At 51.7% G+C, this 69,982-nt stretch overlaps 2 protein-coding genes across 3 annotated transcripts; both read left to right on the top strand.

The window, feature by feature from the left end:
• Nucleotides 1–16,651: 16,651 nt before the first annotated feature.
• XPNPEP2 (X-prolyl aminopeptidase 2) lies at nucleotides 16,652–41,978 on the top strand. Its single transcript, XM_081221984.1, has 21 exons — nucleotides 16,652–16,908; nucleotides 19,179–19,249; nucleotides 20,695–20,805; nucleotides 21,749–21,812; nucleotides 22,816–22,920; nucleotides 23,164–23,250; nucleotides 24,259–24,405; nucleotides 27,707–27,808; nucleotides 28,482–28,563; nucleotides 28,847–29,042; nucleotides 29,814–29,903; nucleotides 31,371–31,480; nucleotides 32,169–32,246; nucleotides 33,352–33,423; nucleotides 35,406–35,466; nucleotides 36,755–36,824; nucleotides 37,319–37,423; nucleotides 37,843–37,902; nucleotides 38,413–38,489; nucleotides 41,141–41,230; nucleotides 41,544–41,978. Exons 1-21 carry the CDS (start codon nucleotides 16,860–16,862, stop codon nucleotides 41,736–41,738), a joined length of 2,022 nt encoding a protein of 673 aa, XP_081078110.1. The 5' UTR covers nucleotides 16,652–16,859; the 3' UTR covers nucleotides 41,739–41,978.
• A 10,145-nt stretch (nucleotides 41,979–52,123) lies between these two features.
• Nucleotides 52,124–66,105, top strand: SASH3 (SAM and SH3 domain containing 3). 2 transcript variants are annotated; one of them, XM_081222700.1, is made up of 8 exons: nucleotides 52,124–52,263; nucleotides 59,967–60,062; nucleotides 60,457–60,603; nucleotides 62,004–62,145; nucleotides 63,373–63,521; nucleotides 63,643–63,852; nucleotides 63,988–64,138; nucleotides 64,669–66,105. In XM_081222700.1, exons 1-8 carry the CDS (start codon nucleotides 52,207–52,209, stop codon nucleotides 64,857–64,859), a joined length of 1,143 nt encoding a protein of 380 aa, XP_081078826.1. In that variant the 5' UTR covers nucleotides 52,124–52,206; the 3' UTR covers nucleotides 64,860–66,105. The 2 variants fall into 2 exon arrangements, with proteins under 2 accessions (XP_081078826.1, XP_081078827.1); XM_081222701.1 differs by lacking the exon at nucleotides 59,967–60,062.
• Nucleotides 66,106–69,982: the final 3,877 nt, after the last annotated feature.

Below are 69,982 nucleotides of genomic sequence, written 5' to 3'. Positions count from 1 at the left end.
GCACAATAACCCTGGGAGGAAGGTGCTACTGGGTTGGACCAATATGAAATTGGCACTCTTCAACATTTCTTAACCTACAAAATAGCATTTTCATATGGTTCAACCTAATATTACCATCCTTTTATGGGAGCTGAGGAAACCAAAGTTCAAGGAGGTGGAGTCTGATCATCCAGTGAGGGGCTGAGCCCGGATTTGAATGTCCATCCATCTGACTCCGGAGCCCGGGCTATTTCCCTCACACTGCCCACCTTCCATCAGCTGTGAAATCCCTGCTATAAGCCCATCCACAGAGGGCAAGAGTTCGGACAGGGGCGGGCCTGGCTAGGGTTTCAAACACCCTTTGGCAGGGGAGATGAGCTGGTTTGGTCTATGAATGTTAGCCTTTCGGTGGTCATGTTTCCAATTTCTCTTCATTCTCTCCCTCCTCCAGAATGCACCCCACACACATACCCACACATCCAGAAGGGAAGAGCCAAGCAGCTGACTCACACACCGCACTGAAGTGGCCTTGACTTTGTCCACGTAGGCTCAGTGGCTCGAGACTCCTGCCCCAGCCTAGTCGCTGTCCTCAGCTGGCACCCAGAGGAGCCGCTGCGTACTCCCTTGTGCTGTGGACACGGCTGCACTCAGTGCCCTGGCCCTGGAGAAAGCCATAGAGGTTGGCAAAAGCTCAAGTCCTAAGTCAAAGGTGATGCCCTGAAAGGGCACAGGCAGTGGTGGGGAGATCCTGCCAGCTGGGTCTTTGGGCCTTGGGAGGAGCCAGCAGCTGGTGGTGCAGACCCCAACCCCACCAGCATCTCCCCTGCCCTTTTTTTTCTTTGCGGTACGCGGGCCTCTCACTGTTGTGGCCTCTCCCGTTGTGGAGCACAGGCTCCGGACGCGCAGGCTCAGCGGCCATGGCTCACGGGCCCAGCTGCTCCACGGCATGTGGGATCTTCCCGGACCGGGGCACGAACCTGTGTGCCCTGCATTGGCAGGCGGGCTCTCAACCACTGCGCCACCAGGGAAGCCCTCCCTTGCCCATTTACCAAGCCCTGTGAGCTGCCTGCTGGGACCATAGGCCTGGCGGTGTTGGGGGCTGGGGAGGGAGGTGCCATGGTACAGAATGCAGTGACCTCCCAGGAGAAGCTCGCAGTGACCCCAGTTCATAGTATGATGCCAATGATGGAGCATTGCCTGGATTGGGGTGGGCAAGGAATGGAGGGCAGGGAAATGCAGACTTGGGCAGGGTCTCAGACATCAGGTGGGCCTAAGAGGGCGGGATGGGGAATAGAGGGAGAGGCTGGGAAGCTCAGGCAGACCTCTGTGATGTTCTGCCTTGAGATGAATGCTGGGGTAGGGGGCGGGAGAGTCAGCCTGGCCGGGAGGGAGTCTGGGGCTACAGACCCTGGGCCACAGGAGGAAAGACGAAACCAGAGGGCTTCCTGCAAGAACCCCGGAAGCCCCTGGCCTTTCCTGGCATAACTAGAAAGAGAAGCAGACAGGCCCCAGGATCTTACTAACAGATGGCCCCAAAGGCTAGTCTTCCTCTTTCCTCTCTCATGAGGTGGTTGCCTGAGATGCTGGTAAGCACCCTGGGCTGAAAGTTGGGAGGCCTGGCTGCTAGTCCATCTCTGCTTCCCAGAGCCTTCCCTTTCTGGGCCTCAGTGTTTCCATCTGTACAGATGATGAGGCAGGATAGAGTCAGAGCTTTCAGACTTCTTCAGTTTAAAACACTTTCTTTAAACAAAGTCTGATGTAGCAGCTCAACATGTAAAGCAGATGAAAATAGGGCTGCTCCAGGACTTCCCTGGCGGTCCAGCGGTTAAGACTCCGCACTTCCACTGCAGTGGCATGAGTTTGATCCCTTGTCAGGGAACTAAGATCCCACAAGCCGCATGGTGAGGTCAAAAAAAGAAGAAGAAGAAGAAGAAGAAGAAAATAGGGCTGCTCCAGCCCCCCTCCCCTCCCCAGAGTTTCCCCCAGAACCTCCATGGCAGCCGAAATCCCCTTTTAAAGATCACTGGGTTAGAGCAGTGGTCTCCAGACTGGAATATGTGTCAGCATCCCCTGGGAGGCTTGTTAAAATACAGCTTGTTGGACCCAACACCTGAGTTTCTGATTCAGTGCCTATGGGGGGGCCGAGAATTTGCCTTTCTAACAAGTTCTCAGATGATGCTGGTCCAGGGGCCACACCCTGAGAACCACTGGGCTATATTATACCCATGCCCCTTTCTATGATTCATGCCCAATCATTCAGTATTTACATTAATCCAACTCAGATTTTGTAAAATATCCAATCATGGGAGAGCACCTGGCCTTGTGCCTGGCACATAGTAGGCACTCAATCAAAGCTGGTGGCATCGAATTCTAAATGCTCTGCCTATGAGTCTCTTTAGGTTTAAAGCCATGCTAGTCACTGGTGAAGGGAGTGACAAAGGCATAAGCCTTTCCTTGAATGAGTTTACAGTCTGCTGTAGCCCCTTCACCCCCCGGTAAATAACTCCCCCCGCTAATTCCACCAAGAGAGGTTATTCCGTGTTAAGCATTATCCTTGCCAGACATTCTCTTTTTTCCAGGTAAACTCCCTGGAAAAGGGGTGGCCATTTGGTCCCTGACCCCTCAGTGTTTCTCAGACGCTTTCCCAGGGTGTAATGAGCATAGGTTCTACCCTCTGTGTGTTCTTCCAGGGCAAGGACCTTACCTGTATCATTCTTCCCAGCATCTCCCGTGGCTCCTGGCCCAGTGCCTGGCACAGACTGGACACCTGATACAAATTTGCTGAATAGAATAAAGAAAGCATGAGGGCCTCAGCTGGACGCAGCCCACACAGGCCACCAACCCCCCTCTCAGGCTTGGCTCAGAGCCTCCAATCCCAGCCTCTGGTCAAGGTTGCTCACTTGGGAACTTTGGAAGGGCATGTGTGGAGGGGTGGTTCCCCATTCACCTGGGATTGCTGCCCCGAAGGTTTTACAAACTGGCTCCAGGAATGTATGGGACCTCCCGTTACCCACATCCTCCTTTTCAGGCTCACCACTTCCTTAAATAAATTGGCACTGACCCTGGTGACAAACTTGATCATTTCCCTTTGCTCCATGATTGTGCTAAGTGACAGCCAAAGGCCTGTTCTGAAGAGTCAGCACATTCCTTGGGAGGCGGCAGTGGGAGCCCATCTGCTCCCTGAGAGGCTTCCTTTCCTTTATTGTGCTATTTTGGCATCAATGTCGCACTTGGCCAGGAGCACCTTCCAGTCATGGGGGAAGGGGAAAGGGTGGGGGGGAGTGCCCGTCTTCCTTCATTTCTCACTCATCTCGCTGGTTTCTTGGGAAATAAATCAACAGTAATCATACTACGTGCCAGGCACTGCTCTAAGCTCTCCACACGTGTTCATGCAGTTAACCCTTACAACAGCCCTGTGAGGTATAAATCCTATCTCCATTTTCCAGATGGGGAAACTGAGGCAGAGAGGTGAAGTTACTTGCCCCAGACCGCTCAGTCTGCACTAGAGTGAGGACTGGACCAGGCGGGTCTGGCTCTGGAAGCTGAGTTCTTCTTCTACCGCCTTGCAGGCTTTGGATTCTTGGGGCTCTGGATCTGAGCCCAGAGGAACCTGAGGCCATGGCCTCTTTCCCTCTTCACTGTCTGTCAGCAGCACCTAAAGTCGCTTGCATTAAAAATGAAATTCTTAACAAACTTATAGTTACCAGGGGGTAAAAGGGGGAGGAGAGATAAATTGGGACGGACATATACACACTACTATACATAAAATAGATAACTAATAAGAACCTACTGTATAGCACAGGGAACTCTACTCAATACTCTGTCATGGCCTATATGGGAAAAGAATCTAAAAAAGAGTGGGTATATGTATATGTATAACTGATTCACTTTGCTGTACACCTGAAACTCACACAACACTGTAAATCAACTATACCCCAATAAAAATTAATTTAAGAAAATGAAATTCTTTGCATAGCAAAAGCTGTTCCCCATCCCTTGCCAATGACCCACTCATTTAATGTGTGAACTCCCAGATCCAGGCCTTCAGGAGAATGTGGATTCTAGCGTTTGTTGCAAGAGGCTGATGTAATCATACGAAACAGCTGCGGGGATCACTGTGTGCCGTTCTCTTTCTGCGCTGCCTCATCTGCCTCTCACAGGAACCCTAAAGTGGGCTGCACGAGGAACTGGGGCTCAGAGGGCTCCCAGCCAACCACAGCCCTAGCCCTTGTGCACTTCATTGCCGCACAAGACGCTAAATAGCTAGGTGGTCCTCACTGGGTGTCAGGCATTGATTCATTCAATCCTGTATTGATTCATCCAATCCCAGGAAGCAGGTACTATGATTACCCCAACATCCCTATGTCACAGATGAAGCAGCTGAGGTATGGAGAGGTCAAGTAAACTTGCCCAAGGTCACAAGACAGGAAGCAGTAGATCTGGGGTTTGTACCCAAACTGTTGACGGAGACTGTTGGATCACTGATGTACGCTCTTCCCCACTACCTTATACTACCTCTTGGCATGGAGGCCACCTCAGGGCCTTTGAGGTGCCATGTTACCATGACCCTCTCCATCCTTTCTTCTCCATGTCACCCTGTTGTCCCAGGAGGACTTGCTCTTCCCAATAACCACAACTGGAGGCTCTGGAGTCAGTCCTCCGTTCAAGTTACAGCTCTGTAACTCACCAGCTGTGTGACCTCTGTTTCTCTGTGTGCCTCAGTTTCCTGATCTGCAAAGTGGGGATAATAATGGTAATGACCTCATAAGGTGGTTGTGAGCATTTAGGTCAAAGAGGGTAGGTTCCCCCATCACCACCACCACCTCCTCTTCTCCAGGCCAGCCCCAGCATCCTGCCAGGGAAACGGTGCTTCACGCCCTTGCACTTATCAGTCTCACCCTCCGTGTCTGTCTCTTCCTGTCCCAAATGAAAGGCAGCCTTCAGTTACAGATTCCCTAGGCTTTTCAACACTTGGTGATTACAATTCCTCCCAGGAGATCAGAGAAACCCATTTCCCTAGCATTCTGAGCAGGAATTCTATTGTCATCTGGTAGCTCAAATATGGCCAAGGTGGCCCAGCCCATCTCCTTTCCTCCCCACCCTTACTACAGACAGAGAAAAGACAGCTTCACTGAAACATACTCCAGCAGCATCCCATGGCCAGAGTCTCGCAGGGAGAAATTCACAGCGAAGTCACCCATTTCAAATACTTATTTGGAATCTGAGAATGCCTTGCTACACCAGTGACTGCAGAAGTGACCCTCTTCTTCTTGCCTTCTTTACAGGGAATATAAATGATCCACTATCTTTCCCCACCTTCCTAAATGTCTTTGTCCTGCAATTCCAGTCTCCTCTAGCTGTCTAGTGTCTTGTATCTTAGCTCAGTGGGGTAGAGTATCAGGCTACCTATGAGCAGGCAGTAAGAATTGGGAAAGGAAGGCCCCTTTGCTTAGTTCTTCATCCACAGGCTGAGCCCTAACCTTGGCCACTGATGGCCCTTAATCATACTCACAGGCTAAGTATACAATCGCAGAATGAGATAACTCGAACGTAAAGAGCTAAAGGAACTTGGCCAGTATCACACAGAACCAGTTCTCCATCCCAGCCATATACTGACCATGAATTTCAGACCATGCTTTTAGCCATAAAGTATAAGATTACAAGTATATGGATGTATCAGTTCAAAGGGATGCCTATTACTAAGGTTCCAACTCAAGGACAGGTGAGTGGCCAGCACATCTTTGTCTCTGAGGGGGAACCCACTCTTCCAGTCTTCCCACAGCGCTGGGGCTGTTAGAAAGTGTTCTTGCCTAGAGAGGGTGATTTCTACGATGAGAGAAATCAATAAATTGCTCCTGAATGCAGTCCAACTTCACTTACACTAATTGGAGGTAGCCCTGCAAATTAGTGAACCATTTGTATTGTAGGTTACTTGTAAAGAAACGAAGCTTTATTGCTTTGAATAATTCACAGTAACTCCAAGTAGGCTAACAAATTGTAACCTAATCGAGGTCTTAGAAGACTTGCCTGAATGAAAAGATTCCCCAGCATCCAGCATTTGTACACAAATAGTGCTGCCAAAGGACTGACAAAGTTTGCTGCCTTGAAGTAGGGAAACTCAGTGCATGGAGCCCATTTATTCAGATGACTCTTTCTGCTGAGAGTGGGCAAAGTCAGGTCAGGTAGGGCCCAAGCCATCCCCATCCGGTACTCATGGAGTGTCTTCTAATGAGGTTTTACTGTAAAAGGAAACAAGAGGAGAGTGACCTTAGGAGTAGCAGGTGCAATCCATCCACTGATGGAATACAAGATGGTTTTGGAATACAGTCACTTCCTTTCATTTTTTTTTTCCTGAGAAGACATTAGGGAAAAAAAGTTACCAACGCAAGTCAGGTACCTCAGTGCTTTGTCAAAACCCGGAACAAACATTAAGGGGGAAAGAATCTGAAGGTCGAGGAAAGGAAATAAACAAGAAGAGTAAGTAAAGCATGAATCATCCATCACCACCTGATGGCTCCTTAAAAATAAAACCATGGAAGGAAATAGAGTTCATGCCACAGTTAGGCATTTTGCTAGAGGACCTGGCACAGACTCTGTGCCCTTTTATTTCACAGAAGGAACTGACCTTTGGCTTCTGACTTGTATTGCCTTTTCCTCAAGGGCCCACAGAGCACAGAGTGAGACAATGCTCACCCATAACACCGGCACCCACCTCTCTCCTGGACACTGGGTGTGGAGACAGGAGAAATGCATTTTATTTGCATCGAATTCAATTACTTATGCCTTGTTTCCCAAAGACTTTAGATGACTTACAACAATAAAATAATGATAAAATAGAAACAGAGAGTCAGGACCAGGGGAAATATCAATAGAATTTTTTAAAAACCAAGTGTAAAAAACCCTCAAGGCCATATGGTATTCAACTAAGGGAGCTAAAAACAGCAAAGTTGAGATTCAACCCAGCTCAGTCCAATGGACCATCTCCTGAAAGAGCACAGGATCCCCAGATGGACCAATCTCTAAGTGCGATCTTGGGCCAGATCTCTAACTTCTCTGAGCCTCAGTTTCCTCAACTAAATGATGGGTTTAATAAATATTATCTATTTCATAGAGGATTCAGTGAGATGAAGTCTGTAAACCGCTGAGCCCCACTATCTGGCAGAGAACACATACTCAATAAATGCTAGCTATGAGAACCAATATGAAGACTGCCTAACATTAGGCAATACAAAGCATTTGCCCACAATGGCTCTCATCTGGTTCTCACACCAGCCAGGACTTGGACCCAGGAATCACAGAGAAGGGAGAGCAGAAAATGGGGGGTGTGCTTTAGGGAAAGCTTCCTGCGGGCAGTGGTACCTCTGAAGGACGAGTGGGGTTCTCAGAGATGGAAGTGCAGTACGGATGAGGAATGAGATGGCAGTGCATAGGGACGGTAAGAAGACCCTCCCTACTCACAGAGGAACAGGTAGAAAATAAGGGGTGGGGGATAGGGCAGGATGGGCTCATGCAATTGCTTGACTCTGGCCAGATGGTGAAGGAATTTGGATCCCATTTGACAGGAAATGGGGAGTCACTGAAAGATTTTGAGCAGGTTGAGCAGGGGAAGGATGTGACATGTTGAAAGGGATGTTTTCCAAGGTGGAGTCTGTCTGCTGCTGTCTGCTCTGTGCAGGCTGGGGTGGGGGGTTGGGAGGAAGCAGAGATGGCAGACCAGATGCAGTGACCCAAGGAAGAGACAGATGGCGAGAGCTCAAGCTGAGGCAGTGAGGGTGGAGAAGACAGGCGATGCCCAAATCCAGTGAGGGGCATGTGCTGCCCATCTAGACTCAAAATTCCATGAGGGCGGGGACCGTGCTCACTTTGCTCATCACTGTACCCCCAGGATCTAGCACAGTTTTTGGCACATAGTAGGTGCTCAGCAAGTATTGAATGAATGAATGAATGCATTCATGCATGCCTCCATGCAAATACTGAAAAAGCATAAGAACGTTTGCTTGGCCAACAATAAGCAATACTACAAGGAAAACAAAATAGATGATCATCCAAAAAATTCCATTGCTTTAACTAGCTTTCACTGTCCCTGGACCTACACTGACAGTCTGAGGTAGGAAGGTATCTCAGGAGAGAGCCAGAGCAGTCTGACAAAGAAGCCACTTAAAGCAGAACACATATTGGCGTTAATGCTCCGTAGGAAGCATACCAAATAGCACATTCCCCAGACAGTTCTCACAATATAGGAACATCACAGAGCAGGTAAATTATAGATGAGAGGAGATTTTTTTTTAAATGGGGGTATTTACCTTACAAAAGAATTAACTGAAAATCCACTTAAAGAAGGAAACTGCCTTGTTATTATACTTAAGACCAGGATTTGACTTTCTAAAATTGGATTTCCATCCAAGACAATGTCGAATAATGGTAAAAGCCCTGATTTGGGAGTCTGGAGACCTAACCCTTGGTCTAGGCAAGTAGTAGAATGAGGTGGTTAATAGCACAGGCCCTATAATCAGGCTGCCTGGGTTTACTTCCTGGCTGTACCTTGGGCAAATGGCTTAACCTTTCTGAGCTTCAGTTTCTTGATCTGTAAAATGTGATAATAAAACATCTGATTCTGCCTCATAAGGTTACCGTGAGGGTGAAGTGAGGTAATGTGTGTAGTGTGTTCAGCAGTACCTGTAGGGTCTCAGTGAATGTTGACGCTGACATTGAATCTTAGCTATATGAGCGTAGGCAAGTCATTTCCCCTCTCTGGGCTTTGGTTTTCCCTCTTGTGAGCCTGAGGCTTCTTTTCATCCGTACTTTAGGAATGGGGTCCCTACGTGTACTACGAATTCATCATTGAACACACATAAGGGTATCTCCACCCTCTAGGGTCCCCAGATGATAATTCTGCCCATAGAAGGACCACTGGGACTCCAAGAGAAGTTAGAAGGCCCAAATAGAGACACGACTAGGATATATACATTTCGTTAATATACTTTGTAAACATCCCAACTCACTCACTCAGATCCCACCCCTAAATTCTAGCCTTTTTGGCCCCTCGCAAGCTGTCTTACTTCCTTAATCATCTTCACCCCAGACCCTAAGGGAGAGTGATCCCAAGAGCATGTCTCTTCTCTGAACAGCTTCCCCAGTCCACCAGAATTTGGAATTAGGACCACAAGTCCTTCCTTTAGGTTTCTCTTCCCCACCCCCACTCCAACCCAGGGAACTGCAGTAGAATCAACCTCTGCTGCCCTCTGCTGTCTGGCTCCAGACATGCTGGCTACAGTTGGGCAGGTTAAGTCAGTTTCTCCAGCCCCTAGCTGCCACCCTGACTTCAGGAACACAACGCTGATGTATTCTGCAACATTTGCACTCAACCCTAATCAACACAAATGCACACATAGTGTTTCTTATTCAGACCCGACGATGATCCCAAGCCACAACTGGTGTGGTCCATGAGTTTGGAGCTGTTGTCTTCAGCAAAGAAGGCAAGCTGCTAGAGCCAGCCAAGTTCCCATCTACTCCTCCTTCTTGAACACTCCACAATCATTTATTGAGCATGAGCATTTGCTGTGTGCAGGGCACTGTGCTAAATGTTGCACATGCATTATCTTAATGAATCCTAGCAACAACCTTGTAAGTAGGTAAAATTATTATTGTCTCCATTTTATAGATGAAGAAACTGAGACTCAGAGAAGTGAATGTCTTGCTTAAGGTCACAGAGCCAGGGAGTGGCAGAGACGTGAAAATTGCCATAGACTCTAACTGGTTTGTCTGCCTCTACTCTCTTCCCTCCAAACTAGCCTCCACACCACAGCCAGTGGTTGAGAACACAAACTTCGTAGCTGCTCTAGCAGTTCACCTTCCTCACTAAAGGAAACAGCTCCAAGCTCATGGACCACAGCAGCTGTAGCCTGGGTATGTCAGGTCTGAATACAGAAGACTGTATGAGCACCAGTTTTGATTAGGGGAGAGTGGAGATGTTGCAGAAGACAACCACAAAGATTTTTAGATGTATTTAAGAGGTGGGTTTGACAAAATATGGTGACTGAATGTGAGGGAAGTGAGGAGGGAACGGTCTGAAATGACTGTCAGTATTCTGGCTGGGACAGCTGGGTGGCTAGGGATGCCAATCATGGAGTTGGGAACTTTGGAGATCATTGGATGAGGAACATGTTGGGGTACAGGAGAAATGAAGAGGTCCATTTTGGAAAAGGTGAGTGTGAGAGATCCAGGTGGAGATTGTCAGTGAGCAATTTGTTTTATGAGTCTCGAGCTCAGGAAAGAAGTCTGGACTAGCATCAACTTAGTAGATGGCTGAGATATTCCAGGGAGAGTGAGCTGCAAGAGAAAAAGAAGAAGGCTGAGGCCAGAGCATCAAAATTTAAGGCAAAGAATATAAAGGAGTGTAGGTAGAGGACTAAGAAGCAACCATGGAAAACCAGGAAAAATTGTCAAGGATGTCAAAGAAAGAGAAAGTTTCAAGAGGAGGGAACGGTTCTACTAGATCAACTACCACAGAGAGGTCACTACCCTTAAAATGGTCCTTTAAATTTTGTCATTAGAAGGCTGTTCTGGTTATCTATTGCTATGTTTAAAAAAAGTCACTCTGGTCACAAATCAAGCCTTGGTAAATTTAAGAAAATTGAAATTGTATCAAGTACCTTTTCCAACCACAGTGCTATGAGACTAGATATCAATTACAGGAAAAAGTCTGTAAAAAATACAAACACATGGAGGTTAAACAATACACTACTAAATAACCAAGAGATCGCTGAAGAAATCAAAGAGGAAATCAAAAAATACCTAGAGACAAATGAAAATGAAAACACGACGATCCAAAACCTATGGGATGCAGCAAAAGCAGTACTAAGAGGGAAGTTTATAGCAATACAATCCTACCTCAAGAAACAAGAAACATCTCAAATAAACAACCTAACTTTACACCTAAAGCAATTAGAAAAAGACTAACGAAAAACCCCAAAGTTAGCAGAAGGAAAGAAATCACAAAGATCAGATCAGAAATAAATAAAAAGAAATGAAGGAAACAATAGCAAACATCAGTAAAACTAAAAGCTGGTTCTTTGAGAAGATAAACAAAATTGACAAACCACTAGCCAGACTCATCAAGAAAATAAGGGAGAAGACTCAAACCAATAGATAGAAATGAAAAAGGAGAAGTAACAACTGACACTGCAGAAATACAAAGGATCATGACAGATTACTACAAGCAACTATATGCCGATAAAATGGACAACCTGGAAGAAATGGACAAATTCTTAGAAAAGTACAACCTTCCAAGACGGAACCAGGAAGAAATAGAAAATATAAACAGACCAATCACAAGCACTGAAATTGAAACTGTGACTAAAAATCTTCCAACAAACAAAAACCCAGGACTAGATGGATTCACAGGCGAATTCTATCAAACATTTAGAGAAGAGCTAAGACCTATCCTTCTCAAACTCTTCCAAAATATAGCAGAGGGAGGAACACTCCCAAACTCATTCTATGAGGCCAGCATCACCCTGATACCAAAACCAGACAAGGATGTCACAAAGAAAGAAAACTACAGGCCAATATCACTGATGAACATAGATGCAAAAATCCTCAACAAAATACTAGCAAGCAGAGTCCAACAGCACATTAAAAGGATCATACACCATGATCAAGTGGGGTTTATTCCAGGAATGCAAGGATTCTTCAATATACGCAAATCAATCAATGTGATACACCATATTAACAAATTGAAGGAGAAAAACCATATGATCATCTCAATAGATGCAGAGAAAGCTTTCGACAAAATTCAGCACCCATTTATGATAAAAACTCTGCAGAAAGTAGGCATGGAGGGAACTTTCCTCAACATAATAAAGGCCATATATGACAAACCCACAGCCAACATCGTTCTCAATGGTGAAAAACTGAAACCATTTCCACTAAGATCAGGAACAAAACAAGGTTGCTCACTCTCGCCACTATTATTCAACATTGTTTTGGAAGTTTTAGCCACAGCAATCAGAGAAAATAAATAAATAAAAGGAATCCAAATCTGAAAAGAAGTAAAACTGTCACTGTTTGCAAGTGACATGATACTATACATAGAGAATCCTAAAGATGCTACCAGAAAACTGCTAGAGCTAATCAATGAATTTGGTAAAATAGCAGGATACAAAATTAATGCACAGAAGTCTCTTGCATTCCTATACAGTTACGATGAAAAATCTGAAAGAGAAATTAAGGAAACACTCCCATTTACCATTGCAACAAAAATAATAAAATACCTAGGAATAAACACTCAATAGGTGTGGCTCGCGGGCTTTAGAGCACAGGCTCAGTATTTGTGGCTCACGGGCTTAGTTGTTCCGCAGCATGTGCGATCTTCCTGGACCAAGGATTGAACCCGTGTTCCCTGCACTGGCAGTAGATTCTCAACCACTGCGCCACCAGGGAAACCCCAAAGACCAGCTTCTATGAAACAAACTCTTACCTCCAGCCCTGTGGCCAACCCTACACATGCATGCATGCGCACACACACACACACACACAACCGAGGCAGGGCTGGCTTTTTGTCAAAGTGGGGCAGATGTGATAGAAGGAGCACCCAAAAGCACCACAGCAGCCTTCTGGGGACTAGACAATTGCCCCTCCCCATCAAGGGCATTCCTTCCAGATTAGGGATGGGGGGCTAGTCCACACATTGTTGGGGTTTAGTGTCAACTCACCAAGCTTGTATTGAGCCCACTCTTTGCTGGGCTCTGTCTTGGATTTTGTGGTGCGTACAGCCATTTATAATAGCAAGCTCCTGCTCTCAGGGATGGGTGGCCTAGGAGGGGAGAGTCAGGAAAGCAAAGGGTCAAGGCAAGCTTTTAATATAGAAGCTCAAACAAAATGCTATGGAAGCCTCCAAAGGGGAGGGATGAATTTGAGATGGGGGTCAGGGCTTGGTGGACAAGGTGACTTTTGAACTAGACTCTGATGTTTGGAGAGAATGTGGGCAGGAAGAGATGGGTGATGGGACATATAAGGGAGGAAGGCCTTGACCTCTGAGCTATAGAGATTGAATTCTATCCTGAGGACAATGGGAGCCGTGGAGGAACTTCAGGTGGGGGCGACAGTGAGGCCCAATGGAGGGAGCAGGGGCTTTGAAGCCCCCAAAACCAGGTTTGAGTTGCAGTTCTGCCACTGATCAGCTTGGACCTGGGCCACGCCACTATTCTTCTCCAGCCTGCCTCCTCTTCTGCAGGTGAGGACTGCCTGTCTCCCAGGATGGTTGACTAACCTGATGGAAGGGTAGAAAGGGGCTTTGGAAGCAGCAGGCATGTGCTCTGCCCACATGGCAAAGGGGGGCTGGTCTCTCAGCCTTTGAGGTCACATCAACAGCTAGATCCGAAGTCCCCTCCCACCTGCAGAACAGCAAGACCATAGGCTCCCTTTCGAGGTTTCATCCTCTGTATCTTGGGACATCCCCAGTGGGGTATTTCACAATGCTCGGAGCACGCTTTGGTCTCCAACTTTCCTGCTGCCACACACTGCTCCAGGCCATGGTGCCACCTGCCCATGCTCTCTCGGGCTGCTGTTTATGTCAACGCCACCAATCTGCCCCCAACCCACCCCATGACCACTGCCTGCAGTGCCACTTCTGTGCCTCTCCTGCCAATGTTCGCCCCAGTGCTACTCCCCGAGGCTGTCAGGATGCCCTCTGCGGCTCTGGCCTGCTGGCTCCCACTTCGCTCTCAGGCCGTCCTTGGCTTCTACTCTTCCAGAGGGTCCCACAGCAGGGCTGCCTGTGGCCCTGGTGCTAGAGTTCCTGGCATGCTGGTCGCTTTACATGCATTTTCTGTCATACACATGAGATGGGCTTTGATTGTGATCGGCACGGTGGCTCAGGACATCCGTTTTCACCAAGTGGGAGAAAATGCAAGTTAGGTACGTGCATTCTGATGAAGTCAGGCAGTTCTGGGTACCCAGAGTGGGCAGACCTAGGTCAGAAGGCAGGATGGCAAGCCTAAGATGGGATCAGGGTGCCAAAAAAGAGGCAGGGACAGGAGTGGCCCTGAAGAACAAATTCTCCAGTTTCAGAATTTGGCCTTTCGGCTGGCCTTGGAGAGATGGGCTGCCTGCACCACCACGGCCAGACTCCAGTGAGCGGCAGTTCATTGAAACAGTGTTGACACAAGGACTCTTGGCCATCCACCTTTCCCGCACTGAATCACTCCTTTCCACGTCAGGCCTGTTGCCAACCTGGGTTCAAGTCCCCCAGAGTGATGAGTAAAGACATTGGTTTTGAGATAAGAGAGGAGCTGAGGGTGAAGGGAGGTGAGGTCATCATTGCCACCAGGGCCAAGACAGGGACCCTGGGGACAGAACCAGAGGGCTGAGTACTGTGTGCAGCCTCTGAGACCATCCCAGGGCAGAGTCCAGCAGATGGGGGAGGGATGTCTGCTCAGGTTATTTTTTTTCCAAGGTTGGCACTTCAATCCAGCTGATCTTTGCTAAAACATTAACTGCCATTTCAGCAGTGTTGAATGCCGGGGCAGAAAGAACCAGGTACAGATGAGAATGGTTTGAGTTCTAGTTATGCATTTGATTTAACAAACTCACACAGCCTTTACTCCTTGTGGCAAGCAGGTTCTGAGAGCTTGACAAACATGAATGCATTTAACCCTCATCATATTCCTAAGAAGTTACTACAATTATTACCCATTTCACAGGTGAGGAAACTGTGGGCTCAGAGAAGTGACATCATTTTGAAACTGTGCAACTCAGATTGGGACTTGAACCCATAGTCTTTTAATTGAGATCACACACCTGGTCTCAGGTCTTAATGAAGCTCAGGTTGTTGATGTCTCATCGCAGAAAGAATTCAGTGAGACACAAAATGATAGGTAAGAAGTGGATTTATTTAGAGAGAAACACACTCCACAGAAAGAGTGTGGGCCCTCTCAGAAGGCGAGAGGTCTCGAAATATGGCGTGGTTAGTTTTTACTGGCTGGGTAATTTCATAGAGTAATGAGCAAGAGGATTATTGCAAGTATTTTGGGGAAGGGGCAGAGATTTCCAGGAACTGGGCTACCGCCCACTTTTTGATCTTTGATGGTCAGCCTCGGAACTGTCATGGCACCTGTGGGTGTGTCACTTAGCTTATACTAATGTATAACAATGAGCTTATAATGAGGCTCAAGGTCCACTGGAAGTCAAATCTTCCGCCATCTTGAACCTAGCTGGTTCTAACGAGTTTTTGTCATGTCCTATGGCTATGTCATTCTTTTAAAGGTTGTGTCCTGCCCCCTTCCCTCCTGTTTCAATTTGCCCAAGACTGTGAGGTTAGTGGGTGACCTGGCTCCCAGGTCACTGGTCAAGGCAGGGCTGTTTGTCCTAGAAGGCTGCCTTCCAGGTCCCTCCCCTGTGTGACCCCATGAAGTCTACCTGCTTGCGGTTGCGGATGGCTAATACAGTGCACAGGGGAGGGAAAGGCCTTTGGAGGGACATTTCCCCAGTCCTTTGGTCTCTGGGCATAACTTCATCCCCAGTCCTAGGCTGTCCTCTGAGGCTCTGGGCTCTGCCCGTACTTTTATTCCTGGAGGTGGAGCTCCCTGAACCTCCTCACTCATTTAGACACCCTTCCTTCAGGGAGTCCCACGAAGGCCCCCCTTCCCTCTTCGAAATGATCTATTTTATGATCCTTGGATGGATTACTTGAAAGCTGCCTTAAACTTGCTATGGATATAAGCCGAATGTAACTACGTTAAAAATAAGATCAAAAGGAATGGGTGGTTTGCCTCTGGGGCCCTCCAGGCTAGGTGGAGCGCCTGCCCATTGGGTCTGTTTGTCTCTAGGAAGTATTCCTTTCTGGTCTAGGGGTGTAGATGGCTCTGACTGGGGGCTGCTTTGGCGCTGGTGCAGTGAGCTGCCCTCTGATGTAGTGGGTGGACACAGGGCTGGCCTCAGTTTGCCCACTTCCCCCAGAGGGAGTCATGTCCGTTGGCAGTGACCCACACCGCAGGGGAACAAAGACCTCTTCTAGAAGCTATGGTAGAAAGGGCATGTCCAGTTAACCAAATGTGTCTTCTGGGAGCCCCCAAACTCCCCTTTCTGGGTCTTCTTCCCTCTTCAATGTCGTCCCCCGACCCCTCCAGATGGGCCTTTGGGCTTTCATTCCCTCGGGTGCATATGGCACTAACAGCTAAATGGACTCCACCGTCCCCACCATCCCAAGAGAAGGGCAGTCTTCCCCTCTGCCAGTGACTGCTGCCACTTTTACAGAAGGGACTCTCCTGAGGGGACCCAGCCCTCAGTCCAGGAAAGTCAGTCTCCGGCTGTAACTAACTTCTCCGAGGGGTGCAGTGGGGCTTCACAGGCACTGGGCAGAGAGGACACTGGCTTTTTCTGAGTCAGGCCAGCTCAGAAGAGGCGGAAGGATCAACATCCATCTCAAAGCAAAAGTGAGGCTGTAGCCAGAGCCTGGGGCGAGGGAGCTAATAGGAAACAGCTTGCTGGAGGGAGGGGGACAGAATTCGGGAATGGCCGGGGCTGGCTGCTGAAGAGGGGGCTGGGAGAAGCAGGCTGATTGAGACCAGCTGCTCCTCCTCTGTCTCAGAGATCTTTGGACTCTGCCCGGGGCAGGCTCACACCCTATTCTGGGTGACAGGGAGCCAGCAGAGGCTGCCTGGGGCAGTCGAGCCTTCTCCACCCAGCCTGACTCCTGGAACCCTCAGAAACCAAAGACCAGAGGACTCTCCATCCACCAGCTGGACACCTCCTCCCCATTGCCAGCCCCCACCCCCTGGCTGCTGCCGTCCCGGAAAAGCCTGGAGGAAGAGGCCAAGGAAACAGCCCTGCCCACTCTCCCTTGACCCTCCATCCACCCAGCACCGACATCTGAAGACCTCATGGCCCGGGCTCCCTGGGGCTGCTACCCCTGGCTTGTCCTCCTCTGTGGTATGTGCATCCCCCGTCTCTCCCTCCCATGCTGGGAGGGCAGGTCCAGCTGGAGAGCAGTTCTGGCCTCTCCCCTGTGGGCTCAGAAAGGGTTGGAGTGAAGGCTGGGCCTAGGTTGTCTCTTTTTTTCCTGGTCCCTCTCTCTGTCTTGAGGAAGAGGAACCCCAGGGCCAGCCCTGGGGACCCTCAAGACTCACCTCAAGTCTGGTTTGGCCTGTTTCCATTCCCACCTGTTAAAGACAAAATGATTCTGGCACTTGTTAAAAGAGTAAGGAAGATTTTATTCAAGGCTATTGCAATAGGGGCGCTGCAGTAGGGGAGAAAGATCAGGCTCAACTCCGGATACAGCCAAGATGGCTGAGGACTTCTTGTCAATGAGCAGAGTGAGGGGGTCAGTGGATGGAAAATTGCCAAGAGGAGACATCAAGGGTGAGGAGATTCTTGCTAAACTGACTTAATACGATCCTTGCTGAAGGCAGGGTGATCAAATATCAAGGATGGGAGATGAGAAATTTTATCAGATATCAAGGTTGATGAGATACTAACGGTGGGGAATTCTCTCTAAACTGACTTAGCAGGATTCTTGCTAAGACTGGGCGATGCAGGCCCAGTAAGGACAGGATGGACTTGGAAGTCAAGGCCTAATGGAGAAGAGGGATTGGTGGAGTCTAGCTAAAGTTTGGTCTTTGTCACCCTATGGTGTCCTGTTTGTACTCTTTAGTCACAGCTAACTGCCCAGCTCAGCATCCTCCACATCCACTCCACCCTGGCCCTAGGGAGGCCTCCTTCCCTTTGCTCTGTGGCAGTAGGACCCTACTCATTCATTCAGTACCCAGTTCCTGACACCTCCCCAGTGTCAGGCCCCGTGCCAGGGACCACAGAGTGGTTCGGCTGCAGAGCCTGCCCTTGGGAGCCACAGCCCTGACCTCAGAGAACAGCAATTGGGGTGTCTAGAGGGACATGGGTTGGCTGTGTCTTGCTTCTTACGTTGGTGTTTTAGCGCCACCATTTTGCCAGAGATCTGTTCCTACAGAAATGAGTGTTCATTTTCTTCAATCAACAGGGTGGGTCTCATCTCTCCCTTGAGTTTATGTGACCGGGAGAGACAGTGAGGCAGGGCATTCATGGTGTTGGAACCCAGCGGTACTCCTTCCATCTGTAGCTCAACCCACTCAGAAAGGAAAAGTAGAGTGTCTCCCCAGACTCAGACCCCCATTACCTCTGGGGAGATTCCCTCCCTAAAAGGTGGGGTGCTGGAGGGAAGGCCTATCAGAGACCCCTGGACTTTCAGGGTGTGAAGACCCAGAGCCTGCAGGACTTAGCCCAGTGTGTGGCACACAGCAGGGGCTTAAGAAACGTTTGCTCAATGAATACTGGGCGACTCTTCTTGGGACACACCAAATTTGCGGCAGAGCCCCAACTGGAAACTAAGTCTCTATATATTCTGTCCCTTCTGGGGCACCACCCTTCCATGGTTGGCTTTTTTGTACTCAGATGGCCTGGGTTCAAATTCCTGCTCTGCCACGGACTCACTGTGGTAAAACTTGGGCGAGTAACTAAACGTACCTGGGCCTCAGCTTCCTCTTCTGTAGAAAGCAGACAATAATACCCGTCTCCCAGGGTTTTTGCAAGTATCAAAAGAGACACTATAGGTAAATGGCTGAGTTCGGTGTCTAGCACATAGTAGGAGCTCTTTAAATGCTAACCCAACTTTCCCCACCAGGGGACGATGTCAGCCTGGGATTGCCTGGCTTCTGTAGCCTGGAATGAGAGGCAGATATTTGGACCATAAGAAATGGTAGAAGTGGGCTTTGAATTTAAGTAAACCCAATATATATATAATTAGATTTATAGAAGGGTAAAACGAAGGTGGGGTTATTATTTAGCGAGATGCTCTAGAGCATTTAAGAGAAAATCTGATTACAAAAATTTAATTTACACACAACTTTTCCAGTTCGGTAGATCCTGAAAAGACCCAATTAGATTGGAAGGAAAAAATTGATTTAATGAGCACTAAAACCCATCCAAAAGTGGCAATCACTTGTCGATGAAACAGGTTTCTTTGATTGTGACCCAGGATGCCATCCAATTCAGCCTGATTTCCTATGAAATGTAATTATTTTTATCCTCAAGTAGAGTTGGACAGCATCTCCTGCTTCAAAGGATGGAGGCCCTGCGGGGACCATGAAGGGGGGTGGGGGAACATGTTCCCGTGCTCTCTAGGACCTATCCAGTCTCCAAGTGACCCTGGACTTTTCTCTGGTTTCTAGCTTGTGCCTGGGGCCACCCAAAGTCACTGGACCTGAGAGAGGATGTGAGAAACTGTTCAATCAGCCCTCCGGTGAGGCCCTGCCTCCGCCCCGCCCCCGCCCCGCCCGGGCCCACAGCTCCCACCTTCCTCCCCATCCCCCATGGGCCCAGCTGCTAGCCTCACCCTCTACCAGCCTTCCTCCTGATTTCCGGACTCTGGGGCCACTGTTTCTGATTAACCTCCCTCGGGGCGGGCGGCGCATTCTCAGGTGTCTGACATCCGCCCCCATCCCTCCCTCCCAGCCATTCCCACGGCAGGTCATCTCCTTCCCTCTAAGCCTGAGCCCAGGCAGCCCCTGCGAGAGGGAGGGAGGAGGCCCCTAGCCAGCCTTTAGCCGAGGCTAGCTAGACAGAGGCCAGGAAGAGGATGGGAGGAAAGAAAACAACAATTCTAGAGGAAAGGGGAGGAGGGCGGAAGACAGAGGGCTAGAAGAGCCAGCGCAAGGTCAAGAGGGGGAGGCCTCGGGTGTGAAGACTGTGAGAAGGCCCAGCGTATTAGAGCTGGAAGGTCATCAGCTCCCTATGTGGAGACCAGAGGGATTCTTTCCACAACTAGATGAGAGTGTGAAAGAGCTTCTCCAGACAGGAGCAGGCCAGAAGGTGAGGGCTCATGGGCCTGCCAGCAGGTCACTAAAGTCTCAGGACAAATGGGATACATCCACTTGCCTCATCCACTTCATGAGACCACTGGGGCAGGCAGGTAGGTGGGCAAACCACATTATTTTTATATTAAAATATACATGGATGTATCCTGGAGTAGAAGGCAAAACAAAACAAAGAGCCCACACTTTTTATTTTTAAGATAAAATAACCTTTAACAAAATGTCTGGCTTGGAGACGATCTTTCTGGACAATGTCCCAAACTGCTGGGGGTACTCATTCACTCTCCTCTGCCATTTGGGACCAGTGAGTGGAAACTTGAAACAAGTCCCCAACGTAGGGCTGCCAGGTGAAACACAGGGCGCCCAGTGACATCTGAATTTCAGATGATGAATAACGTGTTTAATATAAGTATGCCCCAAATAGTACTTGGGACGCACTTATACTAAAACATTATTCATTATTTACCTGAAATTCAAATGTGACTGGGTGAGCATCCTGTATTTTGATTTGCTAAAGTGGCAACTCTACCCCAAGGTATCCAAAGAGGGGCCATCCCCTGGCCTGGCCCAGTGCCAGGGCTCAGAACCCTGCAGTTCTTACCCACCCCCTACCCCATCCCAGACTCAGGTCCCATTACTGTCACAAAAAGTCTCTCTCCAAGCTCTTAAACACCTCCATCTCCACTCAGCCCAGGCACCTTAATCTAGACAAATCCATAACATCAGCTTCTGCCCCATCCCTCTCCAGGCTGGCCCAGCCTACCCAACCCCAATCCCTGCCTAAGGAGAGGATGGGGGCCCCAGCGACATTTTCTCTAAGCAATGTGTGTCTGTGTGTGTGTGTGTGTCTTGGTGTCTTCCTGTCACCTGTCAGTACCTTCCAGTTACTGTGGTCAATACCACAGCACAGCTCACAGCCCTCCGCCAGCAGATGCACACCCGGAATATCTCTGCCTACATCGTCCCCGACACGGATGCCCACATGGTGAGAGATGGCTCCTCCCACCAACCCCCCACCCCCGCACCTGCCCCGAGCCAGGTCTGGCCTAAGAGAACAGGCCACAAACAGGACGCTGTTAAGAATCGGAAGATGGAAGACAGAAAAAGGATTTGACAGGCAAAGGGAAGGAAGTGGGGAGCTTGGACACGGGCCTTTTAGGGCAACTGAAAGAATGTATTCCTTTACATAGGAGAGAAGACATTGCCAAATCTCCTTGACCTCAGGCAATGAAACTATAAACAACTTCAGAAAGATTTTGATCAGTTCCTAGATGGTGGATCCAGAATGAATGTTTAGGATACCCCTGCCCTAGGAGGTTAGAATGTGGGCTGGGAACTGAATTAGAAGAACCCTGAGCTCCCTTCTGGCTCAGCCCTTCCCATCAGCTGATGGATGGAGCGCTGAAATGATCCAGCATCCAAGATTCCACAAGTTTGGGGTGTAGGCTGGGACAGGGGAGCAGACAGGAAAGAAGATGGTCTGAGCCAGAACTGCTTTTCCCAAAGCAGCGCCCCTACCCACCCATCCCACCCTTTCCCACCCCGGATCCACCTCCACCCCATCCACCTTCCCAGCAACAGCCCAGTTGGAAGACAAGGCATTTTCAGTGTCAATACGATTACTTGAATTCATTTTCCCACCTGCCAAAAAGGGCTAAGAAGCTTGGGTAGGTAAGTGTCTGAACTTCTCTGAGCCTCAGTTTCCTCTACTGCGAAATGGGAATAATGAGATCTGTCTCCAAGGATTATGAGAACCCAAACACAATAATGTGTAAAGCTCTCTGCACAAGTTATTTATGATGTACCCATTGGGCTTGTAGGACTGGTTGAAACTGACTAGACAGAAAGAACCGGGATGTGGTTGGGGGCCTTCCATGTGGGGTGTGACTCCATGAAGAAGGCTAATAACAGTGTTGTTGATTTCCTAGAGCGAGTACATCGGCGACTATGACAAGAGGCGTGCGTGGATTACAGGCTTTACAGGGTCTGCAGGTGACAGCCATTACCCGGCCCTCATTGTTTCTGGTGGGAGACCCAGAGTGGTCAGAGACGCCCTGGTGTGGCTAGTTCTCAGCAGCCAGGAGCCCAGGAGCAAGTGTCCAGAGGCCCCTGCTCCTCTCTCTGCCTCCCCCTTCACCACTCCAAAAGGGGTCACCAGGGCACACATCTCATAGCCCAGCAGCCACGCTTCTGCGTGAGGCAGATGGCCCTCCTGACTTCTTTCCTGTGCTCGCTGCCTCAGCCACAGTCTGGCCCACCCAGCACTCCCTGGGCTCCATTTCTGGGACAGTTGCTACCTCGATATCTAGCCACTAGGAGCCCACTGATTCCCTTCACACAATGGCTCGTTTGGGGACAAAGTTTTACTTTGCTGGTCCTTTTATGAATAACATCACCTCACGTGGCCAAATGAGACACAAACACAGAGGCCATTTATGGGGTCCCAGTTTTGGAATCGGCCTCCCACCTTGATCCTGGCCCCTTGAATGAAACCTAAGCTTCCCTTGCTGATCCTTAAACATCCCTACCCTGGGCTTCAAGCTGCCTGGCTTGCCCATCACGGGCCCTTCTTCTCTTTGCAGAAGTCACTGGGTTTGGCCTCTCTGCCTGTCCTCAGCTAAGCCCCTGGCTTAGTGTTCCCATCAGCCACTGCATCTTCATACTGACTGCCACACCATCTTTGCTGAGAGCACCTACATGTAGCATCGACTTTTGGGGATGGCCAAAAGCAGACCCCACTTGTCCTGCTAAATGCCCCCTTAGGAAAGGGCCTCAAGGCAAAGCAGAGATGCCCAACTCAGGACACACTTCCAGCTACCTTCCGCCCAACACTCCCTTTAACGTCTCCTGCCTCACTCCCTTCCAAGGGAGGAGAGCAACTCTTTCCAGAGACCCCCGTGACCATGTCAGAGCCAGCACCGCATTGCTGAAGGGCTAACTAAAGCCACGCTCTACACCTCCACCCTCCCCTCCAAGTTTCTCTGTTCTGCCCCAGGAATCGCCGTGGTGACCATGGGGAAAGCCGCTCTCTGGACCGACAGCCGCTACTGGACCCAGGCTGAGCGACAGATGGACTGCAACTGGGAGCTCCATAAGGAAGGTAAGAGGGCGGCACGGATTTGTTCCCCAAGCCCTGGAACCCAGACTGGGTTTGGGAAGGTACAGGTGACGGGGGTGCATGGAAGGCCATGCTGGGCCCCTGTGGGAAGCTCAAGAAATTTGGAGCCGTCCCTAATCTTTGAGGCGGATATCATGGAGGACAGACGTGGAAGGACTGTCACAGACAGAAGCCTGGCTGGAGGGCCTGGGGTAACCTCAGTGTCCCTTCTTGTCTTTCTCGCAGTTGGCACCACTCCTGTTGTCACCTGGCTCCTCACCGAGATTCCTGTTGGAGGGCGTGTGGGCTTCGACCCCTTCCTCTTCTCCATCAGTATGTTCTTCCCTCAGTCCCTGCGTTTGTCCTCACCGACAAGGGAGATTCAGGCCCTCAGGATGTAAAGAAGCACATCTTGGTAGAAGCAGGTGCAGGGTGACTCTAAAGATAGAGTGTTTGAACTTGTAGGTGCAGAATATTTTGCAACAAGGGTGTATTCCTGGATTGTGTAATGAAAATACATTTAAAAGAATAAACATAGATTTTTTTTTAAGTCAGGAGTGCAGAGACCCAACCTAGAAGACTCAGGGAATCGTTAAGACCTAGCCAGTGGGTAGACCGGGATGTTCTTAAACCTAGACCCATCCTCTGTGCCCTGGAACTCTAACAATCAGGGCACTAGAATCACTTGGTAGCCCTCTTCTGGAAGGCAGCTTGGAAGGGTCAAAGGAGTTGAGGGTTTCTGAGTAAAGAAGCAGAGTCCCTGGGACTTCCCTGGTGGTCCAGTGGTTGAGACTCTGTGCTCCCACTGCAGGGGGTGTGGCTTTGATCCCTGGTCAGGGAACTAAGATCCCTCATGGCTCACATGGCGTGGCCAAACAATTTTTTTACAAAAAGAAGCACAGTCCCCTCCCCTCCCATCCAGGAGCACAGCTCCCTGAGCTCCAGTGCCCCCACCAGCTGGCCAGCCTGCCCCCAAGGGTGCCGTCCTCGTGAATATGCACTGAAAGTCTCCCACTTCAGATCCGGCTTCTTTGCCAGCCTTTCCAGTGGCCTGAACCTCACCATTCCTTTGGGCTGTGGCATTGAAGTTCAGTCAAACAGACAGGACCGAAAAGAGGGCCCCGCAGCCCTTGGCACTTAAAAGGGCGAGCTTAGCTAATTGACCGTGGGCAGCACTGGGGCGGGCTCAGGGCAAGCTGAAGGAGGAAGGCGAGAGGGCACAGCCCAGGCTGCTTGAGCGGGACAGGAGGCAGAGGGGACAAGAACGAGCTTTGCCTGCGTCACAATTTTCCCGGAGGCATACACAGGCAAGGGACAAGTGACTCCTTCCTGCCTCTGCAGGTTCCTGGGAGAGTTATAACGTGGCCCTCCGAGACTCTGACAGAGAGCTGGTGTCCATCACCGTCAACCTTGTGGACCTGCTGTGGGGGTCAGAGAGGCCTCCGGTGCCAAGTGAGCCCATCTATGCCCTGCAGGAGGCATTCACAGGTGATTCCTACGCCCGTTCTCTTTCCCACCTTGGAGCAACACAGGCCCCCGCTGCTGCTCCTTTGGCTGAAAAATTCATCCTAAGAGGCCCCGAAGCAATGGTTCCATGTGCACCTGAATAGATTGGGATGCTTTTTTAAAATGCAGGTTTCTAGGCCCCATCCCCTCAGAGAGTCTGAATCAGAAGTTACTCGAAGCATATTTAGAAAATGCTGGAATAAAGAGTGTCAGGATTTGAAGCAAGAGGGAACAGGAAGGGGGGAAACAAGGGAGTCAGAGAAAGATGAAAAAGAACCTACCCCTTTGAAGAGAGAAAAAAACATGATATGAGCTGCTTGTCTGGTAGTGAAGACTGGTTTGTATTGAATCATTCAGACCTTGACTTCTGGTCCTCCAGTGATGAGGAATTTAGATGTAAGATGGCTGGGGTCAGATGGGCTGGCATGGACAAAGGAAGCAAAAACTAAGCTCAAGCTCAGACTGTGGCACAGATTAGGGTTCAAGTGTTGGCCGGACCACAAAGGAAAATTAACTGACCCTCAAAATTCTAACATCGATAATCTTGACCCCGTTGACACCATCTAAATATGTCATAAAAGAACAGTATGCTCTGTAATTCTTGTAAGTAGTAACTAAACTGACTGGACCCAGGCTACTGAGTATAAATCAATGTCTTGGCCACCACCAGCCCCTACCTTCCTAGGAATTCTAAACAAGCCCATAGACTTGGATTCCTAGAAACATTGGGCAATCTGAGAGGTCCCTTTCCACACACAGGTCTATGCACACTTCTTATTTGGAAAGAAATCCCCAAAACAGGAGAGAATTTCAAAATAGTGAGTCTGATGAAACAAGTCAAAATTGTGTCCAATTTTCTTTATCCATTCTGATGTAACTTGCAGAAACTTTCTGCATCTTGACGCAGTTTTTAAAGAAACTTGCTATCCAAGACAGTTCCATCATAAATAAAACTCACCCCATTCAGATAAAGAAGGGTGCAGTTATGTCAGGAAGAGGAGTGGATAAAGGGGAAAACCTTCCAGGGACTGGGAGAGAATTCACATGGGTTTTATCACTTCCCACAAGTGAGAGGAAGCCAAGCCATCACAGGCTGCTAGTCTTCAAGGAAAAGCCATCCAGAGCCAGAACTGGGCCTGGAAGCCCAAGAACAGAGTCTCTAAGTTCACACAGACAAGAGAGACTTTCTCTCCAGCCACTCACAGGTTTTAAAGGGGGCAAAGAGCAAAGGGAAGAACATGAAAAGTTCAAAGATACCTGTGTGTATCAAACAATTTAAATTGGCTTTCATTTGTTGTCTCAAAAATGTATCACATCCATGAACCTTGAAAACATAATTCTAAGTGAAAGAAGTCAGTGAAGGCCCCATATTGTAGAATTCCATTTGTGTGAAACATCCAGCGTAGGCAAATCCATGGAGACAGAAAGCGGATTAGTGGTGGCCGGGGGCCGGGGGCTGGGGGGAGAGGCAAATGGGGAGAGACTGCCTAATTGCTACAGGGTTTCCTTTTGGGATGATGGAAATGTTTCTGGAATTAGATAGTGGTGGTAGTTGCACAATTTTGTGAATGCTCTTTTTTTAAAAAAATTTTATTTATTTTATTTTATTTTTGGCTGTGTTCTGTCTTCGTTGCTGCACGCGAGCTTTTCTCTGGATGCGGTGAGCAAAGGCTACTCTTTTTTTTTGTTGTTTTGTTTTGTTTTTTGCGGTACGTGGGCCTCTCACTGTTGTGGCCTCTCCCGTTGTGGAGCAAAGGCTCCGGATGCGCAGGCTCAGCAGCCATGGCTCAGGGGCCCAGCCGCTCCACGGCATGTGGGATCTTCCCGGACCGGGGCACGAACCCGTGTCCCCTGCATCGGCAGGCGGACTCTCAAGCACTGCGCCACCAGAGAAGCCCAGGGGCTATTCTTCATTGTGGTGCACAGGCTTCTCATTGCGGTGGCTTCTCTTGTTGCAGAGCACGGGTTCTAGCCACACTGGCTTCAGTAGTTGTGGCAGGCAGGCTCAGTAGTTGTGGCTCGCAGGCTCTAGAGCACAGGCTCAGTAGTTGTGGCGCACGGGCTTAGTTGCTCCGCAGCATGTGGGATCTTCCCAGACCAGGGCTCGAACCCGTGTCTCCTGCATTGGCGGGCGGATTCTTAACCACTGCGCCACCAGGGAAGCTCTGTGAATGTTCTTAAAGGCACTGAATTGTGCACTTTAAAATGGTTAAAATGATAACACTTTACGGTATGTGTATTTTGCCACAATACAATAAAATAAACCTAGAAGAAGTATCGCACCGAAAGCTTTGGTTCTTGATGAACAGTTTTACCTGTTTGCATAAAGATTTTTTAAATTGAATTATGTTGTTTATGCTAATCTCTCAGCCCAACTAGGACCCTTAATGCTTATGATCTTCTGCCAGCAAATTCCTATCCCTGCCTAGGGGCAGACTCTTTAGAGGGATTACAGGGAGCAGGAAAAAAAAGATGAAAACCAAAGTCCTAGAACCAGGATACAAGCATCCCAGAAAGGACAGCTCTGTGACACAGAGTTTAAGGACAAGGTTGGAGACTAACAAGGTTAGCAAGATAGTCCAATGTCTATACTGATTAAGAGTGTGAACCATGTAGTCAAACAGACCTGTGTTCAAGTCTCAGTTCCGCCCCTTGCCAGCTGTGAAAACCATAGATAAGTCACTTTACCTCTCTGAAGGCTCAATTTCCTTATGTAAAATGGGCCAAGTAAGGATTAAAACAATGTACACAAAGTGCTTAGCCCAGACCCAAGTGGCTTTAGTAAGTGCTGGGGTTACTGCAAGGAAGAGGATTAAACATGGCCCAGCCCTATCCCTTTGCCCTTCAACTAGGGCTGCTCCCCTGATCTCTGTTTTGCATGCTTATTTATTAATCAGAAAGTTATACCAGATTTTCTATACACCAAGACACAATTCTACATACATTACAAATATTATTAATTTGGACCTCATAACAAATCTATTGAGGTAGACACTATTATTATAATCCATCCCCATTTTACAGATGTGCAAGATAGGACACAGAGGGGTTAATTTTCACAAGGTCACCCAGCAAGTAATGACAGAGGTAGGATATAAACCCAGACAGTCTGGGTCAAGAGCCCATGTCCTTAATGATTACACAAGCAAGAGTTTGGTTAAAGAAAGGGTTCTACTGCTTCTAAAGGAATGGAAAACTATTGCCCTAAGGGAGCCCTCTCAGGAACGCAGTGCCAAAGAGAAGGTAGATCACTTCTGCTTTCTTTTGGCTCTTTTGCTTCTAGGAAGCAGCTGGCAGGAGAAAGTATCTGGCATCCGCAGCCAGATGCAGAAGCATCGTGAGGCCCCTACTGCCGTGCTTCTGTCTGCACTTGATGAGACGGCCTGTGAGTATAGATTTGTGGATGCAGGGGGGTGCCTGCGTTCCCCCCAACCCCCAAGCCTCCTGGGCTCTGCAGCACAGGACTCCTCCCCCAACGACCACTGACCCATGGGTTCTGAGAGCTCCGTGGTCATGGCCTGTGGGAACTAAGGTGAGGGCAGGAGCTCACGTCTGCTACTAAGGAAACCAGGAAGCCCCGTGCAATCTGGGGCCAGCCCCCGGGCCATCAGAGGACCAGGAAACCACAGAAGCAAAGGCTTCTGTCTCATGAAGGGGAGGAGGCCCAGCAAACACCTCCCAACCTCCTGGCCCCGAGCCCAGGGCACTCAGCTTCCCGGCTTTAGCACCCCGTGCAGCCCTATTCTATCCCATCGTGGCTCAGCGCTTCTTACCTGACCCCAGCTCTGGGCTTCAGGTATTCTGGGAACCCACTGACACCGTGTGCAGACTACTGGCTGGGTATCTGCCTTTCTCTGGGAGAAAGTGCCCCTAGCGCTCATTAGTGCTTCAGAGACCCTGCCCCACTCCGGAAAGACTGAGAAACATTCAGGGGCAGAGGATGCGGGGGTGCGGCTGGGGATCCTTGGAGGCCAAAGCCAACAGTAGGGCAAAGGTGTCACGTGTACTTGCATCAGGCGGGTCAGCCTCAAATAGTCCCCATCAATTCTCTTCCCCAGGGCTCTTCAACCTTCGCAGCAGTGACATCCCTTATAACCCCTTCTTCTATTCCTACACGCTGCTCACTGACTCCTCCATCAGGTAGGGCTTGTCCTTGGCTTGCGGTCACGGACGTCCTCTAATTCCTCACTGCCCCAACATGCAGCCTTCCGAGAAGCGGGGTGCCTGCCCCAGCAGGACCCTCGAGGAAGCCTCCAATCAGCTTTTCCTGACCCCCTTGACCTCTATTCCCACGTACTCCAAACCTGGTCTGCTCAGCTGCCTGGCGCAGGCCTCCTCTGACCTCCAGGAACAAAGGGCCACTGGTCTTTTGCACCTTCCTTAGATTGTCTCTGGACCCTCCTGGTGTTCCCTGTCCACCTAGGTTATTTGCGAACAAGAGTCGCTTTAGCTCCGAGACCCTGCAGTACCTGAACTCTGGCTGCACGGATTCCATGTGTGTGCAACTCGAAGATTACGGCCAAGTCCGTGACAGCGTCCAGGCTTACACCTCAGGAGTCGTGAAGATCTGGCTCGGGACCAGCTACACCTCGTATGGGCTCTATGAAGTGATACCCAAGGTGGGTTTGCCAGGCACCATCCTCCCTACCCCCCAACAGCCCTGATAAGTCTCAACCTAACAGGGGGTGGGGGGGACAGCCCCTGGGCCATTCCGGCAGTTGGTCAGTCAGCAGTGGTGCACTGAGTCCCCTTTCTAGGGGACTTTCTTTCTAGGGTTCCCCAGGAAGAGACAGAACATCTGTCCACAGAGAGCTCAGAGATTGTCAGGGAGGCTGGGGCAGTGCAGGCTGGTAGAGCAGAGGCTTTGAGGTCACCAAACCTGAGACTGAGAACTGGCTGTGCCATGACCCTGGACAAGTGACTTTCTCAATCCGGCCTCCGTTTCCTCACCTGTAAAATGGCACTAAGGGTCACAACCTCAAAAGAGTCACTCTGAGGAGATTTAAAGGAGACAGTGCATGTAAAGTCCGGTGCCTAACGCATGACAGGCGCTCAGTAAGTGGTAGCTGTCATGATATGAGATGTGCAGGAAACACACTGTCAGAACAGCCCGTGGCTGGCAGGGGCCAGGCTCGGATCCAACCCAGAGTGCTGATGGGATCCAGGACCAGGGAGGGAGGAGGAAGGGAGGGAGGGAGGGAAAGAGGGAAGGTTAGGCTGGAAGGGTAGACTGGGAAAGCCCTGCGTAGTCAGAAAGCACACGCGGGAAGGGCATTGCCACTCCAGGAGACGTCAAGTCTCATCGGAGCTGGAATTTCCTGCCAATCCTTTTCAAGCACCACCGTGCCCTAGAGAGGGCTCCCAGACCGCTTCCTCTTTGCCCCTCACAGGAGAAACTCATAGCAGACACATACTCCCCAGTGATGGTAACCAAGGCGGTGAAAAACAGCAAGGAGCAGACCCTCCTCAGGGCCAGCCATGTAAGTCCATGGGCAGGCAGACACACGAGCCTCTGGGGAGCTCCGGGTCTGATGGGTTAGAAAGGAGACCCTGCCGGAGGAGCCTGAAGAAGGCCCTCAGTGAAACAGAGACGTGGACACCAAACTCCTGGGCACCCACTTGTGCTCCACCCTGTTGTTCCCAGGGTGGTTCAGTGGTTTAGAGCCTGGGCCCAGGAGCTATGGTATCTGAGTTCAAATCCTAGTTCCTCTACCCACCACCTAGCTGGGTGACCTTAGGTAAGTCACTTCACCTCTCTGGGCCTCAGTTACCTCCTCTGTAAAATGAGGATCATAACTGTAACCCATAGCCGAGGGTTGTAAGATATATATCTACATTGTATGGTATAAATAATATATAATAAATAATGTATGTTTAAATATATTCATTGCAGTACATAATTAATATAAATATATATAGTGTACACATATGCATTTATATATCTAATATGTACCTATAAATAGATAATAATTACATAAATATATGATACTTATATAATGACTATATAGTTCTATATGTATAATTATGTAATTATATATTTTTAATATATTGCTTTGAGCACTGCCTGGCACATTCCAAGTCTTAAATAAGTGTTAGTTATAATAATTCCTTCACCCCAGGGAGAGGATGGCTTGCCCCTTTGGATATTCCTGTTAAAATTAGGATACACTGCCTCATTTTTGAAGACTTTTCTTGTGGAAAATTTTAAGCATATACAAAAGTAGAGGAGGGCTTCCTTGGTGGCACAGTGGTTGAGAGTCCGCCTGCCAATGCAGGGGACATGGGTTCGTGCCCCGGTCCGGGAAGATCCCACATGCCGTGGAGCGGCTGGGCCCGTGAGCCATGGCCGCTGAGCCTGCGCGTCCGGAGCCTGTGCTCCGCAACGGGAGAGGCCACAGCAGTGAGAGGCCCACGTACCGCAAAAAAAAAAAATGTAGAGGAAATAGCATAATGATCCCCATCACCATGGCCGCTGGGCCTGCGCGTCCGGAGCCTGCGCTCACGCAACGGTAGAGGCCACAGCAGTGAGAGGCCCGCGTACCGCAAAAAAAAAAAAAAATGTAGAGGAAATAGCATAATGATCCCCATCACCATCACCCAGCTTCAATAATCATCAGCTCAAGGCCAATCTCATTTCCTCTACAACCCTACATTCATTATCTCCACTCCCCATCCTCGGCTGCTGGACGATTTTAAAGCAAATCCCATCTATCATATCGTTTCTTCTATCAACATTTCAGTATCTCTGACAAGAACTCTTTTCAAAACATGACCACACTCTGATCATATATATAAACATTAATAAGAATCCCTTAATATCATCGAATAGCCAGTAAGACCCTCATGTTTTTAAAGCTCATCTCCCAGAGCAGTCCCCCCATCTCCTTCATCCCTGAGCCCCGGATGAGACCATTCCTCAGCCCGCCTGTCTGCCTGCCCTGCTCTAGGTGCGGGACGCTGTGGCTGTGATCCGATACTTGGTCTGGCTGGAGAAGAACGTGCCCAAAGGCACCGTGGATGAGTTCTCAGGGGCAGAGCTGCTGGAGAAGTTCCGAGGGTGAAGGACCACAGCCATCCTTTTCGGCTGACTGTCTTAGCGTGGGGGTGGGGGAAGGGAGGGGGGGATTGGTCTCCTTATGGGGGAAGGAAGACCCTTCTTGTATCTGAGGGCCCCTCTGGAACAAGGAGTGACAAGTTCTTGGGTGGTCGTGGTCGGGAAGCTGGGCAGAGGTGTTGGATGACATTCCCCAGCTCTGTGGAAAGTGGGACAACTTGAAGGGCCACAACCCAACAGCGCCCCCTAGTGTCTGCTTCAGGCCAGCTCAGGCCAGGTAGGACCTTGGACCACTTGAGAATATCAGGTTGGGGAGGGAGGTTCCCTGAGGGCACACTTAGCCCAGGATGCTGCTCCGGAGTTGAGGGAGTTATCAGATACAGGGAGCTAGGTTTCCTCACTCTTGCTTTACTAGGAACTCACTTTGGGACACAGGCCTTGGTTTCCCCATCTATAAAATGGAGGTAGAGGAGGAAAAATTGGCCTCTACAATCTCTGCTTCTCTGACCGTGAGTGGTCTATGAGTGACAGGTCAGAGCTTGGGAAGTGACAGGAGGTGGGACTGGGAAGGCCAAATGGAGCCTGGCTGAGGTAGAGGCAGCCGTCACCTTCACTTGCCCTTGTTGGATACCCTGGGCCCAGCCTAGTCCCTGAGCCCATTCATTGATCATTCCTGTCTTGTCCTTTCCAGAGAAGAAGAGTTCTTCTCCGGATCCAGTTTTGAAACCATCTCTGCTAGTGGCCTGAATGCTGCCCTGGCCCACTACAGGTACTTCAGAAGAAAGACTTTTCTGGGGCTCTGTGGAGGACCTGAGTCCACATTTAAGCTCTGAGGCCTTTAGCATTGTGGAGGCTGGAGGTGGGGAATGGAGCCCAGTCGGGCGTTGGGAGTCTCCTTTGAATTAAAAGACTTGATAATTTCCCTGCTCGAGAGGTTGGGACTTTGTGAGCACTCTGGGCAGAAGGATCTGGAAGGGAGATGGTGGGGCTGCTGCTGGATGTTTTTCCTTGGCTTCCTGTGAGTTATTTAATCCTTAAAGCTCACAAGCACATGGGGAGAAGGGCCCATTCACTCTGCCTGAACCAACCAAGGTGGGCCCAAGATGTAGGCTGGCCAGATGTTTGGCTCCGTACAAAACAAACACCTGCAGGCCTGCCTGATGCAACTTGGGGGTGGGGGGTCGAGCCAACCAGAGGCCTCAGCCTGGCAAGGACAAAGCAGGGAGAGGGCAGACACCCTCCAGTGGCTGGCCTGACCCATCCCAGAATTCCCTCCTCCAGCGTCCCCAAGCCTTCAGCTGCCTTAGCCCAGCCCCTTCTCCCTACTAGAGAGTAACAGGGTAGGAACTCCTCAGCCCTACCAACTCCTGCTCTCCAGCTCCACCCTCGGGTACCCTCCCTTCCTGTGCCCTGGCTTCTTGGGGCCCTCTGCTCCCAGAGGTGGCAAGAAGTTAGAGAAAGCCTTAGACTCAGCATCTGGGTTCAGGCCCAGCTCCCTCACGGCTTTCCCTCAGGGCCTTCTGTGAGCCCTTTCTCTGCAGACCTGTTTCTCCTGATGTAAAAAAAGATAGCTCAGCTGGGTGCTCATTAAAGTTCTCCCATCTCCCACCTTCGGGGCTCTTTCCTTTCTCCCCTCCCTGGGGACCAGGGCCTTGCTCGGGGAGGTGCAGGATGAACAGATGTGTGCTGAGGACATTAGCAGCAGAAGCTCAGTAGTCTCCCAGGGCCCTTTGGGGGATGATGGCTTCCCCAAAGGAGTTAGCTAGAAGGCCGGCTCCCAGGGGGGAGGAGATTCCTCTGCTTTCACTCAGGACCCCCACCTCACCCAGCTCAGGGTTCGGCTGCTCCCTTCTCAGCATCTCTCCCCTTCCCAGCCCCACCAAGGAGCTGCACCGCAAGCTGTCCTCAGATGAGATGTACCTGGTGGATTCCGGGGGACAATACTGGTATGTACTCCCCACCCAGCCCTGGCCCGGCTATCTCAGCTCAGCCAAGAGCCAGCCAAAGCTTTCCCTTCCTGGGCATGTATCCTTCATCTGAGAAAGGAGAGGCCTGGACTGAATGTGCCTGAGTATCCTTCCCATTTTCACACGTGGGGGTCCCTGCCTGGTGGGCAACAGACAGAGGCCAAAACAGTGGGGATGCCCACAGGTGCTGCCCCGTGAGAATCAGGAAGACTCCCCTTGTGCAAGTAAAATGTTTTTTAAGCCCGAACGTTATTACACAGTCTGAACAGCCGCGTTCAGCAACACCGCCTGGCTGCACAAACACAGCGCCCATATTCTCACCCACTCATGCACACCCTGGACATGTCCCGCACGCCACCAGCATGATGCATTGTCCTCACCACCTCTTCCCTCATTGTACAGTGAGGTGACCATGTCATGGGGAGCGGGGGCAGGATCAGGCCTTCAAGAGCAGTAAGCAGGTGAGTGAAGCAACCTCCAGGGACACCTGCAGCACAGTTGGGACAGGACACACCCATTCAGCACGGGGATGTGTCTGCGAGTAGACATGTGCGTGTTCTTCTGAGTGTGTGCACAAACACAGATAGGGTTATGCGGGGGGGGGGGCACTGTCCCGTGCTCCAGGACCCCACAATCTGCGTGTCCACTTGTGTGCGCTCATTGAAATTAGTATGTACCCATTCAGTGAATGGCATTTCTTTAGATGTGGTACCTTTGTGCAGTGCACAACCTGAACACCTGGACATGACAGCCATGCAGAATAGACTAAGCCCATTCATTCACATGGGAGCTGAGCTGAGGTGGGCTGGAAGATTTTCCCTTCTCATCTAGGAAGCAGGTGGGCTGTGGGAAACTTAGACTGGGGGATACAAAGGGGTGTGCTGAACTGATGGAGGAGCAAGGAATAGTTTCCCATCCTCTATCCTGCGGTGAATGTGCTAATGATAAAGGCCCTACACTTAGCCTTAACGGGGCTCTAGGAGCCAGCCTGGCAGGCACTCAGCCTAGCAGCCTTCGCAGTCACTGGTGTGGCGCTGTGTATACTTGAGATGGCCAGTGTGCGAAGGGGAAGTGAATTCTTGGGGCGTTGCTGGATTGGGGCGTGCTTCAGCAGGGTGAGGCCGGGGAAATGGCTATCTCACTTCCTCTTCTCTCCTTCTGAAGAAGTCAGCCACGCCCTGTGACCTGCTCCCAAGGAGGAGTCCCTAGGGCCCTGGGATCATTCCTCACTGCCCCCACCCCCGGGGGTGGCCACAGCGGGCATCCTGAGGGAACGGCTGCAGATGGTGGTTGGGAGTCAGACTCTTTGGCTTCTGGCAGCTTCGGTTCACTGTGACTCTGAGCAAATCCCTGGGGCAGATCCATGTTTACAATGGAGAGAACTGTGCGGAGTCAGTGCTTGCACCAGACCTGGCCTCACTGAGGCTCAGGGAGGGAGATGGCCTCATGGCCTCAATTGCCTCACCTGTGAAATGGGGATAATGACGTCTGCTCTGCCTCCCTCCCTTCTATAAATGGCAAATAAGTATATGAATGTGTGAGAGTGTTATGATCTCTCTGGACCTCAGTTTCCCCATCTGTAAGAATGGGACCATCCCTTCCTACCTCCTAGGAAGCCTGGAGGAAGCCTTGCTTTTAGAGCCAGCCTGGCCCAAGGAAACCCATATTTACAAAACAACCAAAATGGCTGGTATGGGGGCAGAAGATGTATGTGGGGAATTGGGCCTCTCAGAAAACATAGTGATTTTGAATGTGATAGCTTTGTAGAGCCCCTGCATGCATAGATGCTGAGTTTGGGAATTGCATGATGGCAGCCATCCTCTTCCTTTCACCTCCCTCCCCATCCCCATCCCAGCCCTGCCACTCAAACCCTAGTGGAAAGCACTCGGGAAGCACGTGGCCGCGATCCCTACCCCGAGGTGTTCAGAAGAGTTGGACATGTTGATTGTCCTTCTCCACAGGGACGGGACAACAGACATCACCAGAACAGTCCACTGGGGCACCCCCTCTGCTTTCCAAAAGGTAGGCATTGGACCACATTTCCCTACCCACACTCACCCAACGGACACCCAAGCAACCACTCCGCCAAGAGCCATTTGATTGTACAGAGGCTGAAACTGAAGCCCAGGGAGGTTAAGTAGTTTGCCCAAGGTCACACAGCAAATTAGTACCAGAAAACCCAGTGCCCTCAACTACTTCCCCAGAGATATTTCAGGCCCCCAACAGGGTCTCAGCCCAAACTTATCATCATCCCATTTCAGTAACTCAATGAACAAATATTTTTTTAGTGCTGTCTGTGAACCTAGCACTGTGCTGAACAGAAAAGAGGAAGACAGGCATTCCATTCCAGGGGGAGAGAAGGGCACTAGCAAAGTCTCAGAGGTGGAAAGGAGCTGGAGGTTTGCAGGAAGCAGCGAGGGCTGGTCCACTTGGGGTCAAGGCAGGGACATGGTCTGTGCGCATCTGGGGGCTTCTGGGGGGCTGGAGAGCAGGGGGCCACATCTGTGCATTCAGCAAGTGGACTGTGGCTCAGACATTGTGCCAGAGACAGAGAGAGGGAAAACAAACACTGGTCAGGCCTCAAGGAGCTCAATTTAGCTGTTAGATCCAATGCCCCAGGCTATCATGCTCAAGATGACAAGCCTGTGTGTGTGTGTGTGTGTGTGTGTGTGTGTGTGTGTGTGGTGAAGGGGACTCACCCACGTCGCCACAGGGAGTGACCAGGAGAAGAGGCCACTGTCAGCCCACCTCCCTCCCTCTTACCACAAGGTAACAGCCCCGACAGAGCAAGGCCGACCTGCCAATTATCAGGCCTCAACCCAACCATAAGCCCTTAAGAAAACTAAAGGGTGATCATGATAATGGCAATGAAGGGTGCTGACCCCTATTTGAGCATTTAGTCTGTCGGGAGCACCCGACATGCACGAGTCTACCTAGTCCTCCCAACAACCCTATGAGCTGGTACTATAACCGTCCCATTACAGACCAGGAAACTGAGGCACAGAGCAGTTAAAATCACTTGCTCAAGGTCAAGTTTGTGAGTGACCATGTCAGGATTCCAGCCCAGGGAGTTTGCCTCCCCAATCCCTACTGTTGTGGCCTCAGCTCACCCCCACCTACAAGCGTCCCTGTGGACCAGCCAAAGGGAACCACCGCATGGACCAAGCCCCAGCTTTGAGCAGGTCCCCCTCGGTCTCCTCCTGCCATCCTCCAGAACCTGGGTGAACACACATGAGCATGCACTCCCCCAAACATCCCCCAACCCAGGCCTGGGCCCACACACCGCATTCCCTCGCCCTCTCCCCATCAGGAGGCGTATACCCGCGTGTTGATAGGAAACATTGATCTCTCCAGACTCGTCTTCCCAGCTGCTACATCAGGTGGGTTTTGCAAACCAGGCTGGACCCAGAACCTCAGGCCCTGATTTCACTGCACTCAGACCCTGGGAGGCTAGTGGGGCAGGGATTATATCATCATCCCATCCACTGTATAGATAAAATCCAACCGAGAGAGAGAAAGTGACTTGCCCAAGGTCACACAGAGGGTTAGTGGGAGAGCCAGGCCTCGAGCCCAGGCCTCCTGTCTCCTAGTCCAACTCAGGAGCTGGAGCCGGAGCTCAGAGGTGGGGGCGGTCAGTGTGGGCTGCAGCGGTCACGGGAGGATTCCTGGAGGAAGCGGGTGTCTTCACAGATGGGGAGGTCCAGGTAGTGGGTACAACGTACAGTATACTGGAGATAGGGCATGGTTACCTGCCTCTCGGGGGGCCCTCTCCTCAGGCACCATCCTGGTGGTTGGTCTGGAAAAAGAGAGCAGGAAGGGGCAAAGCCAATAGTCTGGGGTCCAGCCAGCTGACCAGAGGTCATCTCTCTTCCAGGGCGAATGGTGGAGGCCTTTGCCCGCAGAGCCCTGTGGGATGTTGGCCTCAATTATGGTCATGGGACAGGCCACGGCATTGGCAACTTCCTGTGTGTGCACGAATGTAGGTATCTCCTCAGCACCCCCCTGGAGTCCCCCCTCTAATGAAAGAGGTGGAGCGTTTCACAGGTGTGGAAATGACCAGGACCCACAGAGGTGCAGTGACCCATGCAAGGTTTCCCAGCTGGTGGGGAGTTGGTGCTCCACAGGGTAAGTGAGAAATGCTGGCAACTGGCCACTCTGCTGGCATTTAGGATGGCCTCAGAGAGAGGATAGGCAGGTCAAGGCCCAGTGGCTGACTGGCATAGACCCCAGAGAAATAAAAGCCAGAGCCAATCTGGTCTGTACCAGTCGCAGGTAGACGGTGATGCGGTGGACACACGCTGCTAGGGATCCCAGTTACCTCCTCTTCCCCGGAACCTGCTAGTTTCCAAGCTGGTGAGTGCAGGAGAGCTGACGCTGTCCCTGACTCTCCCTTTCCAGGGCCAGTGGGATTCCAGTCTGGCAACATTGCCATGGCCAAGGGCATGTTCACTTCCATCGGTATGGCTCTCGGGGCTCCTCCAGGACCGCAGTCTAGGGAACGCCAGCCTTCAAGGAGCACAACCCCACACAGGCCCACCCCGGCTCCACCACTGCACTCCCTCACCTCCCCACTCCCAGCCCCGAATGGGTTGTCCCGCTCTAACCCCAAGCCCCTTCAGCCCATACCCTCATTTTGCCCATGGGAGTTGGCTTCCAGCTGTACATCCAAACTCCAGAGTCTCCATTCAAGTGCCGGGGTAATAGGACAGTGGTACACAGGGAGAGGGGAGTGCCTCCAGGACCCAAGTGGGCTCTTAAGTCTTCCCCGCTGGGTTACAAGGGAGGGTGGGGAATCTGAAGCCTGGCGGTGGCCTCCGAGTAGCCACGGAGCGTCTAACAGGTGCTGGGTCTGCCCAAGCCAACAGCCGGGGGCAGCCGGGCCCTCCAGCCATTCCTCAGTCAGCGTAGGAAACCTGGGCTTGGGTCCCCTCCCCTACTAATGTCACCAGCATCTCTTGTGTCTCCCAGAGCCTGGTTACTATCAGGATGGAGAATTTGGGATCCGTCTTGAAGATGTGGCCCTCGTGGTAGAAGCAAAGACCAAGGTAAAGTGCCACTGAGGTGGGCTGGAGGTGTGGACAGCGTGGCAGTGACTCTGGGCTGCATGGGGGGTAAGGAAGGTCAAAGGAGAATTTAATGTAGGGTCATGAATTTCTTTATTCCTTAGTGCCAGAATAATTCCATAAATCAGTTTCTCAAACCTGTTTGCACATTAGAATATTAGAATCATCTGGAGATTTTTTTTAATGCTAATGCCCAGGTCCCACTCCAAACCAAATGAATCAGCATCCCTGCCCTAAATCACTGGTTCTCAATGCACATAATAATCACCAGGGGAGACTGTTAGGTATAAAGATTCTGTATAATAACAACCAACAAGATAAAATACCTAGATATAAACTTTAAAAGACCTACACGGAGAAAATATCTACTGAGGGACATAAAAAAGATTTAAGTAAATGGCGGTCTCTGGAAATAAGCCTCAGTATTATGAAGATGTCATTTCTCCCTAAGTTACTCTATAAATTCAAGGCAACCTCAATTTCAACACTAGCTGGATGCTTTTGTAACTTCACAGAATGATAGTAGAGTTTATTTGTAAAAATAAACCTGCAAAGATAGCTAGGTAGCTAGGAAGATTCTGGAAAAGACCAATAAGGGAAACTAGCCTTTGCAGATATTAGCCCACACTACGAAGCAGCCATCACTAAAACAGTAAGACACCAGAGATGGGAAAGATGGAACAGTGGAACAGAATAGTCCAGAAATAGACCCTCTAATTTCCATAAACAAGATGGGAATTTAGTTTACTATAAAGCTGGTGCTTCAAAACAGTAAAGAAGAGGAAGATTGATAAATGGGCAGGGGGGACAAATGGCTAATAATTTGGTGGGGGGAATTAAACTGAAGAACCTCACTGTTACACTAAAATAAAATTCCAAATGGATCGAGGTTTAAAGGTGAAACCATAAAAGATCTAGAAGGAAACCTATCTGAATTCATTTATAATCCCAGGGAGGAAAGGGGCCTTTCAACGTAAGACTCAGGAGTCATGAAGAAAAAGATTGATAACTCTGACTCAATTAAATAAAAAACATCTATATGGGAACAATACCATATACAAACTCAAAAGATGTATGACGAGTATAGCACGTATGTCAGAGAAAGGGGGAATGTCCTTTTTACCACAAGCTTTTAAAAATCTAGTAAGACAGAAATAAGGAAAACGGAAAAAAATGGGCAAAAGACGTAAAGAGACAATTCACTAAGATCAACACAAATGGTCCATAAATGTGGAAAGATGCTCCACTTTATTCTTAAAGAAGTACAAATCAAAGTGACAGTAGAATACCATTTGATTGACAATAGCGAAATACTTTGATGACACCCAGTGCTTGTGAGTTTGTGGGGGAAAGAACACTCTCATACATTGCTGGGGGAAGTACAAATTGGTACAACCTTTTGGGAGGGCAGTTTGATAATATCTATCAAAATACATATTGAAAATGCCTAAACCTTTTTTTTTTTTTTTTTTTTTTGCGGTACGCGGGCCTCTCACTGTTGTGGCCTCTCCCGTTGCGGAGCACAGGCTCCAGATGCGCAGGCTCAGCGGCCATGGCTCACGGGCCCAGCCGCTCTGCGGCACGTGGGGTCCTCCTGGACCCGGTCACGAACCCGTGTCCCCTGCTCCAGCAGGCAGACTCTCAACCACTGCGCCACCAGGGAAGCCCGAAAATGCCTATACCTTTTGTCTCAGCATTCCCACTGCCAGATATATTCCTTCTGGATATAGTCCCAAAACGTCACTTTGTATAAAGATGTTTACTCGATGATGTTGATTGTAGCAGTGATGGTAATAGTTTTAAAAAATGGAAGCAGACTAAATATCCATCATTGATTAAATAAATTATCATCTGCGCACTATGGACCCTTAAAAAGAGTGAGGTAGACCTCCCTGTGCTAATAGGGAGCACTCTCCTAGGTTTACTATGGAAGCGGGGCGGGGAGGTGCAGAAAAGCGTATAGTAGGATCCATTTTGCGTGAATTTTTAGAATATACACATATATATACTATATATGCCAAAAATGTTTTCAGGAAGGAAACCAGGCAGGGAGGAGACTTTCCATTTTTATTGAGTATCTTTTTGTACTTTGAATTTTCTAAGCACATACATGCAAGAGCTCTCTGGGAGATGGGAATTATGGGCCATTTCTTCTTCTTTATATTTATCTCCAAAGATACATCAATGGATAGAAACATAGAGATATGGATAGAGAGAGAGCTGTAGATAGAGATGGAAATCAGATAGAAAGATATAAAAACCTAATACTTACCTTAAAATTATTGAAATGTAGGTTCCCAGCTCTGCTCTAGAGATTCTCACTCCAGTGATCTGTGGTGTGGACCCCAGAATCTGTCTACATGTTTAACAGGCTCCCTTGGCGCTCTGGAGGCACACACTTTGAAAAACACAGGCCTAAGTCTAAACTTCAGGAATCATGAGGGAAGCACCAAAGGCGGGTGCCTAACTGGTAGACGCGGGGGTGGCCAAGGGCACTGTGGAGGGTTCAGGCTTGACAAGGTCAGTTCCCCATGCCCAGGGCTTCTGGATGGAGTGTCCCCTCCATCCCTTCAGCCTAGCTCCTCCCCCTCGCTTACTTTCTGCCTTCCTACCTTCCCTGTGCCCAGCCCCAGTACCGAGGGACCTACCTGACATTTGAAGTGGTGTCGTTGGTGCCCTATGACCGGAACCTCATCGATGTCAGCCTGCTGTCCCCCGAGCAGGTGAGCGAGCGGCCCTCGGCGCTGTTTACCCTTCAGCCCTCGAGTCACTAACTGCCTTCTCCCCAGCCCTGGGCCTCTCTCACCTCTGCTTCCCCTAAGCCAAGACCCTCTGCCCCTTCCCCTCCCTTGGGAGGGTCCACACTGATGGCACCTATAGGCACACACTGGGGTATCCCCCCCTGCTCACCTGATGATGGCTGGGGACCTATGGGGACCTGTGGGGACCTGAGCCTAAGTGACACTGGATGGCACCAAGCCCCCACACCTTGACAGCTTGGCCTGGGGAGGCCCTTACCCCTCCTACCTTTTGCAGCTCCAGTACCTGAACCGCTACTACCAGACCATCCGCGAGAAGGTGGGCCCTGAGCTCCAGCGACGCCAGCTGCTGGAGGAGTTCTCCTGGCTGCAGCAGCACACGGAGCCCCTGGTCGCCAGGGCAGCGCCCACCGCCTCCTTGGCCCCTCTGATGACAGTCTCTGCTCTCACCATCCTCAGCTGGAGTGTCTAGCAGCTCGAGACTCCCCTCCTGACCCTCTCACTCAGCTCCCCTCACCCCCCAACCCGTGCCCCAAGAGCCCCTGCTGACCCATTGCTTGGAAACCACCGCCCTTAGCCTCCTTCTGAAGGGCCAAGCCCTAGGGGTGCAGGGCTTCTGGGTCACAGCTTCCCCACCCCCCCAGCTCCCCCCGACACCTGGGCTTCGACATTTCACCCTCAGCTCCCCACCCCCAAACCCCCAGCCCCAGAATACAGGAGCCAGCTAGTCCCTTTCCTCCCATGAGCCCGGTAGGCCTAGCCTGTAACCTGGCAGAGGCTATTGTCTGCTCCACCCCCAAAAGACCAATATAGGACACTGCCCTACCCCCCCAGGGGCTCCATGGCCCTGGGAGAGCCCCACCTTGTCAGCACCTGCTGGAGAGAGCCAGACCCACACTGGCTCCTGACCTGTTGGTCTCCCCGCATCCTTGAGGCCACCTCTGTCCACCCCCACTGTGCCTGGCCCTGCAGTGGCCTCCTGGCTGCAGCCCACAAGCTGAAGGAACAATTGCTGCCTCTGGGCTCCCTGCTGTGCCTGTAGAGGGAGAGGAGGGGATGGTGGCTGAGTCCTCTGGCTGTCTTACTGCCAGCCCAGGGTCAGGGAGACCAGCCAGGTGAGGGGCACATACACCAGCGCCCCACCCACCCATGTGTGAGCCTATCACTCCTAAACCCTAGGCAGACTCCACGCCAGTTGACAGCATAGGGAGTTAAGCCGTAGCAATCTGGCCATGGGGTAGGAGAGGACGCGGGGAGCACTCTGGAATACGGCCCTACCCAAAGTTAGAAACAACCTGAGGCACAGTGCCCAATCACTCTCCCAGACTTCCTGGCACGTGTGTCACCCTTTGAGCTTTCCAAAGTGCAGCCACTGGGACAAGGCTGTTAAATCCTCCACACTCTTGGATGACCTTTAACCTGTGTGGGTAGAATCTGGTTTCCCCATTTTACAGATAAGAGAACTGAACTCCAGATGGGGTGGGACCTGCCCAGGGACACACCATGTTTGGTGGGAAAGTGGCGGGGCCAGAATGGGTCAGCAGTCCAGCTCTTTTGCTCTTTGGCACTGTGCAGAATCCTTTAGCCTACCTCCCAGCCCCTTCCAAGTTCGCCAAGCTGGGGCAGGGGGAGGGTGGGGGAGAGCTGTCTCTGGCCAGCCCAGCCGTTAGCCACCTGGGCTCACATCCTGCTGAATGCTTAAAACAGCCTGGCAAGGAAGCCTGCCTCTGGGTTTTGCATTGTCTGCTCTGCAGCCGGGGACTGCTGTTAACCTGTGGCTTTTGTGGTGGGAGAGGAAGGGGAGGAGTTGCGGTGGCGGCGGGGACGTGAGGCTCCCAGAAGCTCAGTTGGGGAGCACATGTGTTTGAGAACGTGCAAGTGAGCATGCGTGCGCATACGTGGATTCGCATGAATGCCACGCCCAGCCAACCACCTCCTGTGCTAAAGGACGGGTAGCCTTGTGGACCGGATGAGGGGAGCCCCATGCTGGAGGACTTGGCAAAGGTGGTCACGGAAAGTTGGGGCCAGCAGGAGTGGAGCAGAGTCGGGGGAGGAGAGAAGCAAGTCTCTGGGGCAGAGGAGCCCCCCAGACGGGACCACCAGGCCTAGCTTGCCGAGCGTGAGGGTGACCTGTGACAGTTATCACCACCGATACTTGCACCCAAAGGCCACAGCTCTGAGCCATCCTCACTGAGAGCCTGTAACACCCAACAGCGGGCCTCTGTTTGCTGAGTCATTTGTTCCCCCACAGGATCGCCCCACAAAGACAGCTGCTCATAATAAAATTAGTGGCCATCGTCGCTGCCGCCATCATCATCATCATCATCAGAGCTACCATCCACTGAGTGTTTACTATGTTCCAGGCACTGTGCTTTACATGCATTCTTTTACATTTTTTAAATTTTATTGTGGTAAGAACATTAAACATGAGACCTACCCTCTGAAATTTTTAAGCGTACCATACGTTATCCCATTTTCCCATTTCATCCCCACAACCTCTGAGAAAGTACTTTTATGGTTCCCATTTTACAAGTGAGAGAACAGAGCGAGGCTCAGAGAGATTAACCAAGTCGCTCAAGGTCACGCATCAAGGATATGAAAAAAGCAGGAATCAAACCAGGCAAATGACTCCAGGACCCATTCTCTCAAAAAAGGGCAAGGGATCTGGCTTTCCCTGTTTTACAGATGAGAAAACAGACTCAATCAGGATCACGTGGCTGGTGAGTAGCACTTAGCTCATGTTCTCCACACGATCCTGCTTCCCCAGGGCCTTCCCGCCCAGGCCTTTACCTTTGACCCCTGACACTTGATCCTGGGGTTCCTGGGCAGCAGGAGGGCCTGGGTGCCTGGCCAAGACCCACTCGCAGGCCTTTCAGCCCAGGGCAGCTCACATGCCCCCCTTTCCTCCCTTTAGTGCAAGACCCAGGGCTGCGCCTCATCTCCTCCCCACAGTTTAACTGCCTCTTCTAATCCACCATTTTTGAATTCAAAAGCCTGGCTGCAGACGGAGCCGCAGCCACCCGAGCGCCTCCCCTCCAGGGCCTCAGGTGCCCAGCACATGGAGCATCCTGCTTCAAGGGCTTCCCTCCGGATCAGGCAGGGAAACGGTCAGGGCACCCACAGCAGGGCTCCTAACACATGCAGGGTGCTTGAGACATCATTACCGAAGATAAATAAATGTCCCCTTGGGCTCCGGTCCTTGGTTTTTATGCTGGAGGATAGAGCTTACCAAACCCCTCCTCGCCTGCTGATTGCCGCTGTGGAGCAGGCCATGTGGAAAACTACCTTTTCCTAGGCGTTAGGATTCTAGGGTCCTTGTACCAGCTGTGTGGCCTTGCTCAAGTCACTGCACCTCTCTGGTGTTCAGTTATTCCTTCTGTAAACTACCTGGACTGCCTTCCTCATGAGGTGAGAAGCCCGTAAGATCCAGGTGTGACAGCGCTCTGTAAGCCAGGAAGCCGCACAGACAAGAGATGAAAATGCTATTATCTGCCCACTTTTGGAGGGAGGTAAGGAAAACGTTTGGGACCAAAATTTTACATACAAATTGTCAAAACCAGGCAGACTTTTGAGCAAGTATCTAATCTGTTTTCCCAGCTATGCTTCCCAGAGCTCAAGGCTCCTCAGAAATGCCACAAGGCAAAGCAGAGCCCCAGTACACCTGAAAATGATGCAATGTTGTCAATCAACTATACTTCAATTAAAAACAAAGGGGGGGGCTTCCCTGGTGGCGCAGTGGTTGGGAGTCCGCCTGCCGATGCAGGGGACGCGGGTTCGTGCCCCGGTCTGGGAGGATCCCACATGCCGCGGAGCGGTTGGGCCCGTGAGCCATGGCCGTTGAGCCTGCGCGTCCGGAGCCTGTGCTCCGCAACGGGAGAGGCCACAACAGTGAGAGGCCCACGTACAGCAAAAAAAAAAAAAAAAAAAAAAAAAACACAAAGGGGGCTGGATGGGCTTCCCATAAAGTTGTACTGGAAGCAATTGCAGGGCCACCTCCTGGGTGACTGACCTGTGCAGTCGTGCAAGGCCTTGTGCTTAGAAGGGCCCCGCTCTTGATGTGATGCTCTGCTGTCACCATCTTGAAATCTTTAAGAATTTGTTTAACAAGGGGTCCTGTACTTTCAGTTTGCACCGGGCCCCACAAATGCCATAGGCCGTCCTGACTAGGAGCTCCAGGACCAAATAAACAAAAACCAGGTTTGGTCCCTTCAGTGTCCAGACGGGGAAACTGCAACAGCAGCCCAGAGAAAGGAAGGGACTTGCCCAAGGTGACACTGCCCTTTGGGGCAGGAGCTGGGATGAAGTCCCCAGCATTCCTGACTCAGCTCTGTGCTGGCTCCCCTGTGCCTCTCAGTGTGTGCCTCTGTCACTCCCTTACTGGCGCTGATGAGCAAAGTGAGGCCCATGGAGACCTGTTTGATGTCACACAGCTGTGACAGCAGTGGTGATGATGGGATTGAGCTACACTTTTTTTTTTTTTTTTTTGCGGTACGCGGGCCTCTCACTGTTGTGGCCTCTCCCGTTGCAGAGCACAGGCTCCGGATGCGCAGGCTCAGCGGCCATGGCTCACGGGCCCAGCCGCTCCGTGGCATATGGGATCCTCCCAGACCGGGGCACGAACCCGTATCCCCTGCATCGGCAGGCGGACTCTCAACCACTGCGCCACCAGGGAGGCCCGAGCTACACTTTTGACCCTTTAAATCCTTTCTGGAATAGGAAAGAGCGCGGGTAAGATGACACATACATACATACCTGCACACGTACACAAAGAGTCTAAATGGTTCACTTTCAAAATGATAACTGTCGGGCTTCCCTGGTGGCGCAGTGGTTGAGAGTCCACCTGCCGATGCTGGGGACGCGGGTTCGTGCCCCGGTCCGGGAGGATCCCACATGCCACGGAGCGGCTGGGCCCGTGAGCCACGGCCGCTGAGCCTGTGCGTCCGGAGCCTGTGCTCCGCAACGGGAGAGGCCACAGCGGTGAGAGGCCCGCGTACCGCAAAAAAAAAAAAAAAAAAGATAACTGTCAGTTCTCTCTCATTTGCCCGCCAGCTGCTCCAGCTGTTCATGGGCTAGGACCACAGAAGGGGCGGGGCTCGCTACTCTTCACCAGCTAAACCACGTCAGCAGTGAATTTTACCAACTCACTGCGCACTTCCTCAGTGGTTGGGCACTCTTGGTGCCAAAAAATAGGAATATGAAAGAGTCAAGAGCAACTGTTTCCTCTCTGTCCATCTCTGTCCTCCAGGGTTCTCTCAGCTGGGAGTGGGAGGCACTCCCCAGCGCCAGCCCTGCCCAGCCAACCCTTGCCCTAAGGCTGGCCCATCTCCTCACTTCCTAGTTTCTTTGTGAAACAGGAACTGAGCAAGCAGCTCAAGTGAGGTAGGCTGGCAGGTTGAGAAAGCCCCAGTGGTCCCTGGCAAGGCCCTGAAGCTGAAACGCTAATTTCCCTCCCAGTGGTCCTGAGTAGTCCTAGGCCGCCTTGCTTGTCACCTCTCCTGTGTTCTAGAATAGCTTGGGCTGAGGGACCCTGCCCTTGACAAGGTGGAGACACACAGGATATGGGCCACCAGGTCACGGAGCAGAGATTCAGCTGGGGCCCAGATGAGATGTAGAAGCAGGTGCCAAGGCAGGACTGGAGGCTGGAGTGAACATCAGTGGAGTCCCCCACCAGGGACCAAACTTTCCATGCACTGGGCACCGGGCCAAGAGCACTCTCTCCAGACGTGCCATCTGAGTAATGCTGGTTACACTTACACACACACACACATCACACTCCTCCCCCCTCCCCCCCCAAGCAAGGCCCACATTATGATCGTCATTATCTAGAGCTCATTGCCCAAAGTCACTTGCCCAAGGTCATGCAGTCAGTAGGTGATGTATGGCGATGAATTTGAATGCAGTTCTACCTGACTCCATTTCTTGGAGATGTTATCCTGCTCTTCCTCTCCTAGAGCCCTAGACAGCTGTCTCCAGTCCCTCCCAGTCTCCCATAGAAAGGCCTCCAGTGAGTCCCGAGTGTGTTTTTATTCAAGCAACAAAGCCCAGCCTCCTCTTCTGATGCTAATTGCCACAGCTGCCTGCAGGTGTTTGTTTTTATTTGTTTTTAAACCAAGACCTTATCATGAATTCAGAGATTCAGAGATGACTGTCTTTCCCTCCCATCAGCCCCTGCTGCCAGGGGCTCCCTAGCGTTCCCAGAGCTGCAAGCTCGTGTGTACTGTCTGTGTGCGTGGGAATGGCTGCCTCCTGCCCTGGCCCCTTGCCCTCCTCTGCCCTCCTCTGCCCTCCTCCGCCCTCCTCCCACCTGCACTTCTGCTCTCCTTGCCCTCCCTGCCTAAAATGACCACCATGAAGTCTGATAAGGGCTCAGGCTACCACGATGGACTTCACCTTGGAAATGCCCAGGTATTTCCAAGGGGACTATGTGGTCTCTGTTTGAACATTTCTAGAGACGGGGAGATCACTACTTACCAGGGCTGAGCTAGTACCATCTGAATATCAAAAATGTCTTCCTTGAAATGAACCCAAACCTTCCATTTACCTCTTCCCCGTCATCCCTGGCCACCCAGAATACATCCCCCTCCTCTACACGACAGCTGTTTGAAGTCAACTTGCTTCCCAACGCCAACCCTCTAAGCCAGATATTACAGATGTTGAGTACTCCCCAGGCTGACAAGGGCTCCCCTACAGATCGCTCCCACTTGATCAACCCTAACTCTCCATCTGTTGTGTATATGATGCCGCTTCCAGATGCCCTCCCCATCCTCTTCACTCCCCTCTGCTTCAAGGTGGCCCTGTGGCACCCCAATCAGCGTAGGGTGTCGATTCTCTCACGTCCTTGTTCAGGAACTCTGCATCAGAGGCACTTGAGCCTAGTGGTTAACAGCACAGGCCCTGAACCCAGACCAAGCCTGTGCTCAAAACTCAGCTCCCGTCACTTCCGAGCTGTGTGGTCTTACATAGTTTGCTGAACCCCTCTGATTCTCGGCTTCCTCCCTAGAAAATGAGGATGACAGCAGTGCCTGCTTCATAGGGTTGTTGTAAAGCCCACCGCCTGCCACGTAGTGTTCTTACTTTCGACTGGATATGTGTGGGTGGCAGGGGGAGGTGAGAATAAGAATTATTATTATATATAATATATATATATAATATATATATAATTATTATATATAATATATATATTATATTATAAGAATTATTCAGGAAGTTTTCCAAATGTAGACATCGCTTATCTGAACTCTTACTCTCTCAACGCAGGGTCGTACCCATTCGCAGAGTGAGGGATGCTTTCGTACATGTCTGGGTCCCATCTGCCCAATATTCCACTCATGATCATCTACCAAATTAGAATCTCTTGCAGGGAGGTGCAGGTGGGGGGCTGCTCTACAATGACCTTTGTATCTCTGGAAGCCCAGTATCCACCCTCTGAAGGTTCAGATGGGCCTCACTATCGGTGGAACACCTCGTACCCCACCACACACACACACACACACACACACACACACACACACACACACACACACGGCAATATTGCCGTTAAATCAAGGCTCTCCTGCCCCACGTTTATACTGGACACATCTTTGCCATAATAATCCCAATTTAAACTACTTACCCGGGTTGGGTGGGGAGCCTGTGCCGGGATTAAATAACGTTTTTGAAGTGCCTGATGCAGTGCTGCTTGTCAAAGAACAAGTGCTGGGCAATGTAAGCTTGCCGCCCCACCTAGGATGTAAGCTCCCGGGTGCAAGGGACCTTGACAGCTATTTATCTTGCATCTCGTCCGAGTGCCTGGCACAAGGACCCAGAGCTAGCTCCTAGGTCCTCTTTGCCAGCCCATTATCAAGTTTGAGGTGGCCTTGTTCACTGAACTACTGACCCGGATCGCTTCTTTAGTTGAGGGCTTTATGTACCTGGATCAGAACCTATAAAATGCAAATGTGTTGCTTGGAAGGGAAACCTATTTAAACAGTGTTTAGGGCCCATTAGCCAGCTGGGGCCTGACCTAACGGAACTGGGGCCAGGGCAATCTGCTGCGAGAGAAAATTCCGGGAAGGCAAGTCCGGATGAGGGAGCCCAGGACCCCCGGAGTGGAGACTTCTTACCAGAAGCGACAGATATGAAAAGAAGTCAGAAGGGAAAGGCTGAGAACACCCATCCCTTCTGTCCCGGGGGCTGGTCGCCTCTCTGTACTTCTCTCCGAGGTGCCCCTCACCCCGCCCCCACCCCGCCGCCTTTTCCCAGGCCTCGGCGAGGCGGTCGGGGCCGCCCAGCGCTGGGGTTAGGTGGCTGGCTGCCTTTGAAGGCTCTGTGGTTAGTGTGTGAGCTCGGCTCTCTGCCGGGACTGAGCAAACAGGAAGCCGGCACATCCTGCGCGGGGCCGGGACGCGCCGTCGCGGCGCAGGCCGGGAAGGTTCTGCCCGACGGCTCCCTCCCCGGCCGCTCCGGCCGCCGGACCCCCAGGAGCCCCGAACCCTGCAGCCGCGTCCCCCACCCTGCGCCCCCGATCGCGCCCGCCACCAAAGGCCTGCCGGGTCCCCGACACCGCGCCGCGCAGCCTCAGCCGTTCCCGCGCCCGCGCCTGGGGCGGCAGGGGAGGGACTTTCAGTCTGGAAAGCGCAGGCCCGGCGTGGGGGGAGGGGACAGGGGAGCGTGGTCTTTTCTCGAGTCTACCCGGCAGGCTGAGTAGGACGCAGCCAAAGAAGTATGGTTTCAGCTTGGGGGAGAAGGACCTCGTCTTTCCTGAGCTCATCCCCACGGATGGATGCTGGGAGGGCGTAGGGCACGCTGGAGAGTAGGGGCGAGGAAGTCGCCAGAACATCTTGGGAACAGCCTCGGATTTCACAAGTGTCCCAGAATGGAAAGCCTTAAAAAGATGCACACCTTTCTTTTAACCCAAGGATTCCCCTTCTGGAAATCTATCCTAAGAAAAAATTCGTGGCTGTACACGAATATTTACTTTAAGGATGTACAATTAGGAGTAAAAATATCAAGGCAACGTAAGTTCATCTGTAGGGGCCTAGTGAAATAATCGTGGTGCATTCGTACAATGGGCTGCTCGGCAGCCATTACAAATCATGTCGTAGAAGAACATTTAATGACAGGAGAAAATCTTGAGCCTGTGCTCAGTTTGACAAGCAGATGCAGTGTGTGAAGTGGGACTTTAATTTTTTTTTAATTTAAAAACAGCTTTATTTAGGTATAATTTAACTACAATAAGCTGCACATTTTAGAAGTATACGACTTGTTGAGTTTTTACATATGTATACACCGATGAAACCATCACCACAACCAAGATTGTGAACTATCCATCACCCCCAAAAGGGTCCTTGTGCCCCTCCTGATCTCTCCCTCCCCTCCCCATCCCCCCAAACCACTGATCTGCTTTCTGTGCAAATCATGCTGCAGAGAGAGAGACAGACACACACACACACACACACACACACACACACACACGCGCGTGCACGGGGGGAGAGAGAGAGGTTAAATGCTCAAAAACAGAAAAAGATATTCATGCAAATAGTATGGAAGATAATTTCGGAGAATTTTTGAATTTTCTTTTTGTTTATCCTTGTTTTCTAAATTGTATATGATGCATATGAATTGCTTTTGTAATAAGAAAAAGTAATTAAGGTTATTAAAATATCTGCCACAGATAACCCACAAAGCGAACATTCTAAACTTAGCACATAGACATTCGAGAAATGCCTGCTGAAAAGGACATTTGCTGGTGGTGTGGAGTTGCTTGCAATTGCTTTTTTTTTTTCATGTTGATGGCTGTGGTGGTGATAAATATAAGTGGTGATGGCCAAGGGATGTTGACTCTAGGTGTGACTGCTCTGGTGAGAATGGCTGTAGGTGTGCCGGTGACAGTGGAGATGACAGCTGCAGGGTGATGGCGGAGGGGAGATGGCTCTAGGAGTTATGGTTGTAGGGGTGAGGGCATCAGTGAGCATGACTGGCTATAGTGATAGTGTCTGTAAGGGTGATAGCTATGAGGATGATCACTGTACTGGTGATAGTGGCAGTGGTGAGGCAGAGAGAGACAGATGGCCGAGGGGTGTTGACTATAGGGGTGGTTGTTTTAGCAGTGATGACTGTAGTGGTGCTAATGGCAGTGGGAATGACTGCAGGGATGATAGCTGAAAGGTGTTGGCTGCAGGGGTGTGGTGATGGTTGTAGGGGTGATGGCTGTAGGGATGATGGTCGTGGGGTAAGAGTGTCATGGGAGTGACTGGCTGTAATCTCCGTAAGGATGACAGCTGAGAAGATGATGGTTGTGACAGTGATAGCAGCAGTGATGACAACTGTAGGGGTGATGGCTGTAGGGATGGTTGTTCTAGCAGTGGTGGCTGTAGGTATGCCAGTAGCAGTGGAGATGACTCTCAGGGCTGATGGCTGTAGATAGGAGTGACGGCTGTGGGGTGATAGGAGAGGTACTGATAGCGGTGATGACCTTGGTGATGCAAGGTGACTGGGAGCATTGGCCCCCCAGGCAGAGAGATGGCCCCGCTTCCGGTTTCGGGACTCTGGTCAGTGAGATAAAGGGCTTGAGTAGGCCGTATAATGTCAGGTTGACTGGCCGAAGGACCGGCAATGGTTGCCATGAGATGGCAGGGTAGGGACTTTTCTCTGCTTGTTCAACCCAAGAGCCGTCTGCATCAGAATCTCTGGAGACTGAAGCTGGGACTTCCTTCCTCCCTAGGGGCCGGCAGGGGCTGCGATTGCTGTAAGAGCAGGTCACGTGACAGGGCTTCCTGTATGCTGCTGCCGCCGGGTGTCCATGGCCCGCACCCCCAAGCTGCCAGTGCAGCAGTCAGAGTGGCAGCCAGAGGCTCAGTCCATGCCGTGCCCCCTGGACGGTGCTGGCGAGGCTGAGCAAGAGGCCTCCGCATCTCGATACCTAGGAGAGCAGGGACGGAGTATCACCAGGGTAGAGGACCATGTTGCGCCGTAAGCCCTCCAACGCCAGCGAGAAGGAGCCCAGTCAGAAGAAAAAGGTGAGGAACATCTTTGGGAACTCACTGCTTCCTTCCCTCCACTCTCTCAACCCGTCCTCTCCGGGACTCACGGAAGGGGGAAGAGCCAAAGGCCTTCTGTTGAGTCTGTAGGTGAGGGCCATTCTCCCAAGGGCATGGGACATGGGCCCAAAGGTAACTAGAGTAACAGAAGTACAGAAGAGACTTCCCAAATTCTAGAGAAACGGAGTTACAGAATGCGTTCTTAGAAGTCTAAAAGTTGTAGGATTCAACCCGACGATGATAAGACAGAGACTTAAAATTGGGGACTAGAATCCTAGACTAGAATTCGAGAATTATAGAATACAATTCTCAAGTGGAACCCTAAGACCGTACTTAATTCTCTCTTCCCTACACTGGTCCCGCCAGCGGGAGCCATCTCACTCAAAGGGCTCTGCTGGGCCGCCCAGCCAGGAGCCATGATGCTCCGAGGGCCCCCGCCCTTTGGCCAGAGCCCAGGCTCTGCCCACATGGTTCAGCTCTGTTGTAGATCCCGGGGCCCAAAGGAGAGGGGGCCCACCTGAAGATGGGGGCCAGCGTGATTTCCAGATTTAAGGAAAGGGCCTCCAAACCTGCAGTGGGATGCTGGGGGCATACAGGTTCTTCCCAGGTGGAGAGAAATTATTTGTGAAGAATGAGAAATGAAGGTGCTGAGATGATGAGTAGGAGGGAGGGCTGAGGAGGAAAACATTCTGTGGGGGAGGGATTTGAAAGGCCAGGAAGAAAAGCAGCTGCCACAGGCAACTGAGGTGCTCATCTTCCTGGAGTCTTGAGGCCAGACTAGAAGATTCCTTGAAGGCTCTGCCACATTTAGGTTTCTCTAGTTGGATCTGAGGATTTCTAGACTTAATTTTTTGACTCGATCGTCAGATCCTCCCAGGCAATCAGCAGATACTTCCCGCACAGCCAGCAGGAGCCTAGGACCATCCCAAAGCAGGCCTGAACCAGGTCCAAGAGGCCAGGCGTAGCCACAGGCCAAGGACCAGGGCCTTCAGGCCCTCACTGCGCCCCACTGGTTTCCCGTGGAGCCCAGTTCAGGTGCTCCGTGGGGGAGCCCCTTTGTCAGGGGAGTAGCTTCCAGACGGAGACTGAACCAGCTGAGAAGCCGAGCATCAGGGCACTGGGGTGTACATCCTGCCCCATCTCAGGTCCTGGGGTGGCTGCCACTTCCGGCTGTACTCTCCCCACTCCAACTGCTTCTCTAAGGTTGCAGTGGAGGTGGGCGGGTGGGAAAGAGATTCATGATTCTTCACACAGGCTCTGTCACCCCTGTCCAAGCCCCGCACGGCACCAGCCCCCGGCAGACTTACCACTGGCTGTCCCTCCTCAGTGAGTGGGTCCACTTCCCCTTGCTGTCCGGCTGATGGGGGTGGGAAGCAGAGACCGCCCTACACACGCTGGGCCCCAAACCACAGGAGAGCGAGCTGGAGGAAAGAGTCTGAGAAAGAGCTAACACTGCAACGCTGGCACCCTGCGCCGCCTCAGGTGGAGGTGCCCGGAGGCTCACAGAAGCCAGAAGTCCCGTCTTCTTTCCCCACTTCCATTATCCAGATTCTGTGTTTGGTGACTGGGCCTCTGGGATTTGCCACAGGCCTGTCCCAGGAGAGTCAAGGCCATTGTGGCACTCTGAGGACCATGTCCTCTAGGGCAGCATCGTCCAGGCAAAGCCTACCTCACCCCTGCAGAGCCTGGGCCAACCTCCAGAGCCACTCTCCAAGGCCCATCCCATGGAAGTGCCCTTAGAAAAGCCAACTTTCCAGAAGGTGGAGACAGCATCTTCCCCAGGCCCGGAGGCAGCGGCGTGGCTCCAGCACTGTGACTTGGGCAAGTCCCTTTCCCTCAGAGGCCAAGGTGACGTGGTGGAGGGGAAAGCACAAAGACAAGAGAGGCCTCCCTTTCCTGTCCCTGTCCTCCTTTCGGGCCTACCTAGTGGAGAATGTGCTGGGCAGGGGACAAGAGAGCAGAGTTGGAATCCTACCAGGTTCCAGCTGTAGGACCCTGGACAGTTCACTGACCTTCCTTGGGCCTAAGTTTCCTCACCTCGGAAAAGGGGGATAGTTCCTGATCTGCCCACCTCAGGCGGGTGTGTGGATCGCCTGGAACAATATGTGTGAGTGCACTGTGCCACATGTGTACATGCGTCCACGAGAGGGTGTACACTACAGGCGTGGGTGGGGGTGGGGAACCCACTGCAAGGACCGAGCTTCGGTCCCAGCCCTGAAGTGGAGAAAACAGCACCTAACAGCTCAGCAGGTGCCAGGTGCTGTGCTGTGCACTCCACCCATCCCTTAGCCCGCTGGCTCTTCACGACAACCTTGTGAAGTAGGGGCAGGCATTATCTTCATTCTATGCCTGAGGCTCAGGGAGGCGAAGTGACTTACCTGAGGTCACACAGCTAGTAAACTGCAGAGCAGGGATCTAAGCCAAGATTTGTCAGTGTCCAGGGTCTTGACCCCTTCTCCCTCTACTCTCTTGTCTTCCTACTGATCTCAAAAGCACTGGAAGAGTCTGATGAGCATAAAAGACTCAGCCTATCAGCAGGAGAGCTCTGCAGGGCAGGCCCAGATGGCCATGGAATGAGTGACCTTCAAAGCAGCAGAGCAGAGTCGGGAACAGGCCCTCCAGGATGGTGGGGTCAGGATGTGTCACCTGCTATGCATCATGAAGGATTGGGGAGACACCCGGGATGGGGGGAGCAATACCCCTTGGCTGCCTTTTGGAGACTGTGGCCTCCATCAAGTGTCTCTCTGCACTCTCTTTGGTCTGTTGGAGTGTAGGTAGTCGACAGGGGTTTGTCCTGGGACCTACCTCCCCTAAGGATGGTCCTACCCCATCACACCCCTACTTTTCGCTACATCCCAGACCTCTCGCCAGGAGAAATGGAGAGGAACCAAGGCTCCCATTCGAGTGTGCTGCTGTCCCGTCCTTCCAGTCTCTCCCTGCTCCCCTGTTCCCCAACCCCAGCACACTACTTCCCCCAGGCTCCCTTCCTACAGCACACATCTGCCATCCCCCTCCACACCAGCATGCAATTCATATTTCCAGTGGCTCCTCATTGCCCACAGGCTGATGCCATGGCTGGCAAGGGCCTTCTGTGGCCTTTTATGCTCCGCCGCCCACCCCAAGCACTGGCGTACCCACCATTCCATCGCCCCGCCTGGAACATCCCTAACTCTCACTCTTTTTTTTTTTTTTTTTTTTTTTGCGGTACGCGGGCCTCTCACTGTTGTGGCCTCTCCCGTTGCGGAGCACAGGCTCCGGACGCACAGGCTCAGCGGCCGTGGCTCACGGGCCCAGTCGCTTCGCAGCATGTGGGATCTTCCCGGACCGGGGCACGAACCCGCGTCCCCTGCATCGGCAGGCGGACTCTCAACCACTGCACCACCAGGGAAGCCCTAACTAACTCTCACTCTTGACAAACCCTTCCCAACTCCACCTGGAGAAATCCTGGCTCCCCTGCTACAGCCCAGCTCAAATGCGCCTCCTTCTCCACAAAGCCCTCCGGAGCCCTTCCTCCTCCATGCTCCCACCTGCTCTCCTGGTAGCTTCCTCCAAACAACGCCTGCAGTCGCCATTGCCCTTAATCCACTTCTATACTAGGGGGCAACTTCTTGAGCTCTGAGCACAGGAACAAGCACAGGCTTCCAGAGCCACAGACAGGGGTTCAAAGCCCTGTTCCTCCCACTGTCAGCTGCGCCACTCTGCCTAGGATGCTTCATTTCTCCGATTCTGTGTCCCCAGATGGGAAGTGTGATGTAAAGACAGGGCTGCAGTGAAGCTGAAGTGAACGGACACACACAGAGTGCTTGGCAGGGCACCGGGCACAGGGGCGGTGTTTGACCCCTCGTTACTGGATTCCCACACATGCACAGGCCTGTGCCCAGAGCCCAGAGGGTGCTCGGTCTTAGGAAGCAGGGGAAGAATGTGCCAGTGGGGGCAGGGTGAGGCTCTGAGGGGGTGATCAGGGAAGGCTTCCTGCAGGGGGCAGTGCCTTTAAAACCGGATTTGAAAAACCTTTTTTACTGAAGTATAATATCCGTAGAAAAAGTGCATAAATCATAAATGTAGCACTCAGTGGAGTTCCATTAAGTGGACATCCCCATGTAGGCAGCACCCAGATCAAACAGAACACTTCCAGCACTCCAGAAGCTTCCCTCATGCCCCTGCCAGTCACTACATGACCCCTTTCCCCAAAGGTCACCACTCTTCTGACTTCCATGGATTAGTTTTGCTGGGTTTTGAACTTTCTGTACGGGGAACCATATAATATACTCTGGTGGTGGGTCCCTTCTGCCCAGCGGCGTAGCCGTGAGAGTCACCGTATTGTTGGGGAGAGTTGCATGAAGCTCGTTGCCATGTGCTTTTCCCTCATGTGACTCGGCCACAATTCACGAATCCACTTTACAGCTGATGAGCATTTGAGTTGTTTCCGGTTAAACTGGATTCTGAAGGATGGGAAAAACTATGGTTGACACAGAGAAGGGCAGAGTGTTCCAGGTGGGCAGAGCAGGGGGTAAGAGCCTGGAGGTGGGCTGTTGGAAAGGCTAAGTAAACCTCCCTGAACGTGCCTCGCGGGGCTGCTGTGTCCCATGCTCACCCCTGTTACCCGCCCAACAACCCAGTGAGGTGTGTGCTCCGGTCTCCATTTCACCCATGAGGAAACGGAAGCCCAGAGAAGTTGAGGAATTGACCCAGCTTTACACAACTGGTCAGTGGCAGAGCCAAGATGTGAACTCTGGCTAGCCGACCCCAAGTAAAGAGACTGAGGTTTGGGGAGGTTAAATAACTCACCGAAGGCCGCACATCCCAGAGCTGAACTCAGCAATGTGTGACGCCAAAAAAGTAGCTCTTTCCAAGAGGCCCATATACTCCCCTTAGACACGAAAAAGTGGCCGACGTGTACGGTACGACCTCCTACCCAGGACCCCCAGGAAAGTCTCACCCTAAAGGGAGGCCAGGCAGAAAATCCAAAAGGGCCCAAGGATGTCCACTCACACCTGGCTAAGGGGGGCGGGTCACTTCAGGCTCATCGAAAGGCATTCAGGATATTTGAGGCCGCCCCTGAGTTTAGAGGTGGGTGGGGCAAGAGGCCCCCCAGGGCAAACGGCCCTCACCCTTAGTCACCCAAAGAACTTGTCTAGCTCTTTCCCCGTCCCTGTGCTGAGGAGTGGCCGGCCAGGCCCACGTCCCAGCGCCACCCACGTGGCCCTTTTAGGTGGTTTTCTCCCATTTTGAGCTAAAGCTGGGACAGAGGGGCCCTGATAAGGTCTCACGAGCCAAAAGTCACTTTCCCAGCCACCCCCCAACCCCGACTGAGCTTAATGACAGAAAAAGGTAAGAACTGCAATTAGAGGGCAGCCTGGCGGTGAGTCTATTCTTCCTCAGCAACGCCCACTTCCAGCCCCACGCCTGCCCTCCTGCTGGCTTTCCAGGATCACTGGTCCCTGGGGCTTCAGGGGCGACTCTTGGGATTGGGATTGGTGGAGGGGAGGCCACAATAGGCCCCATTGGCCTAAAAATAGCACCCCAGCCTGCCCTCCTTGGGCCCAGGCCAGCCTGGTGCCCATCCTCTCTCTGTTCCCTCTTTTCCAGGCAATAAAAGGAGGAAGTTATCCAGGCAGCTGCATCTTAGCCATACAAGAGGAGGAAATGAATGGAAGGTGGAGGAGAGAAGGGGAGAGCAAGGAAGAAAAAGAGGAAAGAATAGCGGGCAGGGAAAACCAGGGAAGGAGGATGGAGGAGATGCACGGGAACAGGAGCGGTCACCCCACCACCACGCTTTCCCCTCCCTGTAACCCCTCAGCCCCCTTTCCCAGCTCCCCAGCATCCTGCGGAAGAGGCTTTCTCCCTGAGGCTGCAAGTGCGTCACCCAGGAGGCCTTCATGGTGGTGGTGTCTGCTTGGTCTGACCACTGACCTAGTTTCTGGTCAGCTAGCTTGCTGTGACCTCTAGGAAGGTGTGGCCGCTGTCCCTGACTGCTGACTTGCTTTTGGTCAAGACCCACCAAGAGAAATGAAGTGTTCCACTGCAGTCCCCAGGAGCTGGGGCCAGTTGTGTGTATGCTGAGGGGGCAGGTGATACTGCCCCTGCCCTAGGGGATTGTCACTGGACCCCCCTTTTGTAGGAAAGAGGATGTGAAACTTTCAGCTTTGAGCAGGTTTGGGGCTTCGGGGCTTCGGTTCCTCAAGCCCTTATCTCTGGTGTCTGCCGCCGACCCGCTCTATCTGTCTGGCCATCTGTGAACTCTGGTTCCTGTGTGTATCTCTGGTCTTGACTGTTGATCTTGATTCAGGCTCAGCCTCCACCTCTTGTGTCTAAAGTCGGCCTTCCTTACCTGGCCCGGTTTTCTCCTGCTATTTTGCCATGTGCGTTGCACATACAGTTAAGAAAGCTCATTTCCTGAAAACAGGCTTATCAGCACTGTCGACTGAAAAAAAATGCATAACCTAAAGGTTGAGAATTATGGTTTATTCGGCAGACTTTCTGAGGACTTCAAGCCCCGGAGGCAGCCTCTCAGAGAGCTCTGAGGGACTGCTCCCAAGAGGTAAGGGAGAAGCCAGGATATACAGGGGTTTTTGCAGCAAAGATCAGGTAGTGGGAACATCAAAAGATTACTGTTAAAGGAAACCAGATATCCCAAGTAGTTGAATTTAGCCCTTTTCTGTGTATGGAAAGATGCAAGAGTCAGGGCTTATTGAAATCATTCCTTTGCTATGCAAAGATAAAGGCTAGTATCCTGTTGTGTCCCACCCTGTGTCCCCTCATGGTGCACCCCTGGGGGCTTCACAGTGGGCAGCCCGTTTGTCTCCATCCTGAGTTCCCTCGGGGCTCACCATCAGGGCAGCGGTTGTCAATGGCTTGCTGGCCGCAGCATCCTTTGTTTGCTGATATGGCTGGCAACATTTTTCATTCACAGCACAAAAAATAGGTCGGGGCTACAAGTCTGAACACTGGCACACGTCTAGTGTAGCCAGCTCGTCGCATTAGCGGCTAACCTAAGTTAAAAGCAGAGATGAAGACAGACAAAATGGCAGCTTTCTTTTACTGTATTCAACCCAATCATTTGTATCTCAAATCTGCGGGCACCTTCTCTGAATCAGTCTCTCCTGTGGCTTTCCAGAACGCATAATGCCAGGTCTTGCCCCTGGGGGGATTGCCTTCCTCTTCTTCGGACACAGATGCATCAGCCTGGAGGCCCCAATGTGTTTGCCGCAATCACCATCCCAGGAAACCATGCTTGGGGAAGACAGAGTCTGGAGGCCAGGCTGCGGGGTTTGGGAGGGTTTGCCCTGTTATATAAATAAAGGTGATGCTGCGGTTCGTGCTGAGATATGTCTCCAGTAGGAGATACGCGTTTACTCAGACTCATTTAGTCTTTCACCACAGGGTTCTGGGGACCAGACTTCAGGTACTGGTGGAAAGCCAGGCTTAGTCTGAGGCCTGACTCGGGTGGAGGCTCCTGAGGTAGGGAGCTTGCTCTGCGGCCTGCTTTAGCGGCTGCTCACAGCTAAAGAACAGGATGAAGCCCGGTAGCCAGAGGATGTCTTGTAGCTTCACCTCCGTAGCCCCGTGGCCCTGTCCAGCCCTGGGGTACACGCGGTGTGTTGGGAGCTGGGACAGCTTTTGGCTCCTGACTCGGCCACCATTTTTAGTGCCGCTGATGGCGACACCTCTGCTTCCTCCAGCTCTCGCTTCAGCGCTCCAGCAGCTTCAAAGATTTTGCCAAATCCAAACCCAGCTCCCCAGTGGTGAGCGAGAAGGAATTTAATCTGGATGATAATGTGAGTTTCAGAGCCTCCTTGGGGGATCTGGCTGCGGGCCCTGGGTTGGGGAATGGCGGGGAGCGGGGTGGGGGGGGGCAGGGGGGCGGAGACCCTTTTCGGATTGTTGCGGCAAAGTCTTTTTAAAAACAATGGGCCCATGTCTCTCACCCACCAAAATTCTGGGCCCTAAAACCTCACCTGCATTCTTTTTGATTACAAATTAATTGTCAAGTTAAATACAAATGAATAGGGCCTAGGACAGGTCTGGGGCTAAAAGGGAAGGGGTGGGGAGCTCTCCTCCCCCTTCCAGCATCTGCCAGGACCCAAAAGCCGCCTTCTGCTCCCAAGTCGTGGACCCAGACACGGGTCCAGGGTCACCAGGGTTCCTGGACCTCCACATTTATTGTCACAGATTCCAGAAGATGACTCAGGAGTTCCGACCCCAGAGGATGCTGGAAAGAGCAGCAAAAAGCTGGGGAAGAAGTGGAGGGCCGTGATTTCCCGAACCATGAACAGGAAGATGGGCAAGATGATGGTGAAGGCTCTGTCGGAGGAGATGGTGAGGCCTGGGACCCATGGGAGGGGGGACAGGGAGGACAGGCACCGCTCTGGTAGGGTTTGAGCATGGCCACTGTGACAGCCACGCTCAGGTAACGATGCCTGGCCCCGTACAAGCAGGAAGGTCACCTTGGGAAGGGAGCTCCCTCAGCCATGGACATGGCAGGAAGGCATGGATGGTCCTGAGGGAGCAGTAGTGGGGTCCGAGGAGGGATGAAGTTCTGGGTAACAGAAGCTTCCTGGGCAGGCAGGTCTGAGGAGATGAGATCACATAGCGCAAATTCATCCACCGCAAACTTTTGCTTGGAACCAGCCCCTGTGATTGGGAAGGCTTGGTTCAAAGAGGCCCTATGAAGGAAAATCGAGAAGGCTGGCTTTGGCCCAGGGAGGGAGGGCAGAACACACAGCTGTGGGGCAGGCACATCCAAGTAGCCAAAGTCACACAGCGAGTCTGGTTTGCTCCTGGTTCTTGGAGGAGGTGCCCTGGCAGCAGTGTGCTCACTGGCTCATGCCAGCTCTGGATAGCAGTTGGTCAAATTTTCAGGAGTTTTGTGAGCCAGGTGTGAGATACAACCATTACTGAAAATTAACTTCTACCAACTTAGAATTAAATCTATTATTTAAAAAAAAAAAGCCTAAAGTCAGTCTTCAAAACTCATTTCCTAATTCTTGTACTACCTTTCACTGTTCTCTGTGCCCTTGAGGTTACTGGCATCTACAGTCTTTGGGGGGTGGAAATAGCCGATGATGCTACTCATTCAGTGACACCAGAGTGGTAGCTGTCTGTTGGACATGGTGGGGAATATTTACAATACAGGAGTTGGCAACTTCTACAAATCAGGGCTTTTATTGCCATTGAGTCATTTGTGAAAGTTACCACCGCACTGAGGTGTGGGGAGGCCCAGGAGCCCTAGTGTCAGACCGACTTGTCTGGGGGCTGCTGCGTGGCCTCGGGAACGTTCCTCCATTACTTCTCATCTGTAAACTTGGGATGACCGAGCACATATCCTCAAGCAAGGATTAAATGAAATCCTCTGTCTGGCACATAGGAGCACAGTCAAAAGTAGTGGCTCTCCAGCGCCGTGGTCTGCCTGGCTACGCCCTAGTAACAGCTCTGAGTTTCAGTTCTGGCACCGAGGCCTTTTCTGTGTGTAAGTTGGCACTTCAAGCTGACAAAGTGCATTCACACGGCACCCCCATTGAGCCTCATTCCATGACGTGGGCAGGGCAAGGACTGTCAGTCCCACCTCACGAAAGAGGAAACTAGGGCCCAGAGGGCGCCATGCAGCCCACAAGAGGCAGAGCTGGGGCTCCAGCCAGGCCCCAGTTCTCCCTGGAGCCCAGGCCCATTTCCTCTGCACCCGGGACTGCTCAGGGCTTGCTGCCTCTCCTCCCCTCCAGGGAGATACTCTGGAGGAGGGCTCAGCCTCCCCGACGTCTCCAGACTTCAGCCTGGACAGCCCTGGCCCTGAGAAGATGGCGCTGGCCTTTTCTGAGCAGGAGGAGCAGCAGCTCCCAGCACTCAGCCGCCAGGCATCCACAGGTGAGGAGGGGAGGAGGGGAGGAGGGGCACACCTGCTGAGTCTGGAGGATAGCGGGGGCTCTGGGAGGGGGTGGTAAAGAGAAATGAACCTTTACTGTTAGCCTGCTGGGACCTTTCCCAGCCCTCTTCACGTTAAATCTTCACAACAATCTCATGGGGCCGGTACTATTATTATCCCCACTTTATTGATGTGAAAACTGAGGCTCAGGGAGGTTAAGTGACTCGCCTAAGGTGACCCAGGCTTGAACTTAGTTCTGCCCTAGAGGAGCCTCCACTTGCTGGAGGGACCCAAGGGCACAGGAAGAGCCCCATTGCCCTCTTGGACCAGCCCTCCCCCACCTTCCAAGGGGAGCTAGAGGCTACGGCTCCCTGGGCCTCTGACATCCGAGGCTCGGGTGGGGGTATAGGGCCTCCAGCTGTGAAGACTCAGCCTCATGGACACCAGCCCTTGGTTTGCTGGGCTCAGGGTGCCACACGGCATCTTCTAGATGTCCGCGGGGCTGGACAGGAGCTTCCAGCAGCCCTGCCTGGACAAGGGGCTGCAGGCTTTGCGCTGCAGACCTACAGAGGCACTGTCGTTCTCTCCCTTCGGATTAGTTCCAAGTTCTCTGATCTTTCTCTGGCTCCAAAGACACCTCCCTACCCCCACTGAAAGCCACTTAGGCCCTCACCCTGCCCTTCCCAGAAAGTCTTGAGTTTCCGTGTGATGTTGTAACTTGACACAGAGACTTATTAAGTAGACAAAGTAAAATATTGATGCACGATGTGGCTTCCTGGGTGGAAGGTGGCTTCCAGGAGCACTGGAGTGGGAGTCAGGAAGCCTGGAGTCTAACAGACCCAGTGCTGCCAATTATAAGGTGAGAGGCCTTGGGCAGGTCACTTGGCCTGTCTGGCCTCAGTTTTCCTCATCTGTTCATTGGGGTGTTGGCCCAGTTGGTCTCTAGAGACCCTCCCAATTTGCCCAGTCTTTGATCTGTGAGCCATTCCTCCTTCTATGGTCAACTATTTTCATGCCTGGGACGCCAGGAGGGAAGCTATGTTCCTTCAGGGTGGCAGAGGGGTTGGGTCAGAATCCCTTCTGCAGTGTGAGACTTACTAGAGCTCGGTTTTCTTCCCCAGCATGTATCCTTGGGATTTCTAGCCAGACCTCCTGGAAGGTACCTGCTGGGCACTGCCCCAGCTGTCCGGGGACAAAGGTGACCTTCCTCCCTGTCCCATTTCCTGCAGGCAGTGAGCTCTGCAGCCCCAGCCCAGGCTCTGGCAGCTTCGGGGAGGAACCACCTGCCCCCCAGTACACAGGGCCCTTCTGTGGCCGGGCACGAGTCCACACCGACTTCACTCCCAGCCCGTATGACCACGACTCACTGAAACTGCAGGTAAGGTTGGCATCCAGGCCCCTGCTGAGCCTGGCAGGCTGTACCCCATACAGGTAGAGGGTACAGGAGGCCAAGGGGCCACCTCGCCCCCGCTCTGTTCCGCTCTGCCCTCCTCCCACAGAAAGGAGATGTGATTCAGATCATCGAAAAGCCGCCTGTGGGCACGTGGCTGGGCCTGCTCAATGGCAGGCTGGGCTCTTTTAAGTTCATCTACGTGGATGTGCTGCCCGAGGAGGCTGTGGGACCTGCCCGCCCCAGCCGCCGACAAAGCAAGGGCAAGAGGCCCAAGCCCAAGACTCTGCATGAGCTGCTGGAGCGCATCGGCCTTGAGGTTTGAGCTGGGACCTAGTCTAGTGTCTAGGAGCAAGGGGTGGGGGCCAGGGCAGGTCAGCTCTGCGGGGAGAGACGGGTCCTAGGTGGGGGCGGCTTGTAAGCGGCCGCGCTGGTGGCCTGCTTCTGCCCACAGGAGCACACGTCCACCCTGCTGCTCAATGGCTACCAGACGCTGGAGGACTTCAAAGAGCTGCGGGAAACACACCTCAACGAGCTGAATATCATGGACCCACAGCATCGGGCCAAGCTGCTCACGGCTGCTGAGCTGCTGCTGGACTACGACAGTGAGTGGCCTTAGGAGTGGGGGAGGGGGCGTAGCGCTGGAGTCGGGTGTGTTAGGCGGGGAGGCCTGCCCGGGGCCTGCCCCTGCACCCCTCTGCAGTGCGCAGGCACTTTCCACGCTTGAATTCCAGTCTCAGGCAGAGCTTGTGATGAGAAGGGGTTTTAGGAACGATCGGGCTCAACTCCCTTTGGGATCAAATGGGAGACTTAGGGCCGGAGAAGATACGGCATGGACTCAAGGCCTCCAAGTTGGGTAACGACAGAGCCACGATTCAAGAGCAGGTGTCCTGGCTACTAGCTCAGTGCTGAAGAAGTTTGAGCTCCTGGGCGGGAGAGTTGGCCTGGAAACCACTCCCACCAGAAGGGCCGAGAAAGGGCAGGGGTGCTTGGTGGTGGGTGACCAGAAGAAGAGACGGCCTCCAGCGGGCTTCCCAGGGTCCCTCCACCCACATGGGGCCCCCAGGGTTTCTGAAGCCCCTCCCAGCTAAGGGCCAAGCCCCCCACATTCCTCTCCCTCCCTGGCCCCTGGCAGCCGGCAGCGAGGAGGCGGAAGAGGGCGCCGAGAGCAGCCAGGAGCCAGTGGCGCACACGGTGGCGGAGCCCAAGGTGGACATCCCGCGTGACTCGGGCTGCTTCGAGGGTTCAGAGAGCGGGCGCGACGAGGCAGAGCTGGCGGGTGCCGAGGAGCAGCTACACGGCCTCTCCCTGGCCGGGGCACCTTGAGGCGGCAGTGTGGGCCAAGGCTGGGCCCGAGCAGCCCAGGCCACGGGGCTGGACCCAGCCTCCCGCGGTGGCCCCGGGCCGGAGGACTGGCAACGAGCCCGGCCCCGCTCCCCCAGGGGTGCCTAGGGCAGCAGAGGCAGGCCAAGCCCTACAGGTGCGGCTGGAGTGCACAACAAGCCAAGCGGCCGAAGCCGGGCCGCCTCCCTCCACCAGCTACTTGACAGCACAGCCCTTCCAGCTGTGGCCGGAGCAGGGGGGGCACTGAGGGGCCACCGGGCCCATGCCCCTCACCACCAAGGCCTCCAAGCCCTCCTTGCCTCCACACCACCTTCCCCTGTCGCGCTGCTCCTGAAAAGGGGGCCGAGTCAGTGGTTCAGGTCAATCTCAATACCCTAGGGAACCTGGTCATTGACAAGGACTCTATCTGATCACAGGTGAATCCAGATTCTCTAAATAAGGTTTGAAGAAAGCCACATGTACATGTATCTTTCCTACTTTCCTTCACCTTAATTTTCTTACAGGTTTAGCCACTAAATCACTGTGTCACTTGAACCGAGTGCCTTCCTCAATCTGGGTCTAGGATGGGTCAGGATAAGAATGGATAGTTGCTGAGGGCCAACTCTGACATTCTGTGATATTAAACGTCTGCTGTCCCGTTACCTGTGGCCCAGGACACCAGTGGGGTTTACTAAGGGGGCTGGAGGGGCCTTGGGCTCCCAAATGAAACATCTCCTGCTCATCCATTCCACACTTCCCCACGTAACTCAAGCCAAGCTGCAACTCCCCCAGCTTAAAACAATGCCCACATCTCAGACAACAAGCGCCCTCCCCTTCCACTCCCAGCCCTTTAAATGACACTTCCCCCAAGGCCAATGGCAGATGACCCGACCTGGCTTCCAAGGGCCGACCGGCCCCTCAGAAGCAAGACTTGGCCTCTCATGTGAGTCCTTACAAGCAAAGAAAGCACAAAGCTTGATTCTGGGGAGTCCACTACCCCACCTTTACTCTGCTAAAGGTTTTGATGTACCTTGAGCTCTAGAAGGGGAGGGAGAGTCAAGTATCCTGGTACTTGACCCTAGTACCAAATCTATGCCCAAAATTCCCAGAGTAACCCTTTCCCGGGGCCCAAGTGGCCTGAGGGCAAACAGTGCCCGCCATGTCTTGGACTGCGTTTAGTGGACACTTTTGGACCTAGTACCAGGAACTCTGGTAGAAGCCATCTTGGGGGCGCGGTTTGGGTGTAAATATGAGGGGGGTGGAGGGAGATGGGTTGGTAGCAATAAACAGGTAGAACTAAATTACCGTCTCCGGTTATCTTTTCTATGGAGAGAGCGTTGGGGGGGCGGGTGGAACAGACCAGTCTCCTTCAAAGCTGGACTCAGCAAAATGTCCTCCACTGTCAGGGCCGTCTGTCCCTTCCCCAAAGATGCTCAGTGCCTTGACCCTGCTGACCACTAACCAGCCCTCCTCAGAGCTCCAGCTCCCGTGGCCACCAGCTTGCTGGGGTCTGAGGGTGGGGGGTAGCTATTCCCCTCTTCCTAGAACTATTCATTGCCCACCCTGCCCCCTGCACCCCGCGACAAAGGGCCTGCTCTGAGGGTTGTCCAAGAGCGGGAGATCTGCAGTGGGCAGGACCTTCCCTCTGAGGTCACCTCTTCCTGGGTCCCACCGTGTGCCCACTGAAGCTACACCATCTCCTGGGAGGTGGGCTGGAGACTCCTGGCTTCCTTTGGTTCTCCAGCATTAACTGCACTAGGGAGGGCAAACTGGAGTGTGAGCTTTGTTCTCAGCTGCACTCGTCCCACTACCCTTAGTGGCTTCGGGCAGCCCAAATGCCCTCACCACCCTAGTGGTACTAATAGTTGCTGTCATTTTTCATAAGCAGCGACATGTGTGCTGGGCTCCACGCACTTTGCATGTATCTCTCCTGTGATCCTCATGCTATCCCCTCCCCCTGAGGTAGTACCACCATCTTCCCAATTTGCAGAGGAGGAAACTGAGGCTCAGACAGGTTGAAGATGTTGAGTGGGAAGCCCAGCAAACTTTCAGAGCCCCGCCAGCCTTCCGGAGGGCAATCTATCACTCTGTGATGTGCCTCTGACACCCTTTGACCCAGCCATTCCCTTCCCAGGACTCCATCCCTACAAAGAGCCACACGAGTGCCCACAAATATATGGACAAAGATATTCACGACAGCTTTGTGTAAGAAATTGGAAACAACGCAAATGGGGAATTAGTTAGATACCTTATGGTTCATTCATACAGTATCATTAAACATGACGTTGTAGAAAAATATTTAATGACACGGGGAAAATCTTTGTGATTTTTTTATTGTTTAAATTGAAATTTTAAAATTATACAAATAATGTACAAACGTTCTTGTAAAAGAAGTCTGTGCAATATCATGGGGGAAAAGTGAGTAATAAACTTTATTTATAGGGTGATTCCATTTTTATTTAAGAAAAGGAAACATACACAATAAAGACCAGAAAAATCTGCACCAAATGGTTACCAGTGATCTTGTGAGGGGGTGGGTGGGATTAGGGGAGCGAGGAAGAGAAGTGTTCACTTAATACATTCTTCTCTTATTTGAATTTCAAAAGTATTATTTTTATATCTATAAAAAGGAACAATATTTTAATTTTTGAAAACGATGAAACTAAATAAATAAATAGGCCTAAGCCTCCAATTTATGGTAGCAGCAAAGTCATGATCCTGCTGCCTTTTGATGCAGGCTTTTGGAAAGATGGGGGGTGGGGGTGAATAAGACCCAAAGTGCTTAAAATCCACATACACCAAGGGGAGCCTATCAGAGGAGATTCCTAAACTTTTTAAACCCCCTGGGTAATACCAATCTATTAGCTCCAAGCTGGGGAAAGGAAAATTTCAGAAAAAGAGGAATGACTGAGAAAATGATGTTTTAAAATCCTCTCCTGCCCTGGGTGGGGTGTGTGTGTCTCAGAGCTACGGGGCTTCAGTTTGGTCTGTAGGCTGAATACAGGCTGAAAGTAGGTAGTTGTGCAAGGGCTCCAATGATCACCAGACTTAGGGAGGGGCCAGTGAAGAGGGGCAATGAGGAAATGCAGACTACAGGCCAGGGCCCGAGGGTGAGGAAGGCAGTGCCTCTGTAGGTCTGCAGCGCAAAGCCTGCAGCCCCTTGTCCAGGCAGGGCTGCTGGAAGCTCCTGTCCAGCCCCGCGGACATCTAGAAGATGCCAAGTGGCACCCTGAGCCCAGCAAACCAAGGGCTGGTGTCCATGAGGCTGAGTCTTCACAGCTGGAGACCCTATACCCCCACCCAAGCCTCGGATGTCAGAGGCCCAGGGAGCCGTAGCCTCTAGCTCCCCTTGGAAGGTGGGGGAGGGCTGGTCCAAGAGGGCAATGGGGCTCTTCCTGTGCCCTTGGGCCTTTCCAGTAAGTGGAGGCTCCTCTAGGGCAGGAAGGTGAAGACTAGCAGTTAGGAGCTCTGGCCAACCTGAGTTCAAGTCTTGGCTCTGTCACTCACTAGCTGGGTCACTTTGGACAAGCCGCTTAACCTCCCTGAGCCTCACTTTCCACATCAGTACAGTGGGGATAATAGTACTAGCCTCATGGGGTTGTTACACAGGTTGAATGAACTAGTGTATGTAGAATACTTAGCACAGTGTCAAGCACAAAACTCACGCTTAGTGAATGATAACAAGTCACCACCCAGCAACCTCCATTTCATTCCCTTCAAGGCTAGTCTCACCTTGGACCCCTAGCTAGTGTAGTGACCCAGGGCAAAGGCTTTGGCATTCTAAAGTGTCTTCAAATCCTGGCTCCACCGCTTACTAGTTAGTTACAGAATGTGAGGTAATTACATACACATATATTTCTTTTCTGTAAAATAAGAATAATGATCTATATTGCGATATATAAATATATCAAGTGAACACACTGCACACCTTAAACTTACACAATGTTATATGTTAATTATATCTCAATTTAAAAATAATTTAAAATAAATAAAAATTAAATTAAACAGAAACGAATAATGAGCTAATAATACCTACCTCTTGGGGTTAACAGAGAAATAAATGAGATAGCATATAAAGTTTCTGGCACATAGTGACAATAAATGCTGGGGATTTTTGAACCTTTTTGTAACCTCCAAGGTACTGAGCTCAAGAATGGGCACAAAGGCCACGCTGACATGTGCTTGTCTGCAGACTAACTGCTGTAGCTCAGAGACATGCTATATGAAAGCTCCCAGAGGGTGCTAGGATTCAGGGTAGAGGGTGCCAGCTCTGGTGTCCGGAGAGGCTGGTGATGGGGAGAAAGCCCACCTGAGAGCCTGGGACAGCCCTAACTCTGCCCAGCCTACAGTACGATGATCAGCCCTGGGTATCAGACTTATTTTAGGCAATTCCGCTGGACATCCATGGGCTGCTAGAAGGAAGAGGATAAAGGCCAGATTCAAAAAGAAAAAGTGTAGAGTCCAGCCAGCTCCTCTCCAGTTCAGGATTAGAGATACCTCCCCAGCCCATCAGGGGAAGCAGCTGGGGGTATCAGCACATTCTAGCTAAACCATCACCCCTGCCTGTCACTCCTTGCCTTTATTCCCCCAGATAGGTCCTGATCAGCTCCCCCCTCCCCCCAACAAACATGGCTATCGCCTCCACAGATTCCCTCTCCTGTTCCAGCCCAAACTCTCGAGCAGCATGGTCTGCCTCTCACTCATAGAAACCCCGCCCAGGCTTTTCACAGAAGTGGAGGCCTCAGTGGGGCCACTAGAGACCAAGGGCACTAAAACAAAAGCTAAAAGAGGTTTGTAAGGGGAAAATGGGCACTGATCACGGTAGTCTCAGTGAGGTTCAACACCTTCCCCCCTCCCAAGTCAGGAAATTCAGGATGAGGTATGAGGTTTCCCAGCTGGGGAAAAGAAGTGGCTCTCCCACCTCTCCTTCACAATAGAGGCTACCTTGGCTTCTCATACAACGTGGGCCACATTCTATATTATTCAGCCAACAACACAATCAAGTGGGAAGGAACTGCCTCCCCTCTAGACCCAGCCAACATTCCTCCTCCAGGAAGGTCCTAAATAAACGGAATTCTATAGCACTTGATATGTAGGCTTCACCTTTTCCTAGAACTTCACAGTTA

Source organism: Mesoplodon bidens (assembly GCF_964165515.1).
Source record: "Mesoplodon bidens genome assembly, chromosome: X".
Lineage (NCBI taxonomy): Eukaryota > Metazoa > Chordata > Mammalia > Artiodactyla > Ziphiidae > Mesoplodon > Mesoplodon bidens.
The sequence above is the reverse complement of the archived record's forward strand: the minus strand, read 5'-3'. Positions and strand labels throughout refer to the sequence as shown.

Excerpts from the sequence above, each read along its gene's own strand:
- SASH3 (XM_081222700.1), top strand. The coding sequence starts at position 52,207 with ATGTTGCGCCGTAAGCCCTCCAACGCCAGCGAGAAGGAGCCCAGTCAG. Across the intron at positions 60,063-60,456 it reads AATTTAATCTGGATGATAAT|ATTCCAGAAGATGACTCAGG; the intron begins GTGAGTTTCAGA and ends TTATTGTCACAG. Across the intron at positions 60,604-62,003 it reads AGGCTCTGTCGGAGGAGATG|GGAGATACTCTGGAGGAGGG; the intron begins GTGAGGCCTGGG and ends CCTCCCCTCCAG.
- XPNPEP2 (XM_081221984.1), top strand. The coding sequence starts at position 16,860 with ATGGCCCGGGCTCCCTGGGGCTGCTACCCCTGGCTTGTCCTCCTCTGT. Across the intron at positions 38,490-41,140 it reads TGGTAGAAGCAAAGACCAAG|TACCGAGGGACCTACCTGAC; the intron begins GTAAAGTGCCAC and ends GCCCAGCCCCAG. Across the intron at positions 41,231-41,543 it reads GCCTGCTGTCCCCCGAGCAG|CTCCAGTACCTGAACCGCTA; the intron begins GTGAGCGAGCGG and ends TACCTTTTGCAG.